This window comes from Symphalangus syndactylus, chromosome 4 (genome assembly GCF_028878055.3).
Source record: "Symphalangus syndactylus isolate Jambi chromosome 4, NHGRI_mSymSyn1-v2.1_pri, whole genome shotgun sequence".
NCBI lineage: Eukaryota > Metazoa > Chordata > Mammalia > Primates > Hylobatidae > Symphalangus > Symphalangus syndactylus.
In genome coordinates, this window is record NC_072426.2 from 35,589,603 (window position 1) to 35,661,691 (window position 72,089).

Here is a 72,089-nt window from a genome sequence, read left to right on the forward strand (position 1 = left end):
ATATGTTCCATGCAATTCTTGGGACAAACACTAAAAAAATCATTTATCTAAAATTTATATTTAACTTGGCATTCTATATTTTATCTGGCAACATTACCCTAAGGGTTTCTGCTTTTGAAAGACCCAGGAATGGAAGTCGTGGGTAGGGTCAGATCTTTCAGTGCAAATATTCATTGAGATGGAAGAACAATCTGCATAGAGTTAGAAGGGTAGAGGGGAAAACCCAGGATTGACAAAATACAAAATAATATCCATAAATAATCTTGTTACTCTCATCATCATTGTAGTTTCCATCATCATCTTTATTCCCATCATGATCATTGCCCAAGGTGAGTTGTTACTAAAGACTCAAGACCCCTGGGGAAGGCCATAATTCATGGATCTTTTTCTGAATACAGTTTAAATTAAGATAAAAGAGAAGGAGAAACTAGGAGGCATGGGAAGGATGCAAGCTGAGTCAGTGGAACAGAAAGCAAGGGGAAGATGTTAGGGCCAGAAAGGCAGCTTTACAGCTCATAATTTCACTGGTTGGCTTGACTTGGGCAGCACAGGCTGGTAGAACACACTCTAGCCTGACTTCATTCAAGTCCCAGCACCACCACCACCAAGCCATGTAGCCTTGGGAAGGTCACTTGACTTGTTCCTCCAGCTGAAATCCCTCATGAGATTCAAACCTGGCAATGCACCAAAATGTTTCCTAAGTGCCCCAAAGTCAACATGTACAAATGCAAATGCAAACTCATCTTCCTCTTCTCCAGACCTGTCATCTCTGTATTAGTGAAATGATACCACCATCTTCACAGGGATCAAGGCAGGACACCTACAAGTCATCTTAGATCTGGCTGCAATGTCTTACTCCTGGTGATTGCCACAGTGAATCACCTGGCTGGTGAAGCCTACATCCTCTGCCTCCTCTGCTATGAAAAGTGAGGAGCTTTTCAGACAGAAGAGGTCCATCTGAGGTAGGAGCTGGGACTTTACTTTAGAGGCAGGGCTTAGAATCCAGACCAGATTGAAGACTGGCTCAAACAGAGAAGAGGAAAAGCACCTCTCCATAAGACACGCCCAACAGTGCCATGTCAGTTTACCATTGCCATGGTAACACCCAGAAGCTACCATCCCTTTCCATGGCAATGAACCAATGATCCACAAGTTACCACCTCTTTTCTAGAAATTTCTGGATAATCTGCCCTTTAATTTGTGCAGAATTAAAATTAGGTATAAATATGACTGTAGAACTGCACCTGAGCTGCTACTCTGGGCATACTGCCTATGGATCAGCCCTGTTCTTCAAAAGCAGTACCTCTGCTGTATACTACCACCTCAATAAAAGTTGCTGTCTATTACCACCACTTTGCTCTTGAATTCTTTCCTGGGCAAAGTCAAGAACCCTCCAAGGCTAAGCCCCAATTTGAGGCTTTGCTCTTCCTGCATCACATCCATACGTTTCCAGGAGGACAAAGACACAATGAAGTGTTCAGAGAAAGCAGAAAATTGTTCTTCTGTACATTTAGGGGAAAAATTGAATTATATATCCTCCTGTATTTTTACAATGACTTTGTGATAGTCCACTCTCTCTTTTCTTTAATTGACTTGAACAAGTCTCTGTTCCTGTCTGTCAAAATAACAAACAGAAAATCATCTTACTCTCTTTTTCTCCATGGACATTTTACCAGAAGATATTGAACAAAACTAGAGTGGCAGGGTACTACTAGGGGATATTTACAGCCTGGGGAACTTCTTGGGTCTTCCAGAGCTAAAAAATACAATTAGAACTTACCATAATGGCAATCTTCTTAATAATACCCCAATGAACAGAAAATTATTTTGAATGAATCCATTGAGTTTAAACCCAATAGAACAAGGTAAAAAGGCTTCTGAAAAGAAGCAACCAATCTTCTCTACTCTTAAAATAGCCTTTTCTTTCCCATGAAACATAAAGAAACCAAATAAGTGGGAAACGGATGAGAAAGCACAATCAATACTAATTCATGGTTCCTGCTTTGAAAGACAGCAAAAAATCATTCATAATCTCATGCGCTTTTCTAGTTGTGTCACATGAAGGCCTATGGCAAAAGGATAAGAGGAAAAGTAGGGTCATTACCCATGTTTGAAAAATTGCTTAATTGTTTGAGAAAGGAAAAAAATCTCTTCTTAATAATCTCAGAGACACAGGACCTAAGTGAAATCAATTTTGGGTAGTTTGGAATCATTCTAGCCCAGTCAAGAGAAAGTTTCAAAACAGACTGTAGCAATGAGGTCCATTTGTTATAAAACCACCCTAGAGGAGAATGCACATGTAGGCATACGAACACATGCACACCCCATACTTTGTATTTTTTATGTATTTGTGTATATAAAGTGTTCTGTGTTTAAAGTTTTATATATATTATTGACACTCAAAGTACAAATTCCGAACCCTCTCCCAACAAAAATTAGATTCAGAATTAAGTTTAGATCTTTGGTCAGCTTTTGGTAGGGTTTGCAAATAATTGAATATAGAAAGCAAGTGTTTTCTGTTTTCTGAGTTCTATAAGAATCCAGTGTGTGTATATTTGCATGTGTGCATGTGTAGAATTCTTTCCCTTATGGTTTGCGATCATCCTACTTTATGCCTCTCAGATATTTAGCTAGGCAAATGACTCGAGTTTCATAAATGTCATTCCAATATCGGATCATATCCAGAGCTGTTGGTGTGTTTGATGGAGACATACCTTAAGCAACTGTTTATTGAGTGCCTGTTAAGTACTAAGTACCTTCTTCATGACAATCCTGCTAGTTCAGATTTGTATCCATTTTTCAGGTTAAGTCACTTACTCAGGATCATGTTTGACCCCCAAGTAACTGAGCTGGAATTCAATTCTATGGTGCCAAACTTGAAAGCCCAATCTTCCCATGGCTAGTGATGACTCTATGGATCCTGGAGACAGACTGACTTTGAATCCTGTTCCTGTTGCTTTCTAGCTGTTTTACCTTCAGCAAATTATATAATTTTTGTGCCTTAGTCTCCTTATCTGTAAAATGAAAATAGGAGTCATTTTAATATTATTACTTTGCTAATCATTTATTAATTTAATAAGAAATTGCTTAACAAGATTGTTGGGAGGATTAAATCATAAAATATATATAAAGTGCTTACCCCACCCATTGTAAGATCCCATCTACATTGGTCATTGTCATGATTATTCTGTACTTTGGCAAGAGATTCAAGCCTTGAAGCTGTCATGTCACATGGAGATGCTAGTTTACTAGCAATTTGCCCCATAAACTGGTTGGTTCATGGCTAGCAGCAACCACTTTACCTGTCCTATCTCTATGTGCTTCTAAATGGGGGAGGGGAGGGGCTCCAGGGTGTGTAAGCACATCAAATGCAGCCAGGATTTCTCCAAATGCATTGCAGGTGCCAGAAAACTGGCAAGCCCATGTTTACTTTCTAGATTACTTGGGAAAACTCGAGAACTTGGTGATGGTTGGATGGCTTTTCAATTAGAATAACCTCATTCAAAATCATACATAATTTTTCCTTTTGGGAAATATAACTTGTTTGATTCTAGTGTCCAAAACATACCTTCTCTGAATGCCTCCCTCCATGGCGCCTGAGCGAGGGGCTTTCCACTTCAGAATGAGGTCATAAATATGCAATTATTCTTCTCTGTGGAGTTGACTCTACCAGGCTCATTTACAAAGTTACTCAGCTGTGACTTGGCCACTTAAATAACCCTGTTGCCTAAAGATATCCCTTACTCCAGCCATTTACCCTCTAAACCATGTTCATGTTATAGAAAAATACAAATACAAGCATGTTCTGCACCAGAAGTATTACAAAGCTGTATTTTGTCAGTTGTAAATTATATCTGGTTTTGAGGGAGGAAAGGGAGATCAACAATCCCATATTCTATGAAACAATTTCATAAGAAATATTAGACCCTCATAATTCCGAAGTCTCATATGCTAGTTTTATTTTGTTCTGGTAGGTTTTAGAAGCAAACAATTCTCTGGGTGCCTAAAAGTAACGCCTAGGTTTCTGTTTTTACATATTTACGCTATGCATTTAGATACAATTCAAACATTCCAGGGTGTTAACGGTGTTTACAAAGAAAACTGCCAGAGGCAAATTCAGGCAGTTTCTTAAATTAATAACGTTTTTGTTCGAACTCCAATTTTTTCTTCCAGTTCTGCTAGAACCAATGTGCATCTTCCCCGTTTATTCAGAGGATAATGATGACAATTTCTATTTACACATTGCATTTCATCTGGAAAGCACTCTCTCTCACACACTACATCACTGTCTTCCACCTTCAGCATGGCAACAGGAAATGCAAACTGCATTATCACAGTCATTGGTCAGTGAGGAGAAGAGAACCCCCAAAGCAAACACTGCATCAGAGGCTGGAAGAAAGGCAGGAAGACCAAAAGTGCAGTCCACACATTAGTGCAACACAAAAGTGCAGCAAACACATTGCTGTGTTTGCTTGGAAGGTAGGTCTGGTCCAAGGAGCAGAATGTCTTCCAGTGACCACCCCTGTATCTTTGTAGGAATAAGTGGGACTGGGGAGCTAGTGGTTTGGAGCTAGACAGATGCACATTTAAGTCATTGGCCTATCACTTTCTTGTCAAGTGTCTTGAGGCAAATCAGCTGATCCCTTTAAGACTTGGTTTTTGCAACTCATTACAGGGGAAGAATAACTCCTACTTTCCAAGGTTATATATGTTGGATATATATGAGTAAAGCATGTTATAGGGGGTTACTAAATGTTCTCCAGGATTTGCTGTGATTACTAGTTTGCTATAGTTACTGTCAGTCACTACTACCTACACAGTTGGATATAATAGGTGTTGTGGACCCTCTTCAAATTGTCTGATCTTAAGTCCTAACAATGGAGACAATCTTGTGGTTTTGCACAAAAGAGGGAGGGGTGTTATCACCCAAGGCCCAAATTATAATGCCCTTTTATGGGGCAAGGAGAACATATGGTGTTCCATTAGCATAGGCTACACAAATACTTTACACAGTAATTCTCACATTTTAGTTTGCCTAAAAGTCATCTGAAGTGCTTTTAAAAATACAGATCGCAGGGCCCTGCCATAGAGTTTCTGATATGGTAAGTTTTAGGGCCCAATAATTTGCATTTCTGAAGAGGTTTCCTGGTAGCACTGCTCTGGGGACCACTCTCCAAAGACCGCTGCGTATGAGGTTATCAGGTAGCTAATTACCATCCTGGAAGCCACTAATAGCCTACTCTCCAGAAGGTGTTTTGTGTTGGGGGCCAGAGATTTCAGAAGAGGCTGGGCATATTAAAGGTGAAGCCAGGGATAGGTTGAACACCTGCAGAAGGTAAAGACTGGGGGGCAGGGCAGGTGTCAAGACCCTGTGGCCCCTATTTCACAGTTGCATCTATACTTGCTTGGCTTGGCTTGGCTCAGGGTTTCTGTCCTTTCTCCCCTTCCTGGCTTCCTCTTTTTCTCTCTCAATCTCTCTCTCTCTCTCTCTTTAGGATCAAATACTTTTTATTATAATGTCACTGAAGCACAAATATAAAACTAGCTACAGTTACCTTGTGCCTATAGCTCTTGCATAGTCAGCTGGGCCATAACAAAGCACACGGGCTGGTGGTTTAAGCAACAGGAATGCATTGTCACAGCTCTGAAGGCTGCAGGTGGAAATCAAGGTGTCAGCAGGGCTCGTTCCTTCCAAGGGCTTTCTCCTTGGCTTGGAGATGCTGTCTCCACTCTGTGTCCTCACATGGTCATTCCTCAGTGCATGTGTGTATCTTAAACTCATCTTCTTATAATGACATCAGTCAGACAGGATTAGGGCCCAGCCTAACGACCTCATTGTAACTTATTTACCTCTTTAAAGATCTTATCTCCAAATATGGTTGGTTATGTTCTAAGGTACCAGGAGCTAGGACTTTAACATGTCAATTTTGTGGGATACATTTTACTGGCTTCCTCTTTCTAACCACTCTTACCCTCATGGAGTGCCCCTTTCCACTGAGTTGTCTCCAGACTGGCTGATTAAGAGACAAGGAAAGACAGCCTCAGATGGTAGAAACAGCATGCTAAGTGGCCTGAAAGCTGGATTTCAGTAGCTAAAAGCAATTCAACTTTGTTGGAGCCTAGAATGCAAAGAGATAGCAGCTTGGGAGCCTACTGTGGAGTGACACAGGCAGAAGTCGGGTCACAAATTGGACTTGATCCTACACACTATGGGATATTACTGAAGGGCATTTATAGGAAGGGACACTACCTGGTTTGCAATTTAAAAATCTCACTCTGCTTGCAGTGTGAGAAGTTGACTGGAGAGGTTTGAGCCTGGAGACAGGGAGACCAGAGAAGGGGATGTTGTAGGTGTCTAGGCATGAGACCATGGTGGCTTCCACCTGGGTGAAGCAGCAGGGTGGGAAAGACTTCTTGAATCACTATTTAATTATAATCAGAGTTTTGAACCATTTCAGTCATTTATTCCAGTCATTTATTGTAATGACTCCCACACTTCAGTAGACAAAGCAATCTGAGCGGGTCCCTGCAACACGGTTTCTGATTCAGTGAGTCGGAATGAGGTCCAAGAATTTCCATTTTTAATAATCTCCCAAGGGATGCTGATGCTGATGCCCCTGGTCTTGGGACCAGACTTTGAGAACCACTGACTTATTCCTATTTTGCTACCAAGAGAATTACAGCCTTGAACCCTTCCAGCTGATAGGGCCTCAGCTTCTGGTAACCAGCATCAGTGTGCTTAAATAAAACATTGAACCTGTTCGCTAAGATTCTGCTCCTCCAGCATCTGCATCAGTTCACCAAGCTCTCTCAGGCTCTAATTTGTCTTTGCGAACCATCAGCCTTGCTATAACTTTTCCAACAACTGCTTCCTCTCAGGCTTCACTTGGCTTCTACAGCAAATGGAACCTGCTCATCCCCAAGAGATTCTAATTAACTGTCTTGGGGCCAACTCCCTGAGTGAATGACTTGAATAACTCAGCATGATTGCAATGTTTTATTTATTTAAAGATTCCAAATTCTCCTACCCTGCATGCCTATGTTAAACAAGGACAACCCAAAAAACAATCATGAATTAAAGAAATGCTTCTTTATACCCCGAGTTGTTCCTCTGTTCTCCGACTCTTTCCATGTTCCTTTAACTTTCACAGATGGCCAATCTTTCTTGATTTTAATTTGGCAAGGGCCTTCCTTAAACATATTTTGATGATGGTAATAGAAAATAAAAATTAACTACAAGACTGCTGTCCTAATCTGTCATTAACAGGTTTTTCTTCCTTTGGAAAGATTAGCAGAGTATGAATCATTTCAGAGGGCTTCTTTTTCTTTTCTTTTCCTTGCTTTGTTCCTCCCTCCCTTCCTTCCTCCCTCCCTTCCTTCCTTTCCTTCTTCCTTCCTTTCTTTTTCTTTCTCTCTCTTTCTCTTTTACTTTAATCTTCCTCCCTCCCTCCTTTCTTTCTTTGTCTCTTTCTCCTTTCCTCCTTTTCTTTCTTCCTTTTTCTTCTTTTCCCTTTTTTTTCCCCTTAGGCCCAACCCTTCCAGTCCCCGTTTTTTGCAGTGTCGAATTTCTGGCCACAAAATTGATGCGATTGCCGCATTCTCTGCAATGAATATACAGGCTCCCTTCTTGCTCTCGGAGAAGTGAAGCCTATCCTTGTTACCTTCAGCTCCCTGTACGAATGAGCAACTTGGCCACGCAGGGACTTTAGGGAATGAGAATGGATTCCTCGAAGTACTCTGCAGGCATTGATTAAAACAGGAAGGAGAGGGGTGGGGAGACGAGAGAGCCAGCAGAGGAAAATAACATATTAGTGCTCCTTTGTGCCTTACTGAAGTTAAGGCTGACTTCATAGTGTCACTCAGGGAAGGAGGCCAGGATTCTAAAGAGGAGAAATGATTAAGAGGGAAGCACAGAGGAGGATGAATTCAGAACCAAGCAGGGAAAAAACCTCATACCAGCCATTATGATAAAATCAAGTAGGTGTGAGGAAATGAATGGGCAATTTGAGAGTGAAAATTATTTTATATCAGGCAGAAGACACGATTCAAGAGTGCTTCTAGCTTCAGGTATCTCTGACCATGCAATGTATTGATGTTGAGCTGTAAAATAAATTATTTAGAGTCTAACTTTCCCATTGATTTTATTATTAAAGTTATTTTATAATATAATTTTATAATATAAATATATTTAATTTATACTTGTATGAATATAAATATATTTATATTTTAAATATAATGTTATGTGTTTACAAATGATTCTAAGTTATATAAATTATTTTCATAAGCTATACAGATCTCTCTAATGAGTGAGGTGAGGACTTTTGATGAGCAAGAGGAGGAGTTGTGGGCTGCTCCTGTGGCATGCTGGGTGTTTTAGAGAATTGAATGGGATTTGACTTTCCTCATTTTCCTTCTTTTTGTTCTTACAATCTGATTTTTAAATAATGGATCCTTTCTTTCTTTCTACTCTTGGTAGAAGTAAGAAGTATTTATTTCATACTTAGAAGTCCCTAGTTTCCATATTTACAATGCCAAATTTAATCTCCTTATCTTTTGCCTAATTTGAGCATTAAAAAAACATTTTTTTCATTAATTTGGATTCCAGATTTGCAATCTGTGAGCTTTCAGATAGTGTCACTTAAGACAAAAATCAATCAAGACAGGGTCATACAATTTTGGTCCACTTAGGGGAACAAAGTGACATCGAGAATTTTTAAAACTTCAATTAAGAAAAGAATTAATTGCAATTTAAGGCAAATCACTACAGTATAAGCTGAATATTTGCTACAGTAAACAAAAATATCGTCTGTAAAGACACAGAAGAACTCACTTTGTGTCTAAGTCAAATTACCTAGAGTATTTGAATGAGGCAAAAGCATGTAAAAGTGATGTTCTCCTACCACAGATTTTGCCCAGTTCAGTCTGGCTGTTTTCCATTGTGTCTGACTTCCAGAGGTTTTATAGTACAATGTTCAGCAGTTCTGGTTGAAAACACTACATTTCACCAATAGATGTCACTGTCTAACGCATGATATATTCATACATTTAAAAAAATTATTATGTATGGATTTCGAGGTTCTGTAATTCTAATGAATTCCATACTTTATCAGTGTGGCAGTGTAGAAACGTTGAGCATTAAGTTTCTATAGAGCAAAGACTCTAGAGGCTGCTGGGGGCAGAGGAAGGAAGTGGATCAGATACAGAATTCTAGCATTTTAGCTATTTCAGGGAGAAGTTATGAGAACAGCACAGATCTTGAGCTCACTGGCACTCAGAAGACTGTGATCAAGCTGATGACATAAATAATTTGAAAAATTGCTTCTTGAGGCTGAACTGCTTTTTCCCCCTTTTAATCAGGGAAGAGTTGCCCTTGAACACTTCACAAAGCAGGCAGTATTTAGGGATTAGAAAAAGAGAAGAGAATCACTGTTTGGTCAAATTCTCTTAAAGATTTAAAGGCCTAAGTTGAACTCCCCCCCAGCATTTTTTTTTTTTTTTTTTTTTTTTTTTAGACAGGGTCTTGCTATATCATGATAGGGTCTTGCTCTATCACCCAAGATGGAGTGCAGTGGCATGACCAAAGCTCACTGCAGCTTTGAACTCCTGAGCTCAAGCAATGCCCCCACCTCAGCCTCCCTAGTAGCTGGGACTACAAGGTGCATGCCAGCACACCCAGAAAATTTTTTAATTTTAATTTTAATCTTTTGGTAGAGATGAGGTCTTGCTATGTTGCCCAGGCTGTTAAACTTCTGGCCTCACGGGATCCTCCCACCTCAGCCTTCCAAATTGCTGGGATTACAGATGTAAGCCTCCACACTGGTCACTTTCATCTTGATGGTACAAGAGGAAAGCTGCTTTTCCATGAACTTTAGTGAACCTCATAGAAAGTTTATTTTTAATCAACTGCTTTAAAATTTATTATGGAAGTGTTTGAACCTATACAAAGTTAGAGAGAATAGTATGATATACCTTGATGAGCATACGACACAGCTTTAACTATTATCAACATATGGCCAGCCCTGTTTCATCTGTACCTTCTCACCCCTGCCTTACTCTACTGGATGATTTTGAAGTAAATACTAGACATGATATAACTCCACCCCTATATATTGATGTATGTATCTCTAAGAGACAAGAACACTATTTTTAACCATTCTTAATATCTTAAAAATTAACATTATTTTTAATATCATCTAATATGCCGTCAGTATTCAACTTTTTTCTTACTGCTTCATAAATATCTTTTCTTTTTCAATTGGTTTATTTGAATTAGGATTCAAATTGCTTTTGGAGGTTGGTTTTTATAAAACTCTTCTAATGTGTAATAGTTTTCTTCTCTGTTTTTAAAAATGCTATTTCTTTGCTGAAGAAGCTGAATCTTTTGTTTCATAGAATATCCTGCACTCTGGAGTCAGCCTATTACATCCTTGTGATGGCATTTGGTATGGTCATCTATCTTTTGTGTATTTCTTGCAAACTGAAAGTTATATCTAGATGCTTGATTTTATTCATGTTCAATTTTTTTGAAAACACTTTTTATAGATGATGCTCTATTTTTGTCATTGTATCACATAAGAAGCATATGATGTTTGACATACACACACACATACTCTCTCTGCTGTATTTAATTTTTTACTTTATTTTATTTTTTTTAATGTTAAGATTACCTAAGGGTTCAGGTGCTATCAGCCTGATTCATGGATCATTCCCCAAATAGTTTTAGCAATCATGATGACCGTTGTGTTGACCTGTTATTTCATTAGGGATTAAAAATGGAGATACTCTAATTCAATCATCCCTTCTGCAGTTACTAAATGGAACTCTTCAAGAATTCTTCCTTGTCAACTATCTGACTCCTTTGGAATATAGTTTGTGTAGGAAAGGCAGGATAAATGCTTGAATTTTATCTCCCCTTTATTTACCAGATGAAGAATGAGGAGTTGCTGCTTTAACAGCTTTCAAATGAGACTAATGAGGTGTTTAAAAAATATATCCTTATTACCTCAATTAAAAAAATTTGATGTGTTTCATCTTTAGTTGATAGGAGTTTTGCTTTGACTCCACTTATCTCTTGACATGACTCTAGTGAATGGGGATAGCCTCTTTGCTTTCTGGTATGACAAGATGTTTCAGGCTCATATTGTGAATTTACTCTACTAGACCTGAAATCAGTCACTTCTCCAATGATACAAGGTTCTTTTTGTGGAGACGGTATTTAGAAACCACAATCTCAACACTAGGGGTGCTCTGTGCCACTTAGGTGGTCATCACTTTTAGACCTTTGTGTAAATAGAAGTAGGTAATAGGTAATACATATACACACACACACGCACAACACATTAAAAAATACATCATGAGAATATTAGACTTTTAATTTAAATGCAAATCTACAGGTCTCATTGAATAATATTTCCATTTAACCATGTTTCAGGCTTTTATAAGATCCAGCTTAGGGAAAATTAAATTCATGACATTTAGTTTGAGTTTGGTGACAAATATTTATGTGATTTTTTTAGTTGCTATTGTGTGTAGTGAAGCTATTATTAATCTTCAGTGTATAGAAGAACCATTACTTCTATGGTTCCCAGAAGTAGAAATGTGAATGATGGAGAGAAAAATAGATTCGCAATTTATGGAACCTGAAGCTGATCTCTGAAAAATTCTTCTAATCATCAGACATGTTTAATTTTTAGTGGAGAAGTCAGTTCTCATCAACATCTAGTCAAAATGAAAGTGCTCTGCTGTTAGGAATATACTTGATAAAGCAGTATATATTACTGTAAAAGCAACATACACATTTTTAAAATTTATTTTATCATAATTCTTGTTTTAAGGGTATGAATTTACAATGGGAGTGTACAAACAAGTACATATTTTTGTGAAGTTGCATATTTTATGTATCCCAGCTATCAATAACAAAACAAATTTGGATTTATTATTATAGAAAAGATTAAGGGCTGGGCATGGTGGGTCACACCTATAATCCCAGCACTTTGGGAAGCCAAGGTGAGTAGATCACTTGAGCCCAAGAGTTCAAGACCAACCTGGGCAACATGATGAAACCCCATCTCCACAAAAAATATAAAAATTAGCAGGGCTTGGTGGCATTTGCCTATAGTCCCAGCTACTCAGGAAGCTGAGCTTGAAGGATCACCTGAACCTGGAAGGTGGAGATTAAGGTGAGCCACAATTGTGCCCCTACACTCCAGCCTGGGCAACAGAGCCAGACCCTATATCAAAAACAAAAAAGATTAAATTATCTTTCTATTCTTTTATAGGAATTGATATTAGGAAATTGTTCTTATAGGAAGAGATGATAAAAAGATTTATAGTCAAAACTGTAAAGAATGCATATATTATAAAGGTATCTTAGGCATTCAGTTTATAAAACTGTATTGGGTTTTTTAAAAATTTTGTGACAGTTGAGTATTTGTCAGCTATTTCAAATTCATTGTTCGTTGTGATTTCTTAATCTAAACAAATATGCTCTTCCACCCCAATTTGTATTTTAAATTTTATACTATTATTTTTTAAAGTGGTCCCCCCAAACTACAGAAATCCAAGACCCCACAAAATCTAGAATTGCCAGGTGTTGGTTGCTTTTCATTTAACCTTTGCCATTTTTAGCCCTTCTCTGCCCTATTCTGTGCTCTAGGACCCTACAGATTTTCTCAGCTGGGCTTGCTTGTTCTTTGGCTTCAAGAAGAGAAAAATGTTGGAATATTCATTCTTTTTGCTTCCTTTTGTCTCTCATCCTAGTTGCAGTAGTGAATGTACTCTGCTAAGACCTCAGGACTTGGTGGAAGGCTCACACTTCACGGTTTCAGCTTTTATGGGACCTTATAACACCATTTTTCTCCCTTTTCCCTTTCAGGCCTGAGATATAAAGACATTCTCCAAGATTTCATTATCCTTACTGATTTCCTTAATCCTCTTCAAGACTTAACTATTTACTTCTGTTGTTAAATTCTTTAGTTAAACTCTCTAGAGTATGGATTTGTTTTCTGCTAGGACTGATGTGGATATTGAGGTTAAGCCTGAGTAGAGAAGTCTGGGATGAGGAATTAGCCAAAGTTTATTGGCTCCTTTTGATGCATGTGATACCTCAGTTTGCACGTTCCCTTTGCATCCAAAAGCTCTTCTGTATCTTGACCCTGTTCAGGGCATGGCACTCTTTGGCAAGGCAAAGATTTCCTGTGCTTAGGTTTTAGGCTGCACTGGGACACCAGTTCCTCCTGCCCCCACCTGGGGGCATGCCTTTTTTCTAGAGTGTCACAACAGCATGTGAGTCTTTGATACCCAGGATACGTGTATTCTGTCCTCTTTGCAATGTCTGGAATTATTCCCCCTTTGCTTGCTGCTCACACGGGTACATTCCTCTCTTCCCTCCTTCTCTAGTATCTTTAGTGTGGTATCTGCCACTAGTCAGCATTTATTTTCTATAAGAAGAGTTTATGATTTCACATAACTTATGGTTTCTGTCTTGCAAAAATCTCTGAGGCAAAATGTTGAGGATCTGAATAAAATGAGTAAAAAGGGAAAAATATAGAGAGAATCAAAAAACTTAAAATTGTGTTATTATGCCCCAAGACTATCCAAAATTTTTGCAGTGTATTTATTAGTGCGATACAAACTGTTTCCTGGGACCCATGCAGGGCAGATCTTGGCCTGGTTATTTTCAGATCCATACTCTGTCTTTTTCTTCTACCCTGGCCAGTATTATAAGAAACTACATTTGTCAGGCTTCCAGTCCTCTAGTGTCTGTGCAGGTTTGGCCAATGGGACACACTGGTACAAAGAATATATAAATGAGAGAACCCAGGGTATGCCTTCTCTTTTCTCCCCTTTTGGTCAGGTCTTTGGCAGCATCTCTGTGCATCTTCTATGGATCCAGATCCTGCTGGAAGACACTGCTTCTCATGGTCCAGCTTCTAGTCTGTAACTACCTCCTGGATTTGAAAACACGGCCTCTTCCTATGTTTCTCCAGCCCTTTTTGTTGTTGTTAATTTCTGGGGTGCCTCACCATCTCCTATTTGACTTCTTGGTTCTTTAATCACCTGGATAATCAATTCCCTAGATTAAATTTTATCCGGTTGAAATAGCTCGAGTGGTTTCTGTTTTCTGATTGAAATTAAAATAATACATCATATTTCTGCCCAGTGGAAGAATTTATCTTCAGCTGAGGCTTCATTTCTGTCTGAGACTGTTTGTATATAAAAAACAGCAACACAATCAATCTAAATAAAAAATGATTTAGCAAAAGTACACAGATCTCATGAAATTCAAGATTGATTGAGAGTACACACAATGTGAACTCTGTTCTATTGTCTACTCTGGGCAAGTTTAGCCCTCAGATAATAGTGTGGATAAGGAGACCAAACAGATTCAGCAGCTGGCTATTTTACTGCAGCTCCAGGTCTGCTTGTACAAGGTTCCTGGAAAAAACTCTTTCCTCTTTCCAGTCCATGGTTGATTTCAAGCAGTGAAAGGACGAGAATGTGGTTATACAGCCATATGATTTATCATCCATTTAGACTTGATCAGAGACAACAGGAGGACAATGGGGGTCCTCCAGGTCAATGGTACCTGGAGGACTTCCCAAGATACTGGCTTATGTTTACCCTCAAATTTCAAATTATTTTGCTTTATTTTAATCTATGTGACTAACACTTCTCGCACTTCTTTCCAGACTTCTTCTAATTAATTTTATCTTTGCTTTATTTTCATGTATGTTTTTCTAATTAGAATATCTTTAGCATGGGGAAATATCTCTGTGTCCGGGACAAAAAAAGAATGGGTCATGCACAGACATTTGGTCAAACTTCAGCTATAATGATAAGGTTTCATTTTATTTCATGTAGCATTCTTCAGTTTTCCCCTTATTATTTTGACTGTATTTCCATAAGATCTTAGTGACTTAAAAATATTCCTCCAATTTCACTGACTATACATATTTTATTTTTAACTGTATCCTTTTCCAAAGCAGTAGCTTCCTCTTCTGATCTATGCTGCTCTGTCAACAAATCGTATTTTAGGATGAGCAAGAACCAGGGCAGTACTAAGGACCCTTCACTGCAAGAGTCTGTGGATTTCATTCTAGTGCCCCAATATTAATGTGTCTCAGGTCCCATCTGCCTCCAGTTCTGAGTGGTGGGCAGCCTGGGCTCAAAGATTTGAACAAGGTGGTGTCTAGATGAGCATTCTGTCTTTGTCCCTTAGTTGATAGCTAGTTGTTAAGAGATTTGATAACTATCTTAGTATTTTATCTATTTCTTCCCCTCTAAATCACAAGAATTGACTTTTCCTGTATTTTAAGAAGCAAAATAATAATGCCAGCAATGGTCATTTTAACTAGAAGTGTTATTACTTTTAATAAAAGTGAGAGTGATTATAATAAAGTACTGCAAGCTTCAGAGACTGAATAATCTCAACTCATGGAGAACTTGGCTAACTGAACACCTTGGCTGCTCGACACCCCTCTCTTCTTGACCCTATTGCATAGGTTGGTCTCGATGTGTCCTCCAAAATTGCTACCAAGAAAAGGAATCATGAAGTGATTGCCTCTGGTGGGGCTAACCTGTAGATTTATAATCCCTAAACCCCAAAAGACCACAGTCTGGATCTCTTCTGTGGTTCTACAGAAATAGAAAGATGCTAATCAAAATTCCCACTGGTCGTTTGTTCACTGATTTGTTCATGTGTAGTAAATAATTTGCACAATCAATCAATAGTGACCTAATTGAGGCATTGAGATCTACTGATGCCTTAACCACAGGTAGCAGGAAAGGCTTGAAAATAGCTACAGGTACTGAACTTCAATAAGTGTCACATGTAAACCAGGGACCCAAGCATTAGAGATTACCAAAGAACAAGGGTCTAAAGGAGGGAAATATTCATGAATGCAGCTTTTGCTGAGATGGTACCTTCACATTTCTTTAGATAGAGAACTAAGGCCACTTTTCAGATTATATGTATCAAGTCAGAACTGCCATCCTAAATATTTATAAGGCTTATACATATTATAAATATTTTTATTTATAAATATATAATGCAAAATTTCTGTTATAAATTTTTATTATAAATATATTTATAATGCAAAATTTTTGTATTCTAAACAATTACATAAAATTAACAAGGGTTTATATAGAAATTAGGGCTATATGTGTGTTTGTGTGTGTGTGTGTGTGTGATCTAATTCTCTAAAGGAGTTTATAAGGGCAAGAAGAATAGAACACCCTTCTACCTCAAACTACACAGAGTAAGGTTCCGTTCTTACTTACCACTCCCACCCAAAATATTGGGGCTGGACTAAATGTAAATCATGGAGGAATTTGTTCAGAGCACCAGTTACAGATCAGTTTAGATTTGTTATAGAATAAATGGGTTGTGAACCACAGGACCTTACGTGTAGAGAGAAAGAAAGGCTTTCTACATAACAGGTTTCCCCACAGGCATATTACTACAAAGTATTTTGGTGGAAAGTAAAGCCTCCTTAAAAATTAGTTGATGGGCAACCTATATTAATAGTCATCAATTAGAGCCATTTGAGACAGACCTGAGAATTCCATTTACTAATAACCAGGAACCTAGGACACAGAAAATGAAAGTAAAAGCCTGCTAAACTTCATGGAACATAGAGAAAGAGGAGCCAAAGAATGTTGAACCAAAAATCTGAATTGGGTCAGTGCAGAGATAATTCACCTATCACATGACTAAAGGTTTCTATTAGCTTTTCCTCAAGCTAAACTTAGAACTTAATATCAGACACCTGATGCATAATATTTATAGTTTCTTATAGATAATGATGCCTAATATTACTATTCTCTTTAGCATTCTTTTCTATATAAGTTTAGTCATCTGTGATTTGTTAATTTTGCTGCTTTCATTAAGTTAGAAAAAGTCAAGTTAAGAAACGGGTCCAAGTGTTGTTGAAGAAAGAGTTTAGCACTGAAGGATCATACAAGAGTTCAATAAAGAATTGATTCTCAGTGTGCTAAGACCAGGTTGGGAGCATTACATAGAGGAATGTTGCTGTAGCGGAGGCTTATTTAGGACTGGATATGTTACAAATCACATACAGGAATCAAGGGAGAAACCAGTTTCCATTGAAAGAAGTGGCTAGAAACAGGCATAAGTTGTAGCAAAAAGATTTGTTGTTGGATGCTCATTAGGTTTAAAGATGGCCACACATAAAGTTGTTAGCTGTGTGTAGTGCTCAAAGAAACTTAGCTCAATTGCATAACAGCTGTGTGGCCTTGGACTGGGCATTGATCCATTCTGTGCCTCAGTTTCCTCCTTTGTAAGCAAGGATGGGCATAACAACTCTTTATGGATTCTTGTGAGAACTTGATGAGTTAGTACATGAAAATCACTTGGAAAAAGTATTCAGTAAAGATTAGCCCTTGACGTTGTTACTAGCTCTTGACATTGATAAGAATTAATTACATCAATAATTTATTTCACGAAAATAAAGGCTGATATGAAATAAAGACTGCTGGATATACTAGGTATAATACACTGAGTATGAGTTTGAGAATACTGGATATAAGTTTGGAAATATGGCTTCTAGTCATGGCTCTCACAATTATACCCCAAGTGAGCAATAGAATTTTGGAACTGGAATGTGAAAGTTATTCTGAAATTATCTTATTCCAATTCCTCAATTTATGTAAAAAAAATTGCGGCCAGGGGATTCTTTCTCAAGGTCACACAGCTACTCGGTAGCAGCATGCATTCCACTCTACTGCCTTTCTTAAATAAACTTCACCCTTAGCTTTCTCATGTGGAAGTCAAAGTGTTGAACTATGTTAATTATTCCCCCAATTCAATTAAAATATAGGCGCTTTAAAGCTCAAATCATTAAATTAATTAACAGATATTTATGTCTAAAAATATCTGAACATATGTTTGTTCTATAACACAGCAATTCCACCCCAGATATGTATCCAAAAGAAATGTGTATATCAAACGATAAGAACTAGAATGTTCATAAGAGCACTAGTTATATTACTCCCAAACTGGAAACTACTTAAATGTCCATCAACATTTGAAAGGGTAAATATACTGGCACATTCACACAATAACCATGCTGCGGCAAGGAGAATGTATAGCTACACAAAATACCAATGAGTCTCACCAACACAGTGTTAATCGAAAGAAGTCATACCCAGAGCAATTCATGTCATGTGATCCTATTCATATAGAGTCCAAAAATAAGCAAAACTAAACTGTGCTGTTTGAAGTGGGGATGGTAGTTATCCTGATAGGAGTTAGAAACTGAGAAAGGGTCCAGAGGGGTTCAGAGGTGAATAATAAGATTTTGTCTCATTTTATTTTATTTTATTTTTGAGTCAGAGTCTCACTCTGTCACCCAGGCTTGAGTTCAGTGGCATGATCTCAGCTCACTGCAACTTCCACCTCCCATGCTCATGAGATTTTAGTGCCTCAGCCTTCTGAGTAGTTGGGACTACGGGTGCACGCCACCATGTCCAGCCAATTTTTATAATTTTAGTAGAGATAGGGTTTTGCCATGTTGGCCAGGCTGGTCTCGAACTCCTGGCCTCAAGTGATCCACCCACCTCGGCCTCCCAAAGTGATGGGATTACAGGTGTGAGCCGCAACTCCTGGCAGGTTTTGCCTCTTAATCTGGGTTTTGGTTGCATAGATGTGCTCAGTTTATGAAAATTCAATGAGTTTTATTTTTATGATCTGTGTACTCCTCTGTACGTATATTATTCTTCAATAAAAAGAAAACAAACACAGTAAAACAAAAAACATTGAGTGTCGCCTCTTGTCAGCCACTATTCTAGGTGCTGGAGATAATGAACAAAATTGACAATATCTCTACCCTCAAGGAGGCTATTTTAGTGAAGAGTAAAGGAGACAGATTTGTATGATGAAAAGAAGCTAAAGTTGTTTTAAAACTGTAGTTGGGCAGTGATTACTTCATTTATTAAGTAACTACATTGTAGCTGCCATTGTTGTCTCTCAATTTATGGATTCTGATATTGTAGTTAAACATTCGACAGTATATCATCTCTCATTCTGTCTCTGAGAGCTTCTTTTAAATATGATTTTTAAAAATCTCTAATGGTTTCCCTTTTCTTGGCTGTCTGCTACTTTCCAAGTGGTTTTAGACTCATTTTTCATCAGTATGTCAATGGGCATTGCCAATTACCACAAAGTGCTCATTTCTCATAAAAAATAGAAACAGCAAACTAGAAAAACTTGCTACAGCAGCCAGTGGTATATGGGACCTATTACAGCCATTTAAGTAACCTCAGTAGTGATCTGTTTACGAAAGAAAGACTATTTGCTTTTTAAGATCTATTGCCCATTTAGCAACCTCACTGACAAAGGCAACATTATTCAATATTATTGTCATATGTTTTCAAAGTTGGACTTTAATTGCCTTTCAGACAAAAGGATACTTTAATTATTATGCTTAATTGTGCAGAGAGAACAATTGCGAAAACTGGGATATGCATTGATGTTCCAATGTGCTTTTTTTTAATGAGATAAATGAAGCCCAAGAATCAAACGAAAAATGCTGAGAAAATAGATGAAGAACTCTTTAGGAATGTACAGACGTTTATTGGGACCATATATGACAGCCCCAAGACAATCAAGATTTTGATTAGCCTGTAGATAACAGTGCAATTTTCTTTATCACCTTTGACTGTATCAAAATGTCCCCGTGGACTGAAGGAGTGCATAAAGCCTCTAGCTTGAGTTTATAATGATGTTAATGGTATTATTTAATTTAATGTTTTATGAGCACCATATTATTTAATAATGGTTTCTTATAGAACTTATGGTGACATTTCTTGAGTTGTTACTGCAAACGATTGTTTTCTGGCAGTCTTCTCTTTCTCATACCACATAATAGGGTTATGTGGCCCCTGTTGACCATTTTGCACAGTGTGGCTCTGCCCACAGGTTACAACGGATTGGAGGAGGGGAGAACACACGTCTCAATCAGTGCACCATTTTCAGATTGTAGCCACAGATGATTGGTCAGAAGGTTGGTATGTGACCCAAGCTTGACCATTTCCTTCTCCAGGAAATTTGGTTTGGGTTTTAGGGAGAGAAGGCGGATGCTCTTTGGCTGATGTATAGATGTGATTGTTGTTTGTGGACATTTTTTCTGCCATGTGCCATACTCTATAATAGAAATGAGTGTTCAGGTGTGTTGTGGGGAGCAGAGTTGGGGGGTGGACATTATTAAAGTCATCCCTGTCCCTGGTTCCTGTCCATTCACAGGACCAAGTAGCATTCCAGTTCTTGGATTCCATGGGAACATTATTTACTCTGAAATGGTAGAATTGGTTTCTGTACTTGCAAACAACAGCCCTGTCTCATGTAGTTTTCTGACTTTACACTGACTCTCTTCCACCTACATTAATATATGGACAACATTTTGCAAAAGTTCAGCAAGTCGGCTCAGCTTCCTTTTGGAATGAAATATGTTTTAAACCAATAAAATTTAAAAAGGGTTAAATAAATGTTTTAGAATTCCTAGAAAGGGTTTATATTTCATTTCACACTTGGAATTATTTTTCACTTAATGATGAAGAGTAATTATAGAATCCATTCCATTTTAAAGCTGAAAGAAAGAGATCTCCCCTCCTTTTTTTTTTTTCTGACTGAGGAAACTGGGGCCCAATGAGGTCAGCCTACCTAGATTTCACGGTTCATCAGTCCTAGTAGGGCTTTCCATTTGAGATAGTAAAGTGGATGTACCTAGACATCTACTAAATCTAGCCTAAAAGCAGAGAGCTAAATTCAAGAGAGAATGGAAGCCAGGGATGATGGGACATTTCTCTGGAATACGTGGAGAGTGAAGTTGTGAATTCAGTGTCAGGACCCCAAACATCGAATTTCATTGCATGCCCTCTCATTGCTTGACAGTTGCCTGCTACTTTGTTTTTAGCAAAGACATCAGAAATCTACATTTTGCAATTGCCACCCCCTTTCCAGCTTCTAAACTCAGAACTCTTCTCCCTATCCTTCTTTAGCTCTCAACCTCTTTGGAGGGATCCTTAGGCTAGGGCTGAATGAACAACCATCTTGGGAAGATATCTGTGTTACCAGCTCTTTGAGAAAGGTGTGTACTGGTGAGGTTGAGGACAGGTATGTGGATGAGGATCCACTTTAAGATAATATGTTATCAAAAGGGAAATAAATTCTGCATGATGAACTCATCTAGTCAGAGATGATAGAGAGCTAACTAGAAATTTGTACATTTTCTAGGTGGCAGAGGACACTTTTCCGAATTTCTATCTCTCAGGTGGGCAAGTTACCTGACCTCTCCAAGGTTCACTCAGTTTGTCATTCTAAGGGGGGAATATAGGCTTATATCTCTTAAATGAGAAAATGCACTTGCAGAATTTAGCATTGTAAGCACTTGCTATATGTTAGTTATTAACACTGGATAGGATAATACTGAAAGGGTAAATTTTTTAAAAGGTAAAATCTTGAATCTCACAGAGATATAAAATAAACACACCTCAAAAATTTCATTTAACCCATTACTAAGTGAATACAGCTGGTTCAAAGGGAAATCTAAAAAGCAGACTCATTTATAGACAAGTAATATTGAAATTAACTGCTCTGAACGGTACATAGTTTTCTTTTGAAGGCACTCAGCAATCTTTCTTGCTTGTTCCAAATCTCCTGACATTGCTATAATTATTATTAATTACCCTAACTGAGTCCCCCCATTCATGCCCAATTACCAGGAAGGACTCTACTTTTGACATATCATAAATCTCATGTGCCTAAAATCCACATTTACAATATAAATATTCTTGCCTGTTCAAGGTAGATTTTGCAATAGAGTTCCACTACTATAACCCTTTATTATCAAGCCTTCAATTCTTGGCCATAACTTACTAGCTTGGATTAAAGTCAAAGGGTGAAAAATATGTTGAGGCTTAAACAAGAAAGAAAAACGGAAGTGGTCATGCTGGCAATTTACCCATTTAGAAAATGTCTGGGGCTATGAAAACTAAATCCACTGTTGGCAGAGCATGCTCAAGCAAGAGGGTCTGTTTGGTGCGGGAAATAGTACTACTCAACCTTTCATTTTCAGCAATTTCATCAAATCTCTCCTGCTCTCTCAAATATTTATTTAGTCTCCTATAATTTATGGTAACCATGGCACTTAGTATTACCCAGGTGTTAAATCAAACACACAAAGAAGGTAAAAAGAATAGTAAAGAAGTATTGAGTGATGCCCAAGGGAACTTATTAAGTGTATTTCATTTAAATAATCCAATTCAACGGATTGAGGCAGAACTCTTTTCTTAAAAAAAGTACAACTTGAAAGAAGTTGGCTCAAATTGGAGTAGTCACCTTACCTGCAAGCTGCCCAGATCATTAATTTTAATAATTTCTATTGCACACTTCTGAAGTAGACTGCATTGGTTGTTCTTTACACTTGTTCTGTGATGTAATTAGGTTGCTATTAGGATCTACACTTGAAAGATGCACAATGAAGTCAATGATTTGCACAAGGGAATAGTCAGGGCCAAAGGCACACATTCTATTTCAGCCCATTTTTGTCTCACTTCTATGGAACCTGGGATTTTTCCTTCTTAGAAACAGACCATTTTAGCTATGTGACCTTGAAGTACACTCCTACAGTCTCGTATCCTTCTCAGAAACCCGCTAGTTTCATGCCTTCCTCTCTACCAGTCAACACCAACTCCATGCACATTCATGGATTCAGCTAGTGAACTTACTTACTGATTGCCACTCTACCACATCTAAGAACGATTTTTAGAAGAGGAGGAGGAATATTCAATACCATTAATCATCAGGGAAATGCAAATCAAAACTACAATGAGATATCACCTCATACTTGTCAGGAAGGCTATTGTCAGAAAGACAAAAGATGAGTGTTAGTTAGTGAGCATGCCATGTGGAGAAACAGGAACCTTTGTGTGCCATTGGTGGAACGCTAATAATTGAAATTTTGTGAGCTTCTGAGCGTGTTTATCACCATTTGAACTAATGTAGTAGGAGAAAAATTATTATAATTGACTCTTCAATACTAATATGTTAGTATTGCAGGATGAAGAGAGCATAGGCTTTGGAGGCTCAACCCTTAATTAGTTACTATTTAGTAAATAAAAACATTACTTAATGTTTCTGAGCCCCAGTTTCCATACCTTTAAAATGGAATGATAATATCATATGGAGTTGCTGTAAGAATTATCTGCAATACATTGAACATACCTGAAAGAAAATACGTGTACACTAAATAATAGCCATTTTTTCAATTTATTATTTTAGACATAAGTCTTCTGTGAATTAAGTATTCTTATTTTTTATCTACCAAATATTAGAGAAAGGAGAATGTGAAGGTTTAAGTACGGCATGCTGCTTTTATTTTCTTAACCGTATACACTAGGTTATTTACTAATTTGAGTGAAATTTATCAAATATGTGGATAATCTGTGACAAGTGTTTTGTTTTAGGCTAAGTTTTAATAATGTATCACCAATCTAGGTGAAGTCTCCTCTCTTGGGTGGTAATTGTTCGGTGGATGGAAAATAATTTTATTAGCATTTTCAGCCAAATCTGGACCGAATCATTCAAATGCAGTAATCCAGGGAAATATTATTATAAAGACAAATAAAAATTAGTAGCATATGTTGGAAAGTAGGACTACACAGAGACTGAAAAGTCACAGGTTCCCGTTCACCTGCCACACATAATTGTAAATATGACCCAGAGTCATCACTTAACTTCTTCAGGGCTCCATTTCATCTGTGCTGTGACCTGTTGAACCACATATTCTCTGATGACAGATGCGTAGAGGCACATAGAGTCTATGCTAATTAGAAGTCAGTTACCAAAACATGAGGAAATAGATTCAGATTATCTGTGTTTTGAATACTACTATTTCCCTTAATTAACATGAAAATCAAGGATGTTTATAATCACCACTAAGAGTGATAGCACTAGCATTTCTGTAGGGCTTTGTAGTGTATAAAGCGCTTTTCAAATACATTGGCTCATTTGGATTTCACAGCAACTTGTGAAATAGGTCTTACCATTCTCTCCCTTTGACAGGTGTGCATGTGTGTGTGGGAGAGGGACAGAGAGAGAAAGAGAGAGAGAAGAGGAGGGGAGTGGGCGCAGAGAACAAGTGCTCAAGAGTGCACAAGGGCTTGTGAGCATGAAACCATCCTAGAGATGAGATCGGTAACTGGCTTCTTCTAGGGCATTTACACTCCTACAGCTTTGCTGTTCCAGTCATCCTAGATCTACTTCTTTTTAGCCCAAGCCCATTAATATAGGAAGAGTATTGGAAACTTTGCCTTGATAAAGTCTATGAATATGCCTCAGGGTAACTCAGATAATTAATCAATAATTCAAAGACCCACTGACTGTTATCACATAGAAACAGATCTTATACCCTTTCCAGACTTCCTATTGTCTCTAAAGATGACTTTTCCTGGACAGGGCGCAAATAAGATAATTTAACTACTTTCCTTAAGCTTTAGGACAACTGAAGGAAAAGTGGTCAAAACCATTTTTCCAGTTTAAAAAAAATTAAAAAGAGCTTCAATCTCATCACAAAAACAATACATATTTACTGCAGAAAATTAGAAAACACAGAAAACTACTTCAATTACACAAGCCGGAAGGCACTTCTCTTGATATTTAATATGTGTCAGTGATGACATCTGTGTTTGGTGCTCGTGCTTAAAATTGGCCACCTGTAATCAAAGAAGAATACTTGTCTTTCACTTTTTTCCCCCTGAACCTGAATTTGGCCTCGGAATTTCTCCCAACACAGTGCCAGTGGGAGCCATAATACTTGATCAGAGTTGGCCTGTGAGTTTAAACCTATTTTCTATCTCTCGTGCCTTTCCAAAGCCTGTACTCTAGCATACACAGAAGCAGATAAATATATTTTAATAAAATTAACTTATTTGACTGGCTTCAAAGCATGCACCTGCCTTATTAAAGTGATGCCATCTATCCTGTTTTCTACAAAAGGTACAACTCTTGAACACCAATCAAAGGATTTTCTCTGCAGCTTCAGGGAATGGTGAGATAAGAGTAGAAAGTTAAAAGGACTTATACAGACAATCATAAAAACCAGTTCTAAAAACGAACTTTAATTTGAACAGTTTAAGTGCAAAATTTTCAAAACGAGACTTTTGTGGTGAAACTACTTAATACCCAACATTTCGTGTTAAGTCTGCATGCTTTCCAAATAAGGTGTCCCCCGTCCTTCTAAATTACTGAGCATAAAAGCTGTAATGTTATATGTTCCCGAGGGGCAGAGAGTAATTCAGACATGAAGTAATTTTAATAGAAATCATTCCTCTTTTCTTGGCAAGAAAAGAATTTCAGTAGGAATTTTTCAAAATTACAAAATATCCTTCCCTGGGGGATGCATGCCGCCACTTAGCAGATTTCTCATTTCATTTAACACAAATATTTTGATCCTCAAGGGGAAATCTGCTCAGTTACAGTTTCCGCGTTACTGTCCTCCAAAGATAAACGAGGTGCTTTTCTCCAAAATGGACACAGGAGAGGTAAGGTGGGAGGAAAATAATACAAATCCCAGGAATAAATTTCTAAAAACGATTGACCAAAGCCCTTAAGAATGGAAACAATCTTCAATTTCTGTTTCATTTTCATCTCATAATGCTTTCAAACAGGAGAGACACTATTTTTCCCCCCCGGGAAAATTAGCCTGAAAATCTGCCTGGAGGAAAAAAAAGAAGAAGGTGATCTTGGAAGGCAACGGGGCTTCTCTTTCCTTCCCAGTTCAGGTTATCACAGTGGCCTTCTGGAAGGAAGGGCAGAGAATACTTCAGGCCTGCATCTGAACTTAGCTGAAAAGCGCTCTCTGATAGAGAAGCCACGTCTGCCCAAGAGTTGTGGGCGAGGATGCTTTCTATTTGCTGACCTTGAACTGGGTGCCATCTTTAGCATTGAGTGCTAGCACACCTGTGAAGAAGATGCAATTTGTCATCCGTGCCTGTTGCCAAGTGTCCTCTGCTCTCAAGGTCTTCTGAAACTAAGTATTTAAACCTGCCCTTCTCAAGCAGCATTAAAAATGATGGCTTGTCTTATTGGTAATTTTATTGGGATTCCACTTTGCCAAATGACAGGCAGACTAATCTCCCATTTGGGATGGTGAGGTATAAGTGGGTTACACTCCATTCTCTAGTGGTCCTGTAAAAAAACCCTGGGCTTGAAGTAAAGAACTCAGTGGTGATAAGCACCAGGAGTTGGTAGGGAAAATAGGTATTTCTGTGTTCATCAAAGTGGGTATCTTTCTACTCTGTTGCTCTGAGAGATTGACATTGCTTTTAAGGTCAACTTTAGCACCATGTTTTCGTAATAACATCATTTCTTTCTTAGAAGGTAATGGCTTTAAGGCTTTCAGTGGAAGATGCACTAAATGAGCTTTCAACTAAACTTTGGTGTCTTCAAATAAATTCAGGTTCAAAGCCCCTTACATGCTAACCTTAAGCACCAGGTTTCAGGTCTCGGCATTTGAATAAAAAACTCTAAGCCTTAAAAACATGAAGCCATGGTCCATGTATATCTTTTCATCATTTTACCCCAGTAATGGTCACAGTGGCTGGGTACATAGTGATCAATAAATGTTTTTGCCCCAGCAGTCTAGAAGGGTTAGCAACACCAAGGGAAATTGCTTAAGAAGACTAATCAGAGCTCTGCTTCAGTCATGCAACATGTCTACCATGGATTCATGGCCGTTACAAAAATTCAGGGTCAGAAATGATTCTAACATACTAGCAGTCCGATGTCACAGTGATCTTTATTTCCTAATGGAATATTAGAAGTTTCATTGCTTGATAGATTGGCATCAGTGTCCAAGGTAATTGCCAGATGTTTTGATAGTAGGCTATAAACCCTTCTGGAGGAGAAGAAAGCAGCTCCCTGAAACCACAGGCAGCCATTTTAAAAAAATACAACTACTCTTTAGAGTTTTTAATGACCATTTAAGTTCTAAGAATTTTTAAAGTGATATGTAAAAACACCAGAATGTCACAACTTTAAATTAGATTTCAAATGAGCCCCTTTGTAAGGAAGCAGACTTTATTAGGCCAATAACCTCTTTACTCTTCTCTGTTGTTAAAGTGATCTAAATATGGCCTGAGAAGGACTCTGTACTTCTATATTGGAGTCCATGTGGGCAAACTGCAACCTAGCTTAATAGCTAGACAACATTGAAAACCTAATTTAGGATTATGTACCTGTAACTGAATCTTGACCAATCCCAGCACTGCTGAGTGTCCAAACTGTGTAAAAATAATGCAAATGCCAACTTGTAACTAATCCAGCCATTCTGCACCTCACTTCCAATTTCTGTACCTCATTTCCCTTATTTTGTCTATAAACCTTCTTCCACCACGTGGCTATGCTGGAGTCCCTGTGAATCTGCTGTGACTCTGGAAGCTGCCCAATTCATGAATCGTTCATTGCTCAATTAAACTCCTTTAAATTTAATTCAGTTGAAGTTTTTCTTTTATCACTGCCTTCTGTGTTGACTATTGTCAATTTTAGGCCTAGCAGAAGTCTCTCTTAGGTCAAGTACATAATTTAAGCCCTATACTCATAAGGCCAGGAAGAGGGTTAAATTTCCTGTGGCCCATTTCAAAAAGAACAAAGGCTCACCTAATTCTTTTAATTTTTGCAAATGTGTGCTACACAATTTGTGCCCTGAAATGTGGGACAAGAGAATATGACTACATGAGTATAAACACATCTCTACTACTAGTGAATTAATATTAATAATAGTAGTTATTAATATTAAGAACAAATATATTTTGAGTGTTTACTATGGACCAAACTCTGTGCTAAGCATTTAACATAAAATCTTCATAACAAACTTGTAAGGTAATATAAACAATCCGCTTTTATAGAAGAGTAAGATAAGGCTCATAGAGGTTAAGTGACTTTCCCAGGATCACATTACTATTAAATACGAAAAGTGTCAGATTTGAAGCCAGGTTTATCTAACTCCAAGCCCACCCTCATTCTGTTATGCCAGTCTGTCTCCCATACTACTATTTGTGAAGTAATTTATGATTGATAAAATACTTTTAAAATTTATTACGTTTCATTGAGTGAGGATTACTCATCAGGTACATGATCTTTGTGGATTCCCTTATGGGTAGGGAAGGGAGGTTAAAAGCAGTTAAGTTCATCCAGATTTGTGCAGCTGGGAAAAGCTGCATGAGGTGGGCCCAGTATCAAGGTACTCTCACTCTTCATCCTGTGATGTTTTCATTACATCAAAGACATCCAAGATTTCAGGGCCAGTGAATGTCCATAGCTTGCTACCAATGTACTTTTCCTTGGAGGTGCAACTTGAACCGAGAATCAGAAGACACAGCCAAATTTAGCAAGTGTTTATCAGACATATTGCATTAGGCATTTCCTCCACATTCCTCAACTTCTGGGAGTTTACACAATGCAATACCCAAGCATACTTATAAAAGTTAGCTCTTGGAAAATAGTAAGCAATTCATATATGTGAACCCAAGTATTAGACAAATGAGTAAACATGCATAATTACAAAAATTACTAAGCGCAAAAAGGATTCAAACTAATTTATGCACAATTGCTTAGTTTAAATGATGGCTCCCATTTCAACTCTTGCCATTTCTAAGATAAGTAAACTGCTATTTATACTTAGCATGAGAGAAAGACCTGAAAGACTACACCATACGTTAGTTAGAAGAAAGCTGAAAGATGTTGGGTGGGCCTGAGGAAAACTATTGGTTCATATTTCTATGACCTTTTGCTAGAATGAATTATTTAAAGATGGGGACCATGTATTATTTTTAACTTCTTACCCCACTTCCTCCAATTCCCAACGGTGTCTAGAAACAGCACTCTAACCAACAGTGATGAATTGGCTTGGGCGTTTGTTTACCCCTGATACTGAAAGTAGAATAAATGGGATATGTGGATTTTTCTGGAGAGTATGTTCATAGATCTTGTTGGATCCTTGGAATGTATGATTCTGGATAATAATAATAATAACAAAAAAAGCCTAAATCGACTCTCCATCATGGCTGCATGTTAAAATCATTTGTTCAGCTCTTGAAAATTGTGGGCCGGGCGCGGTGGCTCATGCCTGTAATCCCAGCACTTTGGGAGGCCAAGGCAGGCGGATCACGAGGTCAGGAGATTGAGACCATCCCTGCTAACACAGTGAAACCCCGTCTCTACTAAAAAATACAAAAAATTAGCCGTGGGTGGTGGTGGGCTCCTGTGGTCCCAGCTACTCGGGAGGATGAGGCAGGAGAATGGCATGAACCCAGGAGGCGGAGCTTGAGGTGAGCCGAGATCGCACCACTGCACTCCAGCCTGGGCGACAGAGTGAGACTCCGTCTCAAAAAAAGAAAATTGTGGATGGCCCCTCACTGGGAATACTTAATCAGAATATCTTGGGAGTGGGTGATGAGGGGTAGAAATCAACAAAATACTCTACAGATTAGTATAGTGCACTAAAAGTGTTGAACATTCCTAATCTAGAACATAGTATTGTCGGTTATTTGAATGAGGAAGGAAAAGAAAAGTTGGAAAATCATGTGTATGTTTCTTGGGGGTGGTGTAAGTGGAGAAGGAGAAAACAAACAGAAGAAAATATTTGCTCATCCTCAAATTTATTGGTTTTTATCTTTTGCTTTCTGCGAAGGGCTTTTTGTCTATTTTGCCAATGCTTTTCTTATGAACTATCGCAAATATTTTCTATAAGTAGGTGGAGGTGTGGTATAGTGTTTGTTTTGGATTATTAACTGTTGTTTTAATGGCAATCAAGAGAAACAGATTTTTACTAGTTAAACAAAAAATGAGAGTATTGAAATGATTAGGGATTCTTACACAACTGGAGAAAAAGCAGAAGATCCAGGCCTCTGGGAAGGCCAGAACATGGAATGACCTAGCAAGCCCCTCAAGACCTCCACTCCCTGTGTTCCTCTATTAAGGTTCAAAATCTAAGAGGTCAAAACTGGTTCAGGTGTCTTCCAGCTATGGCTAAAGGATGTGTATAGCCAGTGGGAGTCCACCTTCGTGTATAGGGAACAATTCCAGGAAAAACGTTTCAGAAACTTGCAATCATGACAATTGATGTCTACACTATTCATCAATGAATTCTGGTTTAACCTAGTCTTAGACCAACTTTCAAGATATAAAAATGCAGAAGAGATAGAAAAGTCATGGCTTGAGAGAGGAAGTCCACTAGAGGATTACATGTATGGGTTATGGGTTGGGTCGGTTGTGGTTCACATAGAAACATGGTTATCAAAGGACAGTGATTTTATGTTGCTTACCCTCAAACAACTGGTAAAGGATCCACAGTATGAACCATATAACTGGTTAAAGCAGGGCTTACATGGCAGCTGGCAGGCCACAGAAATGGAGAGGGCTGGGGCCTAAGCACGGTGTCTCAACTTCAGCACTGTTGATATTTGGGGTCAGGATAATTCTTGGCTGTGTATGTGTGTATGTGTATATATGTATGTGTTTTTTTGGGGGGGGTCTTCGCCATTCTGGCAGCACCCATTCCCATCTTGCTTATATAAAGAAAACTAAAGAAGGGAAAAGGAAGTTGCCCTTTGGAGAAAACTGAACCCTTCTCCCCTCCACAGGATGGAATTTACTATGTGCTAACTTCCCTACAGTCAGAAATGTCTAAGAAATTTATCCCATTAAGTAAGGGATGGGTGATGCTGCCTCGTTTGAAAGTTGTGTGTGATTTGTAGGGGTGCGGAGAAGGGTGCAGGGGATATTGGACCTGAGAGATGGAGAACCCAGGAAGAGGTGCAGGAAGCACCTGCAACAATCAGTGTGGCAACAAGACCTGGGGGCCGGTGAGAGTAGCTGGGGTTTAAGTCAGCTTGCTGGAAACCCCAAGAGGGTAGAACAGAGGAGTAGGTGGCTGAGGGGTTGACATGCACACCTGCTGAGGGCTGAGCCACATTTAGGGCCACAGAGTAGAGGAGGAGGCCAGTTTGCCTCAGGGGTCTTCTGAAAAAAATAACACATGTGCCCACGAGAAAGAGCCAGTGTTTGGAAGCTGGGTGCCCCAAAACTAAATGTTGTTCAATTGAACACGTGACAGAAAGGAGCCAGAGATCTCATTACCATGGACACATGGGTGGTCCAATTATGTTAACCAGGGTTTATCGTCACAGTGGGACCAAATAAAACTGACTTGATGTAAAGTAACGGGGCACCTGGTTTAAGGATCCTTAAATTCTCTCAGCTAGAATCAGGATTGGTCTCTGAGCCTGGAGCTAGGCTGAGCCTGAAGTGAATGGGGGTTGGAGATCTACAGGGCAGAAGGGTGGACAAGTCACTATCTCCAGTTCAGTCTCATAGATGTTCTATGCTTGCATTGCCTGATTACTGGACTCACACCGAAGCCCCGGCTTCTACAAGAAAAAGGATCTCACCTTGCGTTCTATCAATAGCACCAAAGGAAGTCTTCATTTCCGAAGGTAATTGCCACAAATGTGTTACACAATATCATTCATTACTTGCTAGGATTGAGTGCTGAAAGTACATTTCACGAGATAATGAAGTTGTTTCCCAGGACTGAAATAACCGGTTTTCTGACTCCTAGGTTCATCCCACATTAGGTGTATTACAGACACACCTGTCAAAATAAATAACTTACTTGGGATGTGTCAGAACTCATAACAAGCTGATGAGAAATGTGTAGGGTTGTAGAAAGCAAATCAGAGAGGCTGAGTGAGTGAGGGGAAAATAATGGTCCGTGTCAGCAAAGGGATAGCCCAGCAAGAGGGATGAAAGCATGGTGAGATTTTGAAATGTCCACATTCTCATTCTTGCAGGTTTCAGTGAACAGAGCCACATGTGGTCACACCAAAAATATTGGTTTGAAATGAATTCCTGGCTGCAGTGGTGTTTCATGAAGCCAGCTCTGTAATTTACAAAGGTGACAGCTAAAGCCATACAACTAAAATGGGAGTTTTCAATCAGGTAGACTGAGACTAGTTAGGGAATAATCTCATACTAGTTGGAAGAAATACATTCTTATCGGCAACAGGTGTCATTAAAAAAAGAGAAATTGAATAACCTGCTCCAGACAGGAAGAGTTGCAGGCATGGGTTTTCAACCTTACTTATTAAATGGAAAATTATTTTAAAAGAAGTTTTAGGAAATATTCAGAGTAGCTTCCAAGGAGAAATGATGAGCTTAGAGAGGCATGAGAAAACCTAGTAGTAATAATAATAATAATGATAGTAATAAATAATAATAATAAAGGAGGAGGAGAAAGTGGAGGAGAAGAAGAATAGGAAGAGGAAGAGGGAGTGGGAGAGACGGAGGGAGAAGAAATAAATCTTGCCTGATCCAACTAGATAAAGGAAAAAGTGAAACATGACATATACAAGGTCTAGACAAACAAGCGAGTCACAATTAGAAAAGGTGGTCAGGATTGGAAAATGAGGATGAGTAACTATTGCAGGGTTAAAAATGTTTCAATGGCAGCAGTCATGTCTTGTGTGGCATCCTTGTTGAGCAATACCATGTAACAAAACAACTTGAGTGGCACCAGCAATTTGCAGCCATGTCTGTTGTGTATCTAAAGAGCTCCGGTTCAATGCAGCAGCATTCCAGCCAAATGGACACGTGGAGGGCCCATTTCTGCCGCCTGGGGGCTAACAAAGTCTGAGAACTAACTGAGCATGGGCAGTGGGCCCAGGCATCTGAGGCTCTGGGTGTCCCCCGATGCTCCCCCACCCCCACCCCCGCAATCCTGCTGCTTTTTCCTTCTCAGCACAACCAATAATAGTTCAGGAAATTTTGTGATCCAGCCATCAGAACCTTCACTTTGCCAAAGACGAAGAAAAATTAGTAGAGACAGGAAATTCCTGGAAGAGGAAGCTGTTGTGAGAGCTAATAAACCCCTATTAGGGTTTGTTTTTTAACCTCCAATAACATGACTGTTATGAGCATTACTGTCAATAATAAAATGAATAAAAGAGATTGAATCACAGCAGTGAGGAAAGAATCATGGACTGTGAGGGCAGAGAAACATAGATTCAAACCCTGCCTATTGAGGGAAAATTGTCTACTCTCTCTTAGCCTGTGTTCTATTGAAGAACACTATTATTTTGTAAACTTACAAAGATTAAATTAGTATTAATTAGACGTGCCTTTACTGAGTGCTTTCTACCTGCTAGGGCTTATGTGAAAGTATCTACAGCATCTCAGTTAAACCTCACCATTATGAGATAAGAACGATAATTTTCCCCATTTTACAACTGGAGAGGCTAAGAAAGACAGAATAACCTGCATGAGGTTACGGAAGTACTAAGTGGCGGAACGGGCATTTGAAGTAGTTCTGTTTAGCTTCAGAAACTGTGCCCTTAACCTCCACATAAAAATGCCCAGCGTAGCCCCTGACACATGGTGAACACTTAATAAATGGCAGCTCCTATTAGTACTACAGTTGCCTTAAATTCTGGAACAAGAAGGCATGTAAATAAAATAAAAGAACGATTATTGCTGGTGGTGTTTTTTCTATCATAGGAGGTATAAAATGCCCTGCTGGTTCTCACCGACATTTTGCCTGGAAAATTGTGAAGACTTTGCCTTCACAGGGAAATGAATTAAGTGAACAAAATCAAATGGCAGAAAAACTTCTCTTTTCTAAAAGGGCTTAGAGAAATGTGCCACTAAAACATGAGGCCTCTTGAAGAGGCTGATGCTTCTGCTACAGTCTTAGAAGACTTGGAAGTATAGGCTCTCTTGCAACGGGTTGATTAGATTTTTCCAAGAATGCTCTTTAACAGACTCAATAATGTCAATTGTGAAAGTCCAAACAACATCAAATTTAATCTCAAATTAAAAGCTTTTATTTACTGGAAAATCTAGGGTAGACAAAATTTAAGAAAGAGCTTTGAGTTGCCTGTGGCAGTTGACATTTCCTTGGGACTGGGTTTGCTTAGATATTTTATTTCCTTCTGCAGTTGTACTTTTTGATATAAGAAACTATAAACATGATTAAAGGAGATAATTTATAAGGAAATAGCTCCTATTAAAGAATTTTACACTTAATTTCTTAATTAGGTAAGAATTACTGAGTTCTGGCCAACAGAAAAAATAGAAAATAAAAACAGTGAGAAAATAGGCCAGGTGATTAGCAACCTATTTTTAGGACTTGACAGGCCAGTTCTATTCCTAAGAAGAAAAAGGGCTTAATCTGTTTGTAGAACTTGATCATAGCCCAAAGCCATTTGTCACTGCAAGTTAAAAACCTCTCTGCTAACTTACTGCTTTAAGCAGCCTATACTAATCCCTCTGGAAACCCAATCTTTTTACCTTATCACCAGATGGCACCAAACGTCTTTAAGGGGGAGAAGACAGGTGAATGGGAATGTTTACTTTTTGATTTTTTTTTATCTAAAAAATGAATCCATTTAAAATGTTAAATGCTGAAAGAATGAAATGTACAGGGCAAGTGAATCAATCTTCCATGATCAGCAGTCTCATAGCATTTGTTGTCTTTGGCCAGGATCATTTTCATATTTTCCAAGAGATTTAATTTGATAATATCAGGAAGAGAAAGTCTTTCTAGAGTCATTTTTTAAAATGTAGAAAAATATACATTACATAAAAGTTACCACTTTAACCATTTTAAGTATACAAATCTGACATTAAGTACACTCACAATGTTGTGCAATCATCACCATTATCTATTTCCAGAACTTTTTCATCATTGCAAACAAAGTATTAAACAGTTTTTAAAATAATTATAGATTTCCAGAAAGTTACAATGATAATATAGTGAGGTCCTGATAACACCTCACCCAGTTTCTTCCAGTGGTTATAGTTTATATCTTAGTCCATTCAGGCTGATATAACAAACTACCATAAACTAAATAGCTTATAAACAATAGATGTTTATTTCTCATGGTTCTAGAGACTGGGAAGTCCAAAATCAAAGTGCCAGAAGATTCGTTGTCTGATGAAGGCCTGCTTCCTGGATTGTCAACAACTGTTTTCTCCCTATAACCTTACATGGAAGAAGTGCAAATGAGCTCTCTGGGTTTGTTTTGTATTTTTTTTTTAAATAAAGGCACTAATCCTATTCATGAGAGACCCACTGGCAGAACTAATCACCCACCAAAGGCCCCACCTCTTCATACCATCACATTGAGGAATTAAGTTTCAGCACACGAATTTGGGAGGGACATGAACATTTCGTCTATATCATCTTGTATAACTATAGTTCAATACCAAAAGCAGGAAACTGACATTGGTAAAATGTGTGCATGTAGTTCTAAGACAGTTTATCATATGTAAAATTTATGTAACAACCACTGCTATCAAGATACAGACAAGTTTGAATGAAGGGTACAAACCTCACCTCTATTAAAGTCCTTTAATGAAAGACCTCATAAACCCCTGTTTATAATATAGTTACCTTATATATTTACTCTGTATATGTTGAGAATCACATCACACTTATATCTTTTGCTTTAGCCATCAATTATAATCTAAAAGTCAAGAAGAGAATAATGTATGTTACTTACCCTTATTTCTGTTCTTCCTGTTATTTCTTTTTGATGTTCCAAGATTCTTTCTTTAATCACTTCCTTTCTGTTTCAGGGACTTCCTTTAGGAATGGTCTACTGGTGACAAATTCTCTTAGTGTTTCTTCATCTGAGAGGGTCTTTATTTCCCCTTCATTCCTGAAAAATAATTTTGCTGAATATAGAATTTAGCATTGACAGTTCTTTTGTTCCATCACTTGAAAAATGTATCACTTCTTTCTGTCCTTTCTGTTAAATTAGGTTGTATGTTACAAACTAAATTGTGGTGAGAAATTCATTGTATTTAAATTGTTTTAATCCTATAGATAAGGTGGCTTTTCCCTCTTGCTGATTTCAAGATCTTTTTCCTTTATTTTTCTGAAGTTTGAGTATAGTGTGTCTTCATATGGATGTTTGGGTTTAACCTGTTTGAGATTTACTTGGCTTTTCATTTATTGTTTATTACTTTTCCCAAATTTTGGTCTACTTTTTTTTTTTTTTTAATCACCACCCTCTTTCTCCTCTCCTGGTATTCCAATGACATGAATGTTAGCTCTTTTGTTATAATCCCACAGGTCCCTCAGAATTTGTTCAGTTTTTTTGTTAGTTTATGTTGGCTCTGTTATTTAGACTTGGTCATTTCTGTTGCTCTGTATTCAATGTAACTGATTTTTTTCCTCTGTCTGTACCATTACTCTGTTTAGCTGATCCATTGAGTTTTTAATTTTGATTATTGGATTTTTCAGTTCTAACATGTCCATTTGACTCTTCTTTATGTCTTCTATTTTTTTCTTTTGCTGAAACGTTCTACTTTTATTTTTTTCAGTGTAATTGCAATTGCTTATAGAATCATTTTTTTGTGACAGTTGCTATAAAATGTTTGTTGGATAATTTTTACATCTGTGTTATCTTGGTGTTGACATATGTTAATTGTCTTTTCTCATTCGAATTTACATTTTCCTGGTTCTTGATATGATAACTGATTTCTGATTGTATGCTGAGTATTTTGATATTATTTTATAAAACTCTAAATGTTATTTAACGCTTCTGTTTTCACAAGCCTCCTTTCACACTACACTGGCAGGTGAAGGGGGATCCAGCCCATTACTCCAGGTAAAAGTGGACATCTAAATTCTCTAGATCATCTTTGGGCCCCAAGGTTTTCTCTACCTTTTGACATCTCCTTGTGTTTTCCTTCTATATAATGTGGTGCAGGGTTTTTAGCTGTAGTTAGCAGGAAGAATAAGAAATGTGTCTATGCCATCTTGGTCCTGAACCAGAAGTCCTAGGGTCATTTTATTTTATTTCATTTTTTTCTGTAGTTGGTGAAACATAGCCTCTGAGTGAAACTACAGCAATAATGATGCTTTAGGTTGAATAATTCAGATGCTTGTAGACCTTATCAGTTTATTAACTTCTTAATGAATTGTGCACTTCCAGAGAAGAGCAGCACCTATTGGTCAATGACTGTTTCTACCACATAAGGCGGTGGCAAGCTATTTGTTTTTATAAAAAATGTGTAAGGAAGATTAATATTATTTTCTTAAAACATCAACTGATTTTTTTTAGAAACCATTTAAAGAGTCTGTTTAAACACACCTGGAGACTTGGGAATGATAGCCTCATTATAAGCTTTTGGGTCTTGACAGGGAAGAATTATGCTCTAAAGAGACACATGTCATTGATTATTAAATAAAGACACCATGGAAGGGAATGGAAAGCATAGCCTTCAGTGCATTTTATTCTTCTTCTTGACTAGAATAAATCTGCTGAATTATGAGCTTTAACTATCATGTCACAGAGAAAGCAGCCAAGGTTGGGTACACCTGCTAATTATAGGCCCAGCTCAGCAGGAACACTCAGTTGCTACCAGCAATCCAGCCAAATCACAACCTTTTCTTAGAATGAAAAGACCCTCATTGTAGCCTGAAAGTTAGCAAACGGATTTATGAGGTTTTAGTTTTAAGTTTCTATGATTCCTACCTCCAATGACACTGTGTAGGATGATATACATCAGAAATTGGACATTTTTTATGAGCCACATAATAACATTTTAGTCTTTTGCAAGCTGCAGTCTATTGCAACTACTCAACTCCACCATTGTAGCATGAGAGAAACCAGACAACACAGAAACAAATGAACGTGGCTCAATTTCAATAATACTTTATTTACAAAACAGGGAAGTGGGTTAGATTTGACCAGTGAACCATAGTTTGCTGACTCCTGGTATACACCATGGGGCAGGATACTTTACTGAAATATTAATTTATATTTTTTTCCCTGTAGATTCTCATTTCTTCATTCCCCTATAGACAGTTTTTTTTCATGTTTTCTTGCCTTAGGAATTTTGATACATAAGAAATCAGAAGTAGCCTGAAATCAACTTTTCTTCCCCCTTCTTCTGAAATGCAAGGCAGGGGTTGCAAGCTGACATCTGGAAGCTTGAGTATGGCCAATGACACATTTTGCTTGGCCCAAGCGAAGTTATAAAAGCATTGGATTTAGTAACCAGTATTTAACAATCAGGATGTTTTATATAAAAACACAGATTTCTGACTTTTCTTTAAAAGATGAGCAGATCTGGCACAACGGGAACTGCATCCCTTATGATAACAACTGGCTACAGCTGAACAACAAATACCTGTTTTAAACAGTTTTCCCAGTTCCCACTACTCCCTGTTATCTTCTGAAATAAATGCAACTGTTAGATGCCATTATAATTATTCCTTGACTTTTTTATGATAAAGAATTATTTCTTTATCCTAGTCCCTATACCAGTCTTTATATTAATACATATAAACCTTTGAGTGCCTTCTTTTCTTATCTGCCATCCTTGATCTGAGACCATTGTAGGAATAATGCTAGGTGTCCCAGATGAAGATGGAAGAAGAAAAAGACCTTAAAAGGAAAGAGAAAGAGGACACTTCTCTAAACACTCAAGTGTTAAGATGACTGTGGAACCCCAAGACAAATAGAGCCAGCGGTATTCTGTGTGGCTCTCTGTGTGGCTCTGGGTGTTTTAAAGCATTTTGCAAATGATTTGGTACTCCCTGTATGAAACTGGGTCAGCCATTGTGACTGTCTCAAGGAGAATGTTATGGAGGTTATACTGGGTAACTTTTGTGGCAAGAAACCATGCCATGTCTTCAGGTTTCTCTTTGGCACTCCTTCTGATAGCCTTCACCAACTATGTGGGAAGTCTGGCTACTGTGAGGTGGCTATATAGAAGGACAACATAAAGAGACCACAGTGAGAAAAAGATGTCCCAGGAGCCCTAGCAGTTCTGGCTCCCAGCTTCCTGAACATTCCCAGCCCAGATCCAGATATATAAGTGAGAAACCTTCAAAATGACACCAGTCTCAATCACCATCTGATTGCAACTTCATGAAAGACCCTGGGAAAGAACTACCTAGCAGAGCCAGTCAATCTTCAGAGCAAGATAAACGGCTGTTACTGCTTTAAGTTACTGTTCTGGGATATTTTTTTATGCCAAAAAGATGCCTGTGCTCTGGTGTTCGTGGCAGCATTATTCACAATGTGTGTGTGTGTGTGTGTGTGTGTGTATGTGTGAAGTGCACTTCTCAATTTGTGTTCCAGTCCAGGGCTTTGAATGAAGATTTTGGAAAGTTCTCGGCAAGCTCTCTGAACTTCTTTCCACTTTGCGTAGTTGCATGGTAAACAAATACATACACACCACAAAGAGTTATATCTCTAAAGCTCCTTCCAACTTGTTTATGCTCCTACATACAATGTCTTGAAATCACAACTATTTGGATATGGAAATGTGTGTGATATCACTTTTGAAAAGAAAGGTGGCGGGTTCAGAGCCTCTCTGAGGGAAAAGGATTTTTAAAAGTAGTTGAGAAAGGAACCTGGAGGGAGATTTAAAAGTGAGAGAGGAGGGGTTTGATGAGGCCCCAGAAAGCTTTCCTGTAAATGAAGAACAGCTAAATGAGCCATTTGTAAGCAAACAACCGGAAAACTGAAGAAAAATGAGGAGGGGACTGGTTTTTGTTCAGGCCAAGTAATACAGGTAGTGCTAAGTTTGGCAGTGCAGAACTGAGAAAACAGCAAGACTCTTAATTGCTATTTCTAAACCTTCTTGTTGAGGAAAGAAAGAGGAGAAGCTGGGAAAAGATGTCTGAGTGCTCCTTCTACTAATCAGAAGTCTCTACAAAAATAAATGGTTAAATTCTCTTTTGGCCCCCATAATTCCTATAACTTCGGCTTATGGGCTCTGGGGAAAAGGAAGTGTTGTAGGGGTTCTTCAAAGTAAATTCTCCTCAAATCCTTGGCCCCTTATATTAAGAAGTCGAATATGTGCCTGCAGAGACCACCATATGCAAAAATGTAGCAAAAAAAAAATTGTGCAGCTGAAACTAAGACATACATTCTTCTGTGGAAAGCAATGCTTTCAACAGACTTGGCCTCAAAGTTTCATGTATTAAGGTGATAAAGTGGCTTTTGAACGACGGAAAGACAAAACCAAGGAACAAAAAGAAAAGTTGAAGCAGCATATCTTCATAATCTCTTTAAAAGGCATCATCATTTCATCTGGTAATAAGACCTGGGCCATCTGCACCTGAGTTACCCAAGACTCCCGTTGAATGCTTCTAATTACAGGAGAGAGGCCAAATTCTGTTTGAGGTCAGGAGAGAGATAACGGCATTCTGACTCTCTCACTTGAGTATGGCAAGAAAAGAGCACTTTTGGTTCTCAAAAATTCATTCTTGTCACAGTATGTAGAGAAAATTACCTCAGAATCATGCCCTGGGCCTCCCAAGGGCCATAAATGCAAGACAGGAGATGATTCCAGAAGGCAGTGAATTTTTTCTCCATTAATTTGCATCCCTTAAGACACCCAAAATGAAGTGGTTGTTAGCAGCAAGATGAGTGGTTCCAGAAAGCAGCTTGGATGGAAATAAAGGGTTCCTTCTTTGGTTGAAGACACTTAACTATAAGTGTCTAAGAAAGGAATTGCCAGGAAAAAGTACTAACGGAAACAGACAGAAGGAAGGAAAGAAGGAAGGAAGGAAGGAAGGAAGGAAGGAAGGAAGGAAGGAAGGAAGGAAGGGAGGAAGGAAGGAAGGGAGGAAGGAAGGAAGGGAGGAAGGAAGGAAGGAGGGAAAGAAGAAAGGAAAGAGAAAGAGAGAAAGAGGAAGTAAGGAAGAAAGAAAGAGAGGGACGGAGGGAGGATGGAAGGAAGGGAAAGAAGGAGAAAGAAAAGGAGGAAACAAGACGCTTGAGAATTACATTAGACATCCAGATATAAAAGAACCTCAAAGGACCCATCAGACCTAACCAAGATAAAATCAGAAGTGTCTTATTCATAGCCTTCAATTAAAATAGTAGCATTTATAATTACCATACAGTGCAATGACCCAATTTTTATAAATAATCTGAATGTTGCTTTTAAAGGCAATGGTGTCAGAAATAAATAAATTCTTCTGAACAAATCTGTCGATTCCTTGCACTATTTCTATAGCAACTAGAAACAAGTTACAAGGCTTGCCATCAGGAGATTCTAAGTATGAAAAAAGCAAACCACTTTGGATTGTTTATCAAGTTCAGTACAAATAATAAAGCGGTTAATCTCATTGGACTTCCTAATTAGACTTTTAAAAGTCCTTCACGGTTTTGTCAACATCATCAAAGGAATGAGTTTCCACTCTGGCGCCCTTGAACACCTCAGAAGGCTCAAAGTTAATAGTGAGGTCCTCAAGCTATTTGCAGTATTTCAAAAAGCCTAATGCAAATGGCACATTTATCTGTGTAACTGTTATGAGTTCTGAGCCTACATGATCCAATATCTACATGGAATCACATTCAAGGATAGTACTTAAAAAGGGAGTTTTATTTTTCATCTTAAACACATGAACAATACTATTCCATAATCCCATCCATGTTTCTTGGGTCCCCCTTTCTCTCTTCTCTTTTCTCCCACCCTGCACCACCCCAGAGCCTTACACTCAGGAAAGCCCCCTATAATGCTTCCTCCACCTGCTGCTCTGGGAACTTTTCTCTTTTACTCTCATCATTTTTCCTTCTTCATTTTGTTTTCCCCCACTTGCTTCTTACGTAGCTTTCTCTACCTTCTCTCATACTCTCTTTCCACCTCTTCCCACTTCCTCTTGTCTTGCTTGACTACCTATTTTCCTGTTTCTGCCTCTTCCAAGGGCCAGAAGGAGCAGTCTGCTCAGCCGTGGAAACCAAACAGAGACAGCAGCAACATCAGTTCGTTTATTGAGTGGAAAAGTATCTATTAATTATTTGAGCATTTTACAGGATTTTGTCTTCAAGTGACAACTTATTTGCTAAATCAAGGGTAGGAACTTAAGCCCTTCCTGGTTGACTTTCTCCTTAGCTATTCCTGCCTTAGAGGTGCTCCTGTGGTACCTTCAGAGAATCTCCGTGGCACCACCACATATAGTTTTTTAAAAAGTTGTATAGTGATCGTTTTCTTGAAGACTGGTTTGGCACTGTCCCCTTAAATAACTTTTTATGTGTGTATGCCATACTTTCCAACCAGACTGCATACACTTTGGAGACAGGAGATAAGGATAGGCTATCTTCTATACTATGTTAATGTATATCAACATTGTTAACACATATACTATGTTAATGTTAATACTATAGAGTTAATGACACTAAAAATCATGGGCTTAGTTTTATTTTTTTTTTTTGAGACAGAGTCTCGCTCTGTCGCCCAGGCTGGAGTGCAGTGGCGCGATCTCGGCTCACTGCAAGCTCTGCCTCCCGGGTTCACGCCATTCTCCTGCCTCAGCCTCTCTAGTATCTAGGACTACAGGCGCCCACCACCATGCCCGGCCAATTTTTTGTATTTTTAGTAGAGATGGGGTTTCACCGTGTTAGCCAGGATGGTCTCGATCTCCTGACCTCATGATCCGCCCTTCTCGGCCTCCTAAAGTGCGGACTTATTTTTTTTAAGCAAATTTATTGTTTCTAGCACAAGGCACTTTCTCAAGTGTATGCCAAGGGCAATCATTTTATAAAATATTCTGCAATAGAAGTGTTCTGTGCAGGTTATGAGAAAAGCCAGAACTATATATACCTCTTTGGAGATTCCTGGTGCTGGTTAGTCCCTTGCTTAACTTGTTTATCCCATCAGATCAAATATGTACTTGGTGGCTTAGTCCATTTGTGCTGCTATAAAAAAGTATCTGAGACTAGGAAATTTATAAAAAGAAGAATTTATTCCTTAGAGCTCTGGAGGCTAGGAAGTTCAAGATCAAGTCATCAGCAGATTCGGTGGCTGGTGGGGATGCTCTCTGCTTTCAAGGTGGCTTCTTATTACTGCATCTTCACGTGGCAGAAAGAGCTAACTCTATGTCCTCAGATGACAGAAGGCAGAAGGGAAAAAGGCCTAATTAGTTCCCTCCAGTGCTTTTTTAAGGATATTAATTTTATTTGGGAGAGGAGAGCTCTCATGATCTAATCAGCTTCTGTTAGAAGGCCTCACTTTCTACCATCACCTTGGAATTTCACTTCCAGCTAACGGATTTTGGAGGGACACATGCATTCAAACTATAGCACTTGATCACAAAATGCTCTTCCCCTTTCAAAACATCCCTCAACATCCCACAGTGTGAACATGGAGCTCCCTTTGGTAAACTGTGGCCTAAGATCTTATAAGCCAAAACATGTCTAAGATAAAATATTTTTCTTGTGGCTTTTCTGTTTTCCACTTTACATTTTCTTAACAAAAGTTAATGCTGTAATCAGGTGTGAAACTGAACAATGAAAGCACAGGGGTAAAAACACACAACTCTAAAATGTTCCTTTTATACCATCTGTAGTGCGTTTAATTCTGGCAGCCTTTGTTGAGTCCATTTTTTCCTTCTGCAGGTCAGGCTTGAAGTGATACATGCTTTTTGTTTTCTCTGGACACCAATCAGAGAAAGTTCATTCAACATCTGGTACTGCTTAAAAGCTTAAAAAAAAAAAAAAAAAGGAAAAAAAAATTCACTTCATGAAAAAGCTATTAGTAGGCAGGGAAATAAGGCCTTGGTGTTCTCACAAGGGAAGGAACACTTAAGGACAATTTAAAAAAAAATAAAAACAAATAAACTAGAAATTTGAATGCACTGACATCTATTTCCATTGACAGTTCATTGTCTGGTGTATAAAATGATCCACAACAAAACACTGTTCCTTTCTTACATAAAGAAGAAACTCTCAGACACGCAGAAAAGGAGAGTCCAGGGGGGAAATATAGGAACACTACATTGAGTTATGTTAAATGGGTCATGGTCAGCCACTAAAAGGACATTTCCTAAGAAGGCAAATAATCAGTTATTCAAGAGTAGCCCACAAAATAAAGAGAATGGTGAGGAGCAGACAGCTATGATCACAGGCAAGCATCCTGCTCTGAGAGAGGCCTCATTCCTGGGGAAACTGCTGAGATATTGCTAACCATGCTCAAGCGGGAAGCCCTTGCATTTTACTGAGGCCATGAAAGATTAGAAATAAAATTGATAAACAACAAAAATACAGAAGAAATCATTCACTCATTCAAGAAACACTTTTTAAAGCACCTATCAGGGAGCAAAGGGAAACACTGAAAATTGCGTGATATCTTCCCTTTAGGAGTTTAGATCATAGTAGGGAATAAAGATATTTGCAGGGGTAAATCTAATACCAGGTAAGATGTGATTAATTCTGTAAGAGAGACAAATTGCTTTGAAAGTTCAGGGAAGGATGAATCCTTGAAAAAAAGTGTTTTTGTTTTCTTTTACAATGTACTGATATTTATGTGTAAGTCATTGTTTAGGACAAAGGTAAATAAAATGATCTCTACTCTCTATTGACTAGTATCTCTAAGGATCATTCACAATTCTAATGATCTTCTTGGTACCCAGCCACCCACCTTTTAAAACAGAGTTTAGAAAAATATGGCCTTTGGGGACATATCTGGCCCACTGCCTGTTTTTAAAAATAAAGTTTTATCGGAACATGGGCACATCCTGTTTACATATTGTCTCTAGCTGCTTTCAAGCTACAACAGCTGGGTTAAGTGATTGCAATAGAGATAGTAAAGCCAGCAAAGCTGAAAATATTTAACATCTGGCCCTTTACAGACAAAGGTTTCTGGCCCCAGTACTAGAAGACAATAAAAAATATTTGATCCATTTGATTATGATAAGGAATCTCTTTCCTATACTATTCACGTACTAAATAATCCCTATCACAGATGGTGGGGGATTGTTCTCATTTGAATATGATGTTAGAAAGTGCATCTACAACTACACGCTCTTATTAGAGCTTGGAAGCTCCTTTAGGATGTCAACATTTCCTTAGCACCCAGATACATTAGAATCTAAGTTCCATGCTTCTTTTTTCTTCACCATTGTAACCCTGTTGCTGGGTGCTAAATTAACATTTCTATGATGAAAGCAGATTAGGCCTGGAGAGATCTGTAAACTCTTCCAAAGTCACAGAAAGAATGCTGGCACCAGAACCAGTAGTCAGGGCTTTTTCTCCCCCAATAGATGTTACCTTGTCTTTTCTAGAAGTTTCTCCCCTATGCTGTTGCAATGGCCTCTTATCTTGTCTCACTGACTATATTCTTGCCTGCAAAAGTTCATTGCTACCAGAAGGACATCTCTAGAGCTCTGCTCAAAAATCTCTAGTGCTTTGCCATTACTGAAACCTTACCAATATTTCAAGGCTTAGCTCAACTGTTCCTCCTTTATCATGACTTCTAAACTCTCTCACCTTCCCCTCCAAATGAAATGCTGTGTGCCCCCAGAATGTCTATTCGTTGTAGGGAAAAATGTGTGCTGTAGTAGAAAAGCATGTATTGTTTAGAGCATCCTCTTCCAAGTCGTCTGATTCTAGCTTTTCATTGCCTTTGAGCTATTTTACAACTCTGGAAGCTGTAGATAACTGACAGTAATGCAAAACAATTCCTGTTTATAGATATGCAAACAATGCTATCAGGTGAAGTTTCAGTTGTCTTTCCTCCCCACTGTGGAAGAAGTCAGTTTTGTCTCAATTTGCTCATTTATTACAATATTCCAGATCTATACATGGATTCTATATATTTACTCTTTTTCTTCTCCTTTCAATTGATTTAATATCTGCCTGACTCCCTCATTAATAATGATTTAGGCTGGGTGCAGCAGCTCATGTCTGTAATCTCAACATTAAAAATTAGCCACGCATCATGACATGTGCCTGTGATCCCAGCTACTCTGAGGCTGAGGCAGGAGAATTGTTGGGCCCAGGACTTTGAGGCTAAGATGGTGCCACTGCACTTCAGCCCAGATGACAGACTCAGACCCTGTCTCAAAATAATAATAGTAATGACAAATAAAATCGTTAACACATTTTCATTTTACACCTGTATGAGAATCATGACTTGACCTTTTAAAAAATTGCCATTTACACCTTTTCTTATTGTTTGTTTTTCAGCTACTATATGCCAAGCTTAGTGCTAGAAGCTGGCATATAATGATAATCAAAATAGTCGTGGTTCCTGACTTCAAGAAATTTATGTCTAGTTGGGAGATAGATTTAAAAAAAAAAACACAGATATAAGAAAATATTTAAGGGCCATAAAGGAAAATTACAGAATGTTCTAAGAGAAAATCACAGAGAAATTGGTTTAGAGATGCAGTGAGCAGTGAGGAAGTTAAGGAAGTACCCCTTAGAAAGTGGCACCAGAGCTGAGACCTGAAGTTGAGAATTAACTAGGCAAAGAGAAGGAGGAGGAACAGTTCAGGTGGAGGAAAGGTACAAGACAAAGTCCTTGGAGTGGGGTGGAGATGGATTGCAACATAAGAGGGACAGAGTAAAGCAAATGAGGACCCTGGATACAAGATTAGGCAGGGCCTAGTAGCCCATAGTCCGTAATTTGGATATATGTTCAACAGGAGGACACTAAAAAGTTTTACAAAGATCCCTCCATTTTCACATAAAGAATGGGTCAGACTGGAAGCAGGGGTTGTTAAGAAGATACTAGGTCTAATAGTATTTCTATAATATCTTTTTTAAACACTCATTTCAGTCTGCCTTCTAATATAATAGTGAGAACTAGAGTTAACCTCCTAAACTGAGGACAGAGATCATGTGTTATTTATTTCTGAAGCCATCTAGTTTTTTGCTTACATAAAAGGCATGAGGTAAATGCTTGTTGAATTGAACACCCATCAGCATTCTGATAATAACAAGAGCTAACATTTGTTGGGTGCTTACTATGATTCAGACACTGTACCAAGAGCTCTGCATGAATTATGTAATTTAAAACTCATAACAATTCTATCAGGCAACTTTGATAATTATTTTCATTTTACACATGAGATAACAGAGGCTTAGGAAGGTGAAATAACTTGCCTGAGGTCATGTAATCTGCATGTTGGATAAAGGCAGTTTTGCCTAACTTTAGAAACTGAGCTCTTAATCAGAAGCTGTATTCCTTTCCATTCAAATATTTGAATATCAAGTTTACCAGAGCAGATGCTGGTTCACTATATCTGTCTTTCTTTTTAGCCCTTCAGAAGATTTATTAGGTTGGTGCAAAAGTAATTGCAATTTTTGCCTTTACCTTTATTACAAAAACCTTAATTACTTTTGCACCAACCTAGTACAATCTGACACCTCTTCTTACTATTGCCTTCAAGCACTAAGTAAACATTTTGGAAATCACAGCCTCCTTCAGACATTGTTGTTTATACTTTCTCTTGTCCCTTCAAAGAGGTTTGCCGTTAACTTCCAGCACAGAATCTGTCTTACATTAGTGATTTGTGTCATCTCCAAAATAACTTTATGCCTAACAGCATCGCCTATATTGTCTGACAGCAGAAGTCAAACCATGAGAAGAATGGACCCATTCACTGCAGCTCCAATTGAAACATAGATAAAAGAATAAATATTTGCCAAATATAAAGGAGCCAAATTCAATAGGGAAAGGACCATTCTGTTTCAAATTCTGTGGGGATCTCAAACAATGTAGGAAGGGAAGAAAAAATAAAATGTAATTGAGTATTTGACTTCATTACATTAATGCATCTTCACTGCATTCATCTAATCAGACAATTACAAGGGAAAAGATATAATACTACCAGATTCACTCCACATAAATAAAAAGCAATTTTGGATTATCTTGCTATATTGACTTCTCATCGCAAAGAGTTCAGTTTCTTTCTCTTGCATGTAGCTGGGGAAAATTATAATTGCTTTAACTGGTTTTGATTGACCAACTGCTTTAACAGGACCATAAATATAGATGTCAGAACAGCAAACACTAAATGTTTATTTCTGTGATCCTTCTCTAGATATTGACAATCTGACCCGTGAACCCGCCAGCAGGTAATCTCATAGATCATTTTCTCTACGGGAGATTCTTGCAGTTAGACAGGTTTGTCAATACCTCTCGCAGAGGGTTTTGATCAAGGACTGCTTTGTAATTGTCTGGAAGATACATTAAACACCTCACTTTCCCCAGGGTTCTAAAGACAGAACAGTCACTTCAAGTGTAAATTGCTCACACCAAGATTTTTCTATCTGGCTATTTTAAAAAGCATGTTTCAGATCCTTGCTGCTTAAAAAATTTCACAACCATATAAATATGACTCTCATACATTTTTCTGAAGCTATTCCCTTGCTCATCAAATCAGAGCATTAAAAAAAATCTCTAGTTGACAAATCTTTTTAAATTTAAAGAATGCGACTGCTTGTTGCTCTAGCCAACCAACTCCCTCCTTAGAAACGATGTTAGGTGTCCATATGTTTCTATTCATACTGACATGGATATACATTAATTCGTATCTATGGAGCATGCAAAACAAATAATGGACAAAATCATCTGGGTAATTCATACCATCGACTCTCTTTTATCAAAAGTACTTAGCAGAGTGGGAGAGATTTCATGGATGGTATGTGTGCAGCCTCAAATGATAGTATGAGATAATTGAAAGGGAAAAAAAATCGAGTAGGAAGTAGAAGAAAAAAAGAAAATGTAGGAACATTGAGGGCAGACCTGCTCCTCACACAGATGAGAGACAGAAGAAGGTCAATGGCATTGTCCTCCCCTTCTTTATACCGCTCCCCCCTCCCCACATTGATCCAATTTGTATGGAAAGTCAGGATTTGACTACAACATCTGTTCAATTCCTTCTCTTCCCAAGACTTTTTTTTTCAGTGTTTTTTTTTTCTGATGTCACTGTTGCCAAAATCTGTTTTTGTTAGGTATGCAGAAAAACAAAATGGAGAACATCTGTTCCTGAATTATTTTTCCCTGAGCATGAGTTACTAGTGGGGGGGGATAATAGAACACTTTTAAATTATTAACAAGGTTGTGAAATTTCAAACATATTGGTACGGTCCATGGTTGAGGGGTGGGAGTAGGGTGGGAATTACAGCATTTGTATAAGAAAAAGTCTGCCAAGTGTACCCCTAGCCTGATCAAGACACTAATCAAAGTGGACTAGCTGGTGGCATAGGTCATTAGGAAGAAATAAGCAGTGCACAATTAGATTAGCATAGTACAGAGAAGAATTTGATCAATTTTAACATGGGCATAACCACTCAATTGCGTTGAGAAAATGTTAAGCTCTGCTACCTGAGAAGGCACCTGTGAATCCACCATTCAGATGACAGCCGTTTTCTCTCTAGCTAAGATTTTATGCTGAACATCAGAAATTCACTGAGAGTCTCTGTAGCATTAAGCTCAGAGGCATTCAAGGTATAGTGGCCTTAAAATAGGGTCAGTATTAGTATTTACTGGCCAAGAAAGCTATTATAGATGATGAGGAGGAACCTCTCTCTAACAAAGCCTACTCCATATACAGTACAGTTAAAACAGGATTCACATTTGAGAAGAACTCACCATGAAGAATAAATGAACATAAAGAAGACAAGAGATTTAACAGGGAGGGGATTTGGGAGTAAGAAGACTCCTGACAACCATTCCTAACTTACTGTACTGACATTAAAAATTGCAAATTTAAGAGGCAAAGGAGACAAAGTCAGTTCTTCCATATATTTCATCCTCCTGCTCTAGGAACTGATAAAACAGCTCTTAAACACACAGGTAAAAGTGTGAATCTGAGACCTAATGAATACTGGAAATGTTCCCCAAAATTCACAATTTGAGAACAAGTTGTCATGAATTAGTTTTGTCTCATCACTCTATTCAAATGGATTATAAAATAAACTTAAATTGCAAGCTTCCCATGGGCAATCTTATCACATCTTTCGGGTCCAATCTGAAATGGGAGTTGTGGTATTTGTTATGATTAGTAGAAGGAGCTACATTTCATGTTAAAATATTCATACACCACCTCTCTTTATCCCATCTAGCTCTCAGGTGAATACGGTGAGAGCTATGGCTAAATCTGTAATCATAGCTGCACAATGACCAAAAATTCACTCATCACATATTCCCTCTCCAAGTCCTTCCACAAAGGGATATGTCTGCATACTGATAAGAGATTGGATTTCACAGAGACAATTTGAGCTGGAGTCTCATCTCTTCTAATTACTGATGATGTGACCCCAGACAAGGTTATGTCATACACTTGAGCCTCAGTTTCCTCATCTATGAATTGAGGATAATAATATATGTACCCTGAGGAGTTGTAAGGATAAAATGATATAATGTAAAGTGGTTGGCCCAGTGTCCGGCGAGTACTCAATAAAAATTAGTTGTTGCCATTACGCCATAGTTTTGACCTGCTACCTGTAGACTTTGATGATGCATTGTTTCTGTTTTCTTTACGCTAATTAACAATCTTTTTTTTTTTTTTTTTTGAGATGGAGTCTCGCTCTGTCGCCCAGGCTGGAGTGCAGTGGTGCAATCTCGGCTCACTGCAAGCTCCGCCTCCCGGATTCACGCCATTCTCCTGCCTCAGCCTCTCCGAGTAGCTGGGACTACAGGCGCCTGCCACCACGCCAAGCTAATTTTTTTGTATTTTTTTTTTTTTTTTAGTAGAGATGGGGTTTCACCGTGGTCTCGATCTCCTGACCTCGTGATCCACCTGCCTCGGCCTCCTAAAGTGCTGGGATTACAAGCGTGAGCCACCGCGCCCGGCCTTAGACTAATTAACAATCTTAAACACTATTAAGCAAGTGTCCAGGTGGCATTGTGTCTCTCATATGTGAACAGTAAGAGAAAAGCAAAATTGTGTACATGCTTTAGTATTTCCAAAGCTCTTACGCATATCATCTCCTTTGATCTCTACAACATTTTGTGAAGCAAGGTGAATATTCTTAGCCTTATTCTGCAGGTGAATACATTGATTTACAGGGTAAAGGGACTTGACCTATTGTGTTCTCTGTGGTAGATTCTGGTTATGTTCTCAGATCTTTTTACTTTGGTGTAGAATAAACAAAAGAAATCTAGTTATCTCTGGCCAGCCTTGAAGTAGGCTTCTACTCAGCCAAGTATTCTGTTTGAATGTGTGTATTTTTCCCAGGTTGATGTTAATCCTATCCTGGACTCAGCTGGCTTATGAAGCTCCTGGACCAACCCTTTAATCTGCCCTCTAGGTATATCCTAGAAAGTAAGACTTCATATTCTTCAATGTAATTTTCATTATAAGGTCAGTTGGAAGAAACCGTATATGAAAAATAATTTTCCATTCCTCTATGATCTAAATATTATTATTAGATGAAATGAAATTATCAAAGAGAGACATTCATAAAGATATGCTTCTTGGCTGCTTATGAAATTGGTTTTATTCAGTGGTCATCAGTCATTATTTTCTTCAATTTAATTGATTCATGTAAAAATAAAAATAATTTTAAGGAACAAATGTGTGATTATTACATCAATATGATAATATTGTCTATTAAACTAATTCCACCGATGTTTCAGTGACTACATTTTATGGTTTAGGTTCTAGGGATGCAATAGTGAACAAGGCACAGTCCCCATTCTCAGACAGGTAAACAGGAAAATGCTTCACAGGGTGGTACATGCACCACAGTGAGTGAAAGCACTTAAAAGGTTTGGGAGTCCCCAAAACTACCCTCCCTTCTGACACCAATTGCAAGTTTAGGGGACTCCAAGACCACCTCAGGATCAATAACTTGCTAGAAGTACTCACAAAACTCACAGAAAGCTGTTTTACTCATAATTATGACTTATCATAGCAAAGGGATACAGATGAAAATCAGCCAAGTGAAGCAGTGCATGGGGCAAGGTTCAGGAGAATTCCAAATGCCAGCTACCAATTGTTCCCACCCCCAACAGTGGAATCACAGACATTACAAACTTCTCCCAGTAGCAGTGTGTGACCATGCATATGGAGTATTAGTGTCCTCAGAAAAGTTTACCTGAGCCCTGATGTGCAGAGTTTTTATTGGGGCTGAGTTACATAGATATGGTTGACCATTCATGTTCCTGACCTTAGTTTTCATCCTCTATGGAGGTCAAGCCTGTACACCCCATGGTGATTCAAACCCCTCACTGTAAATTGCACTCTTAACTTACACTATCAGGTGTGGCCCAAGTAAAACAAAGACACTCTTATCAGGCAGGACTTTCCAAGGACTTAGAGATTACCTCCAGGAATCAGGACAAAAATCAGGATTGAGCAATATTAATTCTTCTCCAAACAATAACCACACAAATTTATAGTGCCAAAGAATACTTCTTAGAGTGAAAAAATATGTAAACGGAGATGTGGAGGACGAGTAGGAGTTAGTCAACAAATTCCAGTCAAAAGGAACAGTGTATACAAAAGCTCTGATTATTATCTAAGGAAAAGCTTAGAATATTTGTTGTACTTCAGAATGTCTGGAGCAGAAGATATGAGAGAGCAAGCAGTCAAAGGTGATCCTGGAGAAGACAGTTGGAGACAGATCTTGTGATGCTTTAGCAGCTGTGATGTGTTGCAGCCAGCTTGATATAAGTTCAACAGAGTCAGTTGCTAAATAGGAATTTTTCAAGCTATTGTTCAACAGTTATTATAAAAAATTAAGTTGCTGGGTGTGGTGATGCCCCTGTAGTCCCAGATACTCAGGAGGCTGAGACGTGAGTATTGCTTGGGCCCAGAGTTCAAGGCCAGCCTTGTGCAACATAGTGAAATCTCATCTCTCTCTAAAAAATATTTAATTATATAAACTTATGACTAAATAAATCATATTTTTGAAAATCTTTAAAACTTATCACTTCCTAACTACTAACTTTACTATTATCTAGGTTCTTGAAGTTATTTATATCTATTATATCTGTATGGTGGAAATTATTTCCAATCCACTTTTGGTAGCTTCAACTTGGCCATGGTAGGATTACTTATACTTCAGTAACTGGCAAGTGCTGCAAGTCAGGGCCCCTGTCTCTTTCCCAGAGCTGATGGTTAAACACTTACCAGCACAATACCTCTCAGAAGCAATATTTCTCTATTGCTTTTGAAGACAAAAAATGATAGCTGGCCAGGCATGGTGGCTCATGCCTGCAATCCCAGCACTTTGGGAAGCTGAGGTGGGCAGACCACTAGGCCAAGAGATCAAGACCATCCTGGCCAACATGGTGAAACCTTGTCTCTACTAAAAATACAAAAATTAGCTGGGTGTAGTGGTGCACACATGTAGTCCCAGCTACTCGGGAGGCTGAGGCAGGAGAATTGTTTGAACCCAGGAAGTGGAGGTTACAGTGAGCTGAGATTGCACCACTGCACTCCAGCCTGGCGACAGAGCAAAACTTCATCTAAAAAAAAAAAGCTAGAGATGTTAACTTGGGAATGATATAACCTTTGTTCATTGAGAAGATAATTTAGGTTTCTAGTAGAGGATGGATTTACTGGACACAATTGGATGCAAGGAGTCTAGCTGGAAAGTTGTGAAGCATTCTTCCCTCATAAGGACACATGGGCAAAATCTGTCTCCAATCCCAATACCAGGGACAGCTACATCTCACTAGAATATCTGGCTTTTTATCTTATGCATGCTATAAATCTCACAACTGGTCATTTTTTCTTCCTCCCACTTGGAAGTATGAAACTAAATTTGTGGTCCTCTACTAACAATTTATGCTATACATGTTTTATGCTCTTTTATTTTTTCGTCCTTATTTTTCCCTTTGCTACAATGTTGTAATTTTTAAAATTTATCCAACTATATTGTATGTACTTCTAACACGATAGGCAAAGTCTAAATGGATAAAGATTTAAAAGGTAGACTGTGTCCCCCTAGGTTCACATTTATAAAAAAGAAACATCAATAACAACCCACAACTTTTTGTTGTTGAGTGATCTTCCTTCACTGATTTTAGCTTGGGCTTGAGTTTGTCCATACAAACAGGGAAAAGAGAGGATATTTTCCCTCCTTATTAAATCTAAAAGGGTTTCATTTAAAAAGCGAACCACAGGCAGGACATGATGGCTCATACCTGTAATCTCAGAGGTTTCCAAAGCCAAGGTGGGAAGATTGCTTGAGGCCGGGAGTTTGACACCAGCCTGGGCGACACAGTAAGACCCCATCTCTACAAAAAATAAAAACATTAGCCAGGCATTGTGTGGCATGCACCTGTAGTCCCAGCTACTGAGGAGGCTGAGATGGGAGGATCTCTTGAGACAGGTGTCTTTAGGGTCAGCTGGGAAGGAAACACATTGCCCTATTTTCTACCAGGATGACATTTTACATCTGTTTTACATTTATCCTTTCATCCAATCTACTAATCACAGCAGTTCTCTAGGTGGATATCTTTAATCCTGCTTTAGAGAGGACAAAGTAAGGATTTGTAGAGGCTAAGGAACTTGTCCAAGTAGCAGAGACAGGATGTGGGTTCATACCATCTGCTTCCAGCCTATCCTTGTTTCCTTCATCAGTAAATCCTCTACACAGAGTTCAAGTTCAGCTTTGAACCACTAAGAGTAGGAAGGGGGAAGGGAGAGAGCTGTGATTGTTTGCAAAGCTAAACGGAATAGGTATTTCAAAGCTGTGCATGTGAGACACCAACAAATCTTGGATGTAAAGACCTATCATACTAAATTGTATTTTGGAGAAACCTCAAGAACTTTTCTCCTATCTTCATTATCACTTTGTTTCTGAGCAACAAAAATAATCATGGTAATAGTTATAATAACGATAGAGGCCTTTACTTGAATTGTTAATTAACTCTCACCCCAACCCCATGACTGTGTCGTAGGTACTGACATTCCCATTTTATAGTTGACAAAACTGAAAGAGAGCAAGTTAGGCATCTTGTACGGGATGAATAGTTAATATGTGCTGAAGCCCAGGGATACCAAATCCCCAGAGTTGTCTTACAAAATCTATTATGTGTCAAGGCATTGGGATGATCTACGGACTTAAAAGCCACAGAAGGTAGGCCAGGCGCAGTGGCTCACGCCTGTAATCCCAGCACTTTGGGAGGCCGAGGTGGGCTGATTATGAGGGCAGGAGATCGAGACCATCCTGGCCAACATGGTGAAACCCCGTCTCTACTAAAAATACAAAAAAATTAGCTGGGCATGGTGGCAGATGCCTGTAATCCCAGCTACTTGGGAGGCTGAGGCAGGAGAATTGCTTGAACCCGGGAGGCAGAGGTTGCAGTGAGCCAAGATTGTGCCACTGCACTCCAGGCTGGGTGACAGAGTGAGACTCCATCAAAAAAAAATAAAAAGCCACAGGAGGTAAAATGTATATTTTCTTATTATTGTATTCTAAGGAATATTCTGCATATATATAATATCTGCCACCTAGAGCACATTCGCATAGAAATCATAGCATTAAATCTCTTTATTCTCAAGAAAATAATTCCAGGTATTAGAATTCAGAAGGAGGATAGTATCCCCCTTTAATCTTATCCCCACTGGCCCCGAAGAGGTACTAAGGTGTTAAACACAATGTCTAAAATGATCTGTATGTGTTGGGAGTGAGGAACCACACAAGCAGGTGTGGAGAAGGGCAGGGAGTCAGATGAAACTGATGTATTCAGTTTGCTGCAGAGACTCTTGGAAAGATCTGATCTTTTATTGTAATTCCAAAACTGTTGTAAAGAGTTTCACTTGCATCCCATAAATTAACCATTTCCATAAAACTTAATTTTTTTTCTTTGCTCCTGACTCCCAACTATAATTAGAGTAAGCACAGCCCAAAAAAAAGGAGATAGCCACATACTTAACACATATATATTTATTGAATTTATAAACTAATTGTGGGCAACTGAAACATTTTATCTTTCCTTTTGTTGCTGTCTGGGCAGCTCACATTTAAACAACGAGGTCACAGATGGTACCTCAAAAAGTGGGGGTTCTGAAACTGCTTCAATGTGCTCCAAAAGATAAAGCCACCAGTCCCCTCTGATTCTTCCTGATCAATGACCCTTAACAGTTATTCTCCTTGTTGACATATGCCTTTTGATATATCATACCCTCTTAGATAAAGAACAGTGATTCTTTGTTTCTGCACTATAATGGATAATGTGGGGCTTTATTTGAGGTTTATTTTGAATAAAGAGATTTTTCATCCTATAACTGGGGATTAAAGACAAAAGTGATATTGTCAGAAACTTCTCTGACATTATGATGTCTATTTGCTGAGGTCTTAAAACACAAAACACTTTCTCCCTTGTGGTATACTTCGCAGATAGGTAACTTTAAAAAATAACAACAACGAAACTCAACAACCCTCTCTGCAGGTGCCATGCAATAGAAAGAACTCAATTAACTCCACTCATAAATGCACTTTGCCTTGTGAGAGAACTAGGAGAATGTTGTCTCCCAGGTTCTAAACCCCATGCCAGCTGCTCCTTCCAGCCCTCCATAATTAATACCCTGGACTTTGGCCACAATCTTCTCACTACTACAGGCCCTCGTTTTTTTCAATTTCCTGTGCCCTCTCTGAATCTCACTGCTCAGTACTCTGTCTGTGATCTCCCTTAAAGGCAAATTTAACCATGTCTTTCCTCTCCACAAAGCCCTTTAATTACTTGGTTGCCTGCAATTTAAAGTCTTACCTTCTTAGCCTGGCACATAAGACCTTCCAGGGTATGACCTTTGCCCATCTTGTAACTTTTCTCCAGGTGCCAGATCTAATCATCACAGCTAGACCCACCTACTATACATATGTGAGTTAATTTTTACAAAAATCCTATGAGATTGGAAACACAATCCTCATTTATAAATGGGGATGGTGAACTTCAGGAAGATGAAATAAATTGGCCAAATAATGGCACTGGGATTCAACATTTCATGGCATCGACATTTTTTGACCAGTTTTTCCCACTATCTCATAGTTTTGTCCTTTGAAACTACATAATGTGGCTAACAAATTCAGTTTAAGAAAACAATGCCTCCCTCTGTGCTTCCACCATATTTTGGTTGGTCTTTGCACAAAAATTGGAGCATCTCATGGAGCCCTGGAACATGGACTCAGAAAGGATTTGAAGCCAGGGAAAGGCAAAGCCCCAGAACTTAGGGAAGACACACTCTTAGTGTCTCATTCCTGCTTTCCACTCCATCGCCTCTCCCCCTGCAGACTGGATTTCTCACTATGTCAGCAGACAGCCTCCTCACAACCCCTGAGGTCAAGAGAGAAACCTGCATTTGAAAAGAATTTTAATTGTGATTCCAGCTCATCAGGAAGAGGAACCTGATTGGCTCAGCTTGGATCAAGTGACCACAATGTTTAATCAAGTGCAAACCATAAACATGGTTGCCTAGGGACCATCTTTATGAGTGATAAAAAATGACCACAAAAAACTTAAACATTAAAATTTTTTTATTACTCAATAAAATATAATCACTGGATTTTGTTCAGATTAGGGTCCATGTTTTTAGTCTGGTTAATTCTAATTTTTTTTCCCTGTAGTGTATTATTCCAAATTACCTATGTGCAGATATGCAGTCAAAGAAATGTTGTTAATGATAAATACAAAAAACAGCTTTTCCTCCCAATGCCTAGAACTACCATCATTCAGTAAAGTGACAGCATGCTTGTCTCCCCCTCACACCCATTTCCTTAGGAAAAGAGTAACTCTTCTAAATCCTTGCAGAAAATTTTACACTTTGATGAGAATGAGAGTAATGCCTTCCTTGAAAACAAGTTTAAAGAAGATGAAATGAGGCCGGGCGCAGTGGCTCACACCTGTAATCCCAGCACTTTGGGAGGCTGAAGCAGGTGGATCACTTGAGGTCAGGAGTTTGAGACCAGCCTAGACAACATGGTGAAACCCCACCTCTACTAAAAACACAAAAATTAGCCAGGCATGGTGGCAGGTCCCTGTAATCCCAGCTACTGGGGGGGCTGAGGCAGGATAATCACTTGAACCTGGGAGGTGGAGGTTGCGGTAAGCCAAGATCAAACCATTTTACTCCAGCTTGGGAGACAGAGTGATACTCTGTCTTAAAATAAAATAACGTGAAATGTTACATGAAGTCACTGGTACCTACTGGGAATGAGAAGGACACTCCACCAGAGGCCAAGGATCCGAGCTGCAGGCTCTAGTTTTCACAGCTGTGTCCAGATGTAGAACCACACAGGCAGGTTACATGGTTGCGGAAGACACATGCTTTGATCATCCCAAAGCCTGTAGTAGTTTGTAGGCAAAGACAGGTGCTGTGAAAGCTGTCTCCTCCTGGTTTTTTCCTCGAAATAGCTCGGGGACAATGGAAGCTGCAAATTAATAGCCACACCTGCTTGACAGTAGCTGTGGTCTCCTGGGGGCTATAGGTTCTTAATGACTCCACTGATGAGGTAAGCATAGGGCATACAGTCCAGCACGAATGCAGAATCATATATGATACAGACTCAGACACATCTTAATTACATCTACATGAAAGAAAGTTATTTCTCTTTTCTGGATCTCAGTTTCTTCATCTGTAATATGGGGAGAATAATATCTTCCTTACAAATTTAAGTAATAACTGAGCAAAAAAAATGTATGGTATATATTACATTTCAATGGATACAGCAGGCACATAATAAGTGGTAGCAATGAAGCTATTTGCTATGCTCTACCTTGGTTATGAATAACATGAATAATTGGTAAAGCCTCAGAAGAAGATGCTTATCAATGCTTTTGTGATTGCTCTCATCCCTATGTTCATTGGAAATAAAATAGCCCACATCGGTGATGAAACAGTCATTCTTTTTTTTTTTTCTGAGACGGAATCTTGCTCTGTCACCCAGGCTGGAGTGCAGTGGTGTGATCTCTGCTCACTGCAAGCTCTGCCTCCTGGGTTCACGCCATTCTCCTGCCTCAGCCTCCCGAGTAGCTGGGGCCACAGGCACCCACCACTAGGCGTGGCTAATTTTTTGTATTTTTTTTTTAGTGGAGACGGGGTTTCACCGTGTTAGCTAGGATGATCTCGATCTTGTGACCTCTTGATCCACCTGCCTCAGCCTCCCAAAAATGCTGGGATTACAGGTGTGAGCCACCGCACCCAGCCAACGGTCATTCTTTACTATCCTTATTTGTGAACACTCACCTTGTGCAGCCATCTGGAGGCCAGGCTGATAGAGAAGGGACTGGGTCCAATTTCAGGTCTATCGCTAAACTCAGCAGCTGTGCAAGCTCTGAAAAATGGCTTAACATATCTGTGCCTCAGGCTCTCCATCAAACATCTGGCTTTCATCACAGGTTTGTTACAGCCAGTAGAAACCACAGCTGGAAAAGTACTTTGGGGATGTGTCTGCAAGATACACAGCAGTAAACATGCTGCTGAGATATTCACCCAGACTCCCCATAAATAGAGAATGCTCTGGGAGAAGTTCGGAAGGAAAAACCCTGATTTCTGCAAGAAATCTAGCTGTCTTCTATGGGCTAAATCTACAGATTTACTCTTATTGGAGTTAATTCAATTTTCCCAGGAATAGGAGTAAAAACAATGTCATTAGGATCCTTGACTATAATTCTTCAAACGTAAGCTGGTGCTTGTCGGCTAGTCATTGCTTAGTTGCTTGAATGTGCATGTTCACAGATACTAGTAGTCCCGATTTAAATTTCCTCTCCTAGGCATCCCCTACAAATTTTCTCCTCATTGCTCCTCAAAAGAGAGCATTTCCTCATGGAATTCAAGGCCACCATATTGGTGGAATTCCAGGGGAAGGGATGGAGGGATCACAGTCCTCCCCCTGCCTGTGGTCCTTTCGTCTCATTTATTTTTTAGAGCACATGAGGTTGGGCTGACACTGCTTTTGCTTCAGGCTACACCCATTATCATTGTCATCATCACCATCCTTATAAAGTATCAATAAGTAGGAAATACTCTTCAAATCTTTGGTGAAAGTGGTCATATTTATTTTTCAACAAAATTGTCTGAGTTCTATATGTCAGAATAGCATGAAGTTTTCTATCTCTTGATTTGATTCTCCATTCTTTGAATTTTCCAAAAACCAAAAATTAGGTTCTAGGAGCACAAAAAGAATATGAAAGTCATTCAGACTTACACATACAGTCACTATCACGAGAACAGCATGGGGGTAACTGCTTCCATTGTTCAACTACGACCCACTGGGTCCCTCCCACACTATGTGGGGATTATGGGAGCTACAATTCAAGAGGAGATTTGGGTGGGGACACAGCCAAACTGTACCATTCTGCTCCTGGACCCTCCCAAATCTCATGTCCTCTCATTTCCGAACACAATTATGCCTTTCCAAAAGTCCCTCAAAGTCTTAGCTCATTCCAGCATTAACCCAAAAAACCAAGTCCAAAGTCTCATCTGAGACAAGGCAAGTCCCCTCTGCCTATGAGCCTATAAAATCAACAGCTAGTTAGTTACTTCCTAGATACAACAGGGGTACAGACATTGGGAAAACATACCTGTTTCAAATGGCAGAAACTGACCGAAACAAAGGGGCTACAGGCCCCATGCAAGTCCAAAATCCAATAGGGCAGTCATTAAACCTTAAAGTTCCAAAATGATCTTCTTTGACCCCATATCTCACATCCAGGTCACGCTAATGCAACAGGTGGGCTCCCACGGCTTTGGACAGCTCCCCCGCTGTGTGGCTTTGCAGGGTACAGCTCCCCTCCTAGCTGCTTTCATGGGCCGGCGTTGAGTGTCTATGGCTTTTCCAGGTGCATGCACAGTGCAAGCTGTTTGTGGATCTACTATTCTGGGGTCTGGAGGACTGTAGCCCTCTTTTCTTTGCTCCACTGGTCAGTGCACAAGTGGGGACTCTATGTGGGGACTTCAACCCCACATTTCCCTTCTGCTCTGCCCTAGCAGATGTTCTCCCACAAGGGCTCCATCCCTGCAGTAAACTTATGTCTGAACATCCAGGCATTTTCATACATCCAGCCAAAGGTTCCTGAACCTCAGTTTTGTCTTCTGCATACTCACAGAACCAACACTATGTGGAAGCTGCCAAGGCTTGGAGCTTGCACCCTCTGAAACAATGGCCAGAACTGTAACTTGGCCCCTTTTAGCCATGGCTGGAGTGGCTGGAGTGCAGGGCACCAACTCCAGAGGCTGCACACAGCAGGGGGCCCCTAGAACTGGCCCAGGAAACCATTTTTCCCTCCTAGTCTTCCAGGCCTGTGATGGGAGGGGCTACTGTGAAGGTCTCTGACATGCCCTGGAGACATTTTCCCCATTGTCTTGGTGATTAGCATTTGGCTCCTCATTACTTATGCAAATTTCTGCAGCCAACTTGAATTTCTTCCCAGAAAACGGGCTTTTCTTTTCTACTGCATCATCAATCTGCAAATTTTCTAAAGTTTTATGCTCTGTCACCTCTTGAATGCTTTGCTTCTTTGCTTCTGAGAAATTTCTTCTGCCAGATACCCTAAATCATCTCTCAAGTTCAAAGTTCCATAGGTTTCTAGGGTAGGGCAAACAGCTGACAGTCTCTTGCTAAAGCATAGCAAGAGTGACCTTTACTCTAGTTCCCAACAAGTTCCTCATCTTCATCTGAGATCACCTCAGGCTGGACTTCATTGTTCATATTACTATCAGCATTTTGGCATTTTGGTTAAAGCAATTCAACAAGTCTCTAGGGAAGTTCCAAACTTCCCCACATCTCCCTGTCTTCTGAACCTTCCAAGTTTCTAGGAAGTTCCAAACTTTCCCACATTTTCCTGTCTTCTTCTGAGCCCTTCAAACTGTTTCAACCTCTGCCTATTACCCAGTTCCAAAGTTGCTTCCACGTTTTTTGTATCCTTATAGCAGCGCCCCATTCCTGGTACCAATTTACTGTATTAGTCCATTTTCATGCTGCTATGAAGAAATACCTGAGACTGGGTAATATATAAAGAAAAGAGGTTTAATTCACTCACAGTTGCACATGGTTGGGAATGCCTCAGGAAACTTACAATCATGGCAGATGGGGAAGCAAACATCCTTATTCACATGGCGGCAGGAAGAAGAATGCTGAGCAAAGAGGGAAAAGCCCCTTGTTAAACCATCAGATCTTGTGAGAACTCACTCACTATCACAAGAACAGTATGGGGGTAGCCACCCCCATGATTCAATTACCACCCACCAGTTCCCTCCCATGACATGTGGGGATTATGGGAGCTATATTTCCAGATGAGATTTGGGCGGAGACACAGCCAAACCATATAAGGTCTCTTACGGAAGACAGAGGCCTTAAAAAAAAATGGGTAAAGAAATCGAAATATCCATGAAGTTCATATGTGGTTCTCTGAGGAGGTGAGCTATGAGATAATAAATAAATAATAATAAATATATGTTTACATAAGGTGTCATATTTCTCCAGGATTCATGTCTTTCAGAACCTGAAGCATGGTAACAGGTGATGTGCTGAGAAGAAAAGGAACTTCACTATCTAGAAGTCTCACCCAATAGCATCTTCTACCACTGAATTTAGAGCTCTCCTGGGCCAGCAAGTAACCACTTCCACTGAAAATCCTCAGACGTGGCCTGTTAAAGACAATAAGAGTGAACAAAACCCTAAACTGTACCAAGATCCATGATGAAAACACAACTCACAATCAGTTTGGAGCCAATGGCCTCTTGAAGTATGAGAGATCAACCTCAGTGTGTCTGGACTGTGTAATGCCATCTTATCCCCACGTATCAGGAATTAGCAGAAGACTCTAGTGAATAATCTCCTTGTTGTAGGCAAAGATACTTGTCCCCTGAGATGATCCATGATGAACAGGGATATGATATCCATGGACATCTTGGCCTACTTGTTTTTTAAATGTTGTATCATTGTGTATTGACTATTTATCATGGCTAAGGTTAGAGAACAGAGAAGAGTAGGCAATGGCAGGAACCGAGAAATTATGCTTTAATGAGGGAAAGTCAAATGGTCTTTCTTAGGAAAGCATCCTAGTATGCTCCCCTGCCATCCTACTCCTTCTGACTCTGACTACCTCGTAATGTTTATTGTCACCACTAACAATGTATGTCTCTAGGGTCTGGCAGACCTCAAGAAAACAGTAAAAATTCCAATATCAATTACTCACAAATAAATGGGTTTTGATGGAATCACGAAGTTGGGCTTATTACTGGCTCCTTTTATGTGCAATGATTAAAAAGCCAACAGGTATATCAAGACACCAAAAAAGCAATGGCAATCCTTTACTTGCTACACACAGGAAAAAGATGTGAAAAAAAAAAAACCTGAAATTATTAGCTCATTACACAGAGACTTCTGGCTGAGAAGTTCAAATTCAAGCTAATCCACCTGTTTCCAGTGTGCTGGAGAAAGAGAGATATTCCTTATCTCTGATTTATTATGTGTTCTTTGTTTTATACAGGCTTTGTATGTGGTCTCTGAACTTTCATTGCCAGGTAAGATGAGACCTATTGGCAGTAGAGCCCTATACATTTGGTTTGGAGCAATGGAAGTAGTGTTGAAGTAGGAGACAGGAGACGTGGGTCCTTCTCCTGCCCCTGTTTTTTATTAGCTGTGTGACCTGGCATAAATTGCTCAATATCTCAGATCTCTATTTCATTTTATAAATGAGGAAACTGCTTCCTGACTTCCTGGCCTTACAAGGTGGTTTTGAGGTAATTAGGTAACGTGAATTAGGAAATTAGGTAATGTGAATTAAAGCACTTTTGTTTAAGCACTTTGAACAAAAAGGATGCAAGCAGTTAACACATTCAAGGACTCATTATTGCAGATAAAAATTGGTTCTGGGCTTTTCTTGTAACTCCATTCAGGGCATGCTGCCAAATCTAACAAAACCAATCAATTCCCAAGCACCATTTTAAAGACTCACATTCACATACTCTCCGCCTTTTGACCTTACCTCTATACTAAATGGTTTCCTGAAGGTCACCAATGATTTTTCTAATCACTACATTTAACATTAACTTTTCCTCAGTTTCTATCCTCAACCTCTCCATAGCTATGATGCCACTTGTCATCTACTCCATGAAATTTCCTTCCACAGGTGAACCTGAACTCTTCAAGCTCCTCCCTAGTGTCTTTAACTGATTCTTCTCCACTGATTTCTTTTTCTATTCCTCAAATATAGGCATTCTCCCAGGTTTTGTTCTTGTTCCCCTTCTCTAAGTTCTTGGCAATTTCTTTTATTTCAAGTCTTTAAGTTGTGCCATGGTGCCCCTCAGAATCACCATGTCCATTTGATGTTAGCATCATCATCCCTTCCATGATCTACACATATGATCATGACTCATTATATTCTTAGTCACAGAGGTTAGAAACTTCATTTAGTTCGGTCTCATGCCTCTGTCCCACCAGTGATTAATCCTGCCAATATGCCTCCAAAATATTCTGACTGCCCCCTCCCATCTAGGCCCTCATAACCTCTCACCAAGAGTCCTTTAAAACCTCCAACCTATGGGAGTAATCATCCTAAAAGCAGAGCTCCAGTCATTTCTGATGACTCTGTTATTCACACATACTCTCCTCTGACTTCCCCATCCCATGCAGGGCATCATAGTGTGGTAACTGTATGTTCCCCTCGCCTGAGCTTCAACCTACCTTTTGGGGGATGCATTCATGACTTCCCCACATATGTTCAGGATTCCAACCAAACTTAACTTTCTAACCCCAAATGCCCAATATTTATCACATAAATAAATAAATGAATGAATGTATGTGTATTCAGTTTCCTTCATTCTTGTGTCTGGGCATATTTTTTTCTACTTACTCCATCAGTGACAACATTTCTAGTCATTTCTATCTCTCAAAACCCTATTGATTACAAGACTCAGTACAAATGCCCCTCCTTCTTAAAGATTTCCCTGATCCTACCAACCAATGTAATCACTCTCCCTCTAGAATTAGGATGTTATTCCATGGTTATATGGTACTGGCTACAGTCCATTGTATTCCTAGGTGACTTTCCTATTCCTCCTCTTAGATCAAGTACTCTCTGAAAGGTAAAACCATGCCTTTTTCATTCTTATCACCCACAATGTCGTGCACACTGTCTTATATGTAGTTGAATTAAATTGAATGATACTGCTTAGGGAAGCTCTCAATTTTGGTTGATTTAAAACTAGCTCTTAAGCTATTAAAACATGAGCAGAATTATTGCTTTCCCAGGTCAGACTCATTATCTGTAATAATATTCAATTGCCTTCCTTGGGTCTGTGTTACTTAACTGAAGCTTACTGAGCACAAGTCTTCACCAAAAATCATCATAACTCTCACAGAAATTCTTTAAATATAAAGTTATCTTCACTTTATAAATGTGGAAACTGAAGCTCAGAGAGGTTAATTAAAATTCAAAGATCACACAGCTAGCAAATGGCAGAGTTGAGATTTGAGCTGCAAACGATGTGATCTTAGCCTTGACTATATAATAAATATTAAGGCCAGATATTTCTCCGGCTGCATCCAAGTTTTTCTCCCTGAGCCAAATTAACTTGTTTATCCATGGATCTCAATTTAGCCTCTTGCAAATCAATGTCTATTTTTAACTTGTGCTACCTCTTGTTTTCATGAGTTAAGTCTTGTCCTAATCTCCTTTGGCTTAGATGTAGCCTTTTGGAAAGTGTTGCTATGTCTTAATGTACTCAGCTGTTCGCTGAAGTGGATAAAGCCATAGATGTTTCCAGTGGCAGCTGTCTGCAAATTCCTGCCATGTTTAAAAAAATAACTTAGAAAACTAGGCTTCTGGGGCCAGAGAAGCATGTGTAGTTTATTGTAAGATGGAAAATACTTTAGGAAGCCCAAGAGGCAAAAGAAATCTTTTCACCTACTTCCTGCAGGAGCTCCAAATGGCCAGGCTTATATTTTTCCAGTTGCAAAGGCAGATTTTTCCCTCTGAAACTCACAAAGGCCTTTGTGGTAACTATGAATTGATGGAAAAGCACACTGAAATAACTTTCATGCTTGTACTGCTTGCTTTCTATAAATCCGATGAGCAATGACCCCTAGCAATGACACGTTATTTCAAAATAAAGCCATCAAATCCATCAAACAAACATTTATTGAGCTGCTACTCTGTGCCTATCTCAGATTATGGTTGGGGCATGCTCTGGGCTTCCCAGAATCAGGAAGTCAAATACATGGCAAATGTTCAATAATCACGTTAAATTAAAATCAGCATGGCCTTGGAACTCAAGTGTTTGCACTGAAATAGCCTTTATTTTTTCACATAAAAATGGGAGAGGTAACCCAGGTAATCCAAAGGTCCCTTTCAATTTTTAAACAATACAACAAAAGAATGTTTTCAAAAATTATTCTGTACTCTGGTGGCCTAATCAACAAGGCCACACAGAATGCATAGTCCTATGAATTGTATATAGATATATCATACAGGATGATGAATTAGCCATGCAGATGATTCCAGTGTAGTAATTAGAGCCAATACAGGCTGTAGTCAACAATATATAATTTAAATAACCAGTGAGAATAAACAATGGTAAAATGTATCATTTAGTACATTTAGCAAGAAAAAATATAAAATACCCAGGAATAAACTTGCATGAAGGATGAAGAATCTATGTTGACAAAACTATATTGTGGGATGTAAATAAGATGAGAAATGGAAAAACCCAATATGTTCTTGAATAAGAAGTCTCAATTTAGTTAAATAAATCTGTAAGTTGAACCCGATTTGGACTCCTTTTGGGAATATAATTAAAGTTAAATTAAAGGTGACTCATAAGAATGACATGTTTGAGAATACCCCAGCATTTTTGAAAAGAAGAATAATGACAATAGGTTTCCCCCCAACAAACATCTCATTGTGTTATAAAGCTACAAAAATCAAAAGAGTTTGGTGTTGTTATCAGAAAAGACAGATCAATAGAAGAGAATGGAAATCCTAAAAAGCATATATTCTTGTAAAAATTTAGTATATAATTTAAAATCAGAAGATATACCAGTCAGACTAGGCTAAGGCAGGTAGCAATTTATTCCCAAACTCAGTAGATTAATATGGTTGACCCTTCAACAACGCAGGGATTATAGGTGCTGACCCCCACATAGTTGAAAATCTACAAATAAACTTTAACTCCCCAAAACTTAACTATTCACAACCTACTGTTTACTGGAAGTCTTACTAATAACAAAAACAGTATATAATATATATTATATATTTTGTATATAATATATATTAGATACAGTATTCTTACAATAATGTAAGCTAACAATTTTTTGAGAAAATCATAAGGAAGAGAAAATATAGTTATTATTCATTAAGTAGAAGTACATCATCCTAAAGGTCTTTATCCTTGTCACCTTCATGTTTTGTAGGCTGAGGAGAAGGAGGAAAAGGAAGGGCTGGTTTTGCCCGGTCGTCTAATGTCAACTATTTTCTGGTACTGCTTCTTCTATGACTATTTCCTCATTGCCTGATACTGGTTTGGAAGCACTTATCTCTATCAAGTTGTCTTCCACTAATTCCTTTGGTGTAGTGTCTATTAGCTCTTGAATTTTTTTTTTCCAAGATCCATATTTTGAAACTCCGCACCTCCCAACTTTTTTTGGTCATATCCACAATCTCTTTCATGAATTTCTTGATGACTCTGCTGTAAATCCTATGATATCATGCACAACATCTGGATACAGTTTTCTTCAGCAGAAATTTATTGCTTCAGGTTTGATAGCATTCCTGGCTTTTTTTTTTTTTTTAACAATGATGCCATTTTCAGTGGTGTAATTCTTCCAGACTTTCATAATGTTCTTTCTATCAGGGTTCTCTTCCATAGTGTTAACATATAGTACCATGTGTAATGAGCCTTAAAGATCTTTATGACCCTGATCTAGAGACTGAATTAGAGATATTGTGTTTGGGGGCAAGTATGTCACTTTGATGCCTTCGGCATCTGGGTGGCCAGGGGAATTATTCAATATCAAAGGAACTTTAAAAGGCAGTCCCCTACAAGCAAGATATTTCCTAACTTCAAAGACGAAGCATCAATAGAACCAGTTCAGAAAAGGGGTTCTCATTGCCCAGGCCTTCTTGTTGTACAACCAAGAGACTGGCAGCTGGTGTTTCTCTACTACCTTCGAGGCTTGGGAGGTTAGCAGGTTTATAGATTAAGCTGCAGTCCTGATCATAACCCTGAGTACATTTGCCCAAAGCAGTAGAGTTGGCCCACTCCTTCCTGCCTTAAATCCTGGTGCTCACTTATCTCCCGACTAATAAATGTCATTTGTGGCTTTTTTTCCCAGAATAGGACACTTTGTCTGCATTAAAAACCAATTCATATATCCTTTTTTCTCAATGATTTTTTCAACAGGGTCTGGGAACTCATCTGCTGCCTCTTGGTTGGCAGAAGCTGCTTCTCCTGTTATCTGGATATTTTTTAAACTAAACCTCTTTCTAAAATTATCAAACTATCCTTTGCTGGCATTAATTTCTCCAGCTTTAGATCCTTCACTTTCCTTTTGCTTTAAGTAATGGCTTCACTTTTTCTCAAATCATATTAGAATCTATAGGCATGTCTTTCTTATAGCAATCCTGCACCCACATAAAAGTTGCATTTTCAATATGACAAAAAAAGGTATTTGCAAAAAGTAGAAGATTTTTGCACCTGCTTGCATAACTACAGTGACAGCTTCATGGATTTCCTTTCCTTTGTTTTTTTTCTTTTGCGATGATCCTTACGCTGGATTCATTTTTCCTAAAATGATGAACAATTGCAATTGCAGACCTCAATTTATGTTACATAGCAAGCAATTCTTTTTCTTGTAATGTCATGACTTTTCTCTGCTTCTTGGGAGCAGTTCCAGTATCACTAGTGGCACTTCATATGATTACCATGGTGTTTTTCAAGGTTTAGGGTATTGCACAGAACACGAAAAATATGCAAGAACCATGAGAGATCACTTTTTACTTTGATGCATGATTTACTGGAGTGATGCACTGCTCATGTGGAGATGATTAGCTTCACACATTGTTTTATGCAAATACTTGCCACACGAGTTCACTATAATAACTACAGGAGGTGGCTATGAAATTATTACCATAGTATAGTATGTACTATAGTTAATTTTACACAGTTATCATTTAATACTGCATCTTTACACTTGTTTACATTTCAATCAAGAATGGTACCATGTACAGTCTAGGTTTACGTGACTAAGTTTTAATAAACTTTAACTTTTTATAATATATTTGTATATATTTCATGGCAGTAAATGATTAAGAAACTACCTACATATATTTTACGTATTCTTGACATAGCTAACTTTTTATTACTTTTTTTGATATTTCAAGGCTATGTGGTTCATCTGTGCATTTTTTCAAATTGACACAAATCTCCACAAAATTTTCCAATATATTTTTTGGAAAAAATTTGCATATAAGTGAACCCATACAGTTCAAGCCTGTGTTGTTCAAGGGTAAACTGTACAACAAAAGTTTATATCATGCTCAATCTATATAGCTCAGAGCAAATCACAGGCTGAGGAGAGGAAAGGACTTTGCTCCACAGCACCATTAACAGATCTAGGCTGATCTCCACTCTCCTGTGGTTGAAATATTTTTAAATATGTGACCTCCCTGATTGCAAGGCAAGAGGGCTAATAGAGATCTCATGCCTGTTATTAAATGTTTTTCCTGAATATAACAAACTCAAGAACTTACGACCTGCAAGAGAGTTGATAAATTGAGTAGGTAATGGATATTACGTGAGGAATGAATGTTTCTGCCACAATGGAGAATACGTGAATTACTTTTCAAAAAGTAGTATATAGGTAAAGTTTTTTTTTTCCTGAATATGGCTTTATTTTTATTTTTGCTACATCACATTTCTGAGCTTTTTAAATAAATTCTTTTTATTATTATTATTATTCTACTTTAAGTTTTAGGGTACATGTGCACAACGTGCAAGTTTGTTACATATGTATACATGTGCCATGTTGGTGTGCTGCACCCATTAACTCGTCATTTACATTAGGTATATCTCCTAATGCTGTCCCTCTCCCCTCCCCCCACCCCACAACAGGCCCCGGTGTGTGATGTTCCCATTCCTGTGTCCATGTGCTCTCATTGTTCAATTCCCACCTATGAGTGAGAACATATGGTGTTTGGTTTTTTCGTCCTTGCAATAGTTGACTGAGAATGATGGTTTCCAGCTTCATCCATGTCCCTACAAAGGACATGAACTCATCATTTTTTATGGCTGCATAGTATTCCATGGTGTATATGTGCCACATTTTCTTAATCCAGTCTATCGTTGTTGGACATTTGGGTTGGTTCCAAGTCTTTGCTATTGTGAATAGTGCCGCAGGACATAGGCATGGGCAAGGACTTCATGTCTAAAACACCAAAAGCAATGGCAACAAAGGCCAGAATTGACAGATGGGATCTAATTAAATTAAAGAGCTTCTGCACAGCAAAAGAAACTACCATCAGAGTGAGCAGGCAACCTACAGAATGGGAGAAAACTTTTGCAACCTACTTATCTGACAAAGGGCTAATACCCAGAATCTACAATGAACTCAAACAAATTTACAAGAAAAAAACAAATAACCCCATCAAAAAGTGGGTGAAGGATATGAACAGACACTTCTCAAAAGAAGACATTTCTGCAGCCAAAAACATGAAAAAATGCTCTTCATCACTGGCCATCAGAGAAATGCAAATCAAAACCACAATGAGATACCATCTCACACCAGTTAGAATGGCGATCATTAAAAAATCAGGAAACAACAAGTGCTGGAGAGGATGTGGAGAAATAGGAACACTTTTACACTGTTGGTAGGACTGTAAACTAGTTCAACCGTTGTGGAAGTCAGTGTGGCGATTCCTCAGGAATCTAGAACTAGAAATACCATTTGACCCAGCCATCCCATTACTGGGTATATACCCAAAGGATTATAAATCATGCTGCTATAAAGACACAGGTATATAGGTAAACTTATTCAACATTTTGATTAGCTGATGAACATTTTCAGATAAACTAAAGCTAAGATGATCTGTTGTCAGAAAAAAAATACCCAGAACCAAAAAAACCAAAAATGCATTATAAGAAATGCTAAAGTAAGTTCTTCAAGCTGAAAGGACATGACAGCAGATGAAACATGAAATCTGGATGTACAGAAAGGAGCAAAGAACATAAAAAGTGTCAAGCACGTGGGTAAATCGTACATGTTCTTTTTCCCTTAATTTCTTTGAAAGACAATTGATGGTTTAAAAATGTTAACACTGCATTGTGGGGTTTGTAACACATGCAAATATAATATATGACAATAGGCAAAGAACCATTCTTTTAATTCCTATAATTAGAAAGAATGACATTGTTGCAGGGTAGTTATATTTTCTGTGAAATGATACACTATTAACTGTAAGTAAACTATGATAAATTATTAATACATTTGTAATCTTAGAGCAACCACAAAAAGCTATAGCTAAAAGACAATAAAGAAATTAAGGGAATACTAAAATCTCTTCAATTAACCTTTTCAATTAAGAAGGCAGAAAATTAGCAACAGAGGAAGATCTACAACAGAAAGATAAGACAAATACACAACAAATAACAAAACAGTAGACATAAACCCAACTGTATGAATAATTCCATTAAACATAAATGCCAAATAAAGAGACAGAGATAATCAAACTGGGTGAAAAATACAAAGACCAATTATATGGTAATGACTAAAAGAGGCATATTAAATACAAAGATGCAGAGAGTTTGAAAGTAAAAAGAGTGGAAAAATGTACCATACAATGGTAACCATAAGAAAACTTGTGTGGCTATATTAACGTCAGGCAAAGTAGACTTAAAGATAAGGAATACAATCAGAGATAAAGAAGGACATTTTACAAGTAATAAACTGGTCGATTCATTAGGAATACTTAACAATCCTAAATGTATATGCATCTAATCATAGAGATTTTAAAAATATGTGAAGCAAAAGCAACCGCTTCTAAAGAGAGAAACACACAAACACAATTACAGTTGGAGAATTCAAAATACCTTTCAGTAAGTTATATAATGAGGAAAAAATCAACAAAGATATAGACAATTTGTACATCAACAACTGCTGATGAAATATTCTTGTTAAGTGCATATGAAATGTTTACTAAAGTAGACCATATGTTGGAGTATAAAGCGAGTCACAATAAACTTTAAAAACTGAAATAATTATGGAGTATGTTTTCTGATAAGAAGAAAAATAAACTAGAAATAATAATAATAGTATGTTCTCAAACTCCCAAATATTTGGCTATTAAACAACACATTTCT